We start from the raw sequence: 71,834 nt of genomic DNA on the forward strand, positions 1-71,834 counted from the left end.
GAGTCCGACCAACTCGCGACATCTTTTATCACGCCCTTCGGATCATTCTGCTACGTTTCAATGCCGTTTGGTTTGAAAAACGCTGGGGCAACATACCAGCGCTGTATGCTTAGTTGCTTCGGAGATCTCATCGGGCGAACCGTTGAGGCCTATGTCGACGACATCGTAGTCAAATCCAAGCGGGCTGACCACCTTGTCGCCGACCTTGAGCGTACCTTTGCGAAACTCCGGGCGAACGGCATCAAGCTCAATCCCGAAAAATGTGTTTTCGGGGTCCCGAGGGGCATGTTGCTTGGCTTTATCGTCTCCGAGCGTGGCATCGAAGCCAACCCAGAGAAGATATCAGCCATCACGAGGATGGGCCCGATCCAAAACATAAAGGGGGTTCAGAGGATCACCGGGTGCCTTGCCGCTCTTAGTCGATTCATTTCACGCCTCGGCGAACGAGGACTCCCCCTTTATCGACTCCTGAAGAAAACTGACCGCTTCGAGTGGACAGCCGAGGCTCAGGAAGCACTTGACATGGTTAAACGATTTTTAACCAAGCCGCCGGTCCTAATTCCTCCATGCGATGGAGAATCTCTCCTACTATATATATCGGCCACCACCCAAGTGGTTAGCTCCGCCTTGATAGTAGAGCGAGAAGAAGAGGGGCACGCCTTCAAGGTGCAGCACCCTGTATATTTCATCAGCGAGGTGTTATCCGACTCCAAAACCCGCTACTCCCAGATCCAGAAACTCCTCTACACCGTCCTCATCACCAAGAGGAAGCTACGCCACTACTTCGAATCACACCCCGTGACAGTAGTGACGTCGTTCCCCCTCGGCGAGGTCGTTCGTAGCCACGACGCTACGGGAAGAACCGCAAAGTGGGCACTCGAGCTGATGGATTAGGGCATTTCTTATGTGCCCCGAACGGCGATCAAATCTCAGGCACTGGCTGATTTCATCGCGGAGTGGACCGAGGTCCAGATGCCACCAGCAGCCGTCGATCAAGAGTACTGGATAATGTACTTCGACGGATCGCTGATGAAGAAGGGCGCCGGAGCAGGACTAGTCTTTGTATCCCCCCTCGGGGTCCACATGAGGTACATGGTTCGGCTTCATTTTCCCTCATCAAACAATACTGCAGAATACGAAGCACTCATCAACGGCCTACGAATCGCCATCGAGTTGGGCATCCGACGCCTTGACGTCAGGGGCGACTCTCAGCTGGTCGTCAACCAGGTCATGAAAGAGTCGGGCTGCCACGACACCAAGATGGAGGCATATTGTCAAGAGGTCCGACGTCTGGAGGACAAATTCGACGGCCTCGAACTCAATCATATCCCCAGGCGCCTCAACGAAGCGGCCGATACACTCGCAAAAGCAGCGTCCAGCCGAGAGCCAGTTCCAACAGGCGTCTTCGCCAGTGACCAACACAAACCCTCGGTACGCTACACGGGGTCGGAGTAAGCCGACGATGGCCCTTCTGCTCCGACCCCCAAGGCCGATCCGCCAACTGATCCTCCCGGCCCCGAGGTCATGGAACTTGAAGAAGACCCAGCAATGGAGTCCAATCCTCCCGATGACTGGAGAACGCTTTACATCGACTATCTCCTTCACGACGCACTACCAACCGACAAGACAGAAGCCCGACGGCTCGCGCGACGCGCCAAATCCTTCGTTTTTGTAGAGGGCGAACTCTACAAACGAAGTCACATCGGAATTCTGCAACTTTGCATCCCTGGCGAACAGGGAAAACTCCTTCTAAGCGACATCCACGGTGGGGCATGCGGTCACCATGCCACACCAAGAACCTTGGTGGGGAAGGCGTTCCGACAGGGTTTCTATTGGCCCACCGCAGTGGCCGATGCCGAGCAAATTGTACGCACCTGCGAAGGGTGCCAATACTATGCTCGGCAAACACACCTCCCGGCCCAAGCTCTCCAGATGATCCCCATCACATGGCCCTTCGTGGTCTGGGGGCTTGACCTGGTTGGGCCACTTAAAAAGGCGCCCGGGGGCTTTACCCACTTGCTTGTCACCATAGACAAGTTCACAAAATGGATTGAAGCTCGACCGATATCCACAATCAAATCCGAACAAGCTGTGCTGTTCTTTCTCGACATCATCCATCGCTTTGGAGTACCGAACTCCATCATCACAGACAACGGCACGCAGTTCACCGGTAGGAAATTCGTTCGTTTCTGTGATGAACAACACATCCGAATCGATTGGGCAGCCGTCGCGCACCCCCGAACGAACGGCCAGGTCGAGCGCGCGAACGGCATGCTTCTTCAAGGCCTCAAACCCAGAATTTTCAACCGGTTGAACAAGTTCGGCGCACGTTGGCTCGCTGAGCTCCCGGCTATGCTCTGGAGCCTAAGGACGACTCCCAGCCGGGCCACCGGCTACACACCCTTCTTCATGATCTACGGTTCCGAAGCCGTTCTCCCGACGGACCTTGACTATGGAGCACCAAGAATAAGAGCATATGACGAACAGGGAGCCGAGGCATCTCACCAAGACGCCATGGACCAGCTGGACGAAGCCCGCGACATCGCCCTCCTCCGTTCAGCTAACTACCAGCAAGCGTTACGGCGGTACCACAGCCGACAGGTGCGGGGTCGAGCCTTCAACGTCGGAGACCTCGTCCTCCGTCTTGTGCAGAGCAACAAGGATCGCCACAAACTCTCCCCGCCCTGGGAAGGGCCCTACATCGTCGCGGAAATACTTCGCCCAGGCGCCTACCGGTTGAAAACCATTAAAGGCGAGGTCTTCACCAACGCCTGGAACATTGAGCAGCTACGTCGTTTCTATCCTTAAAATAAGCTTATACTTTTCCTTATCAGTTTTTGTCTTAACAGAGCCCCATTCCTTAGTGACTACCGACCCCTGCAAATCGCGAGGGGTCAGGCCTCACTCGGGGGCTGGCATGTGATCGTAACATATGTCATGTGTAATACAAGTATTACGCTTGTAAAAAATCCCGTGTTATACTTGCAAACATTGTCTAAAGTTTTCCATTCGCCTCGTGAATAAGTCTTGAGGGCTAAGATCTTGGGAACCAATTCTGAATACAACTGGTAGGACTGCGAGACACCCACGCCCCAGCGGCTGCAACCTCTTTGCTCACCAGTTCAATCAGAATTAGTTTGCCCACGTTCCTAGCTTCCTATGACTTAGACCATGAAAAGAGCTGGAAAGCGCTAAAATGACTTGCCACATGCGAAGGGTGTAATCTTATTCATTTTTTGCACAAATTCACTACTTACAAAGCGATGTCAGTACCAAAAAGGAACAATAATACTCTGAAGACTGTTTACTCGGGGGCTTCCCCACAACGTTATTTCATTACAGTCTTGGCTCAGCTCTACCACAAGTGCCGCTGCGATCGCCGCGCCACGCTCTCCATCGGCGACGTCGAGGGCATGTACACGGGCCAGTTTGTCCACTGCGGCCGCCGTGCCACGCTCTCCATCGGCGACGTCGAGGGCATGTACACGGGCCAGCTCGTCTACCACGGGCGCCGCACCACGCTCTCCATCGGCGACATCTTCGCTGGATTCTCAAAGGCGCCACCATCTATGACGCCCCCGCCGGAGCGTCCGGGGTCTACGCCATCGTCGTCAGGCGCAACCCCGGCAGCAACACCTCCGCCGGAGCGTCCGGGGATTACGCCATCGTCGTCAGGCGCGACCCCGGCAGCAACGCCACCGTCATGGCGTCTGGGGACTACGCCATCGTCCCCAGCCATAACCCTGACAACGGCGCATGGGCAGGAAACGCCTCCCGCCAAGGAAGGAGCGCAGCGAACGACGGCGCAGTCAACGACGTGCGACGCCCACCGACGCCTTTTCTCCTTCAGCAGCAGCGACTCCTCACCAAGGGCCGCGCGCACCATCTCATCTACGTTGGATAACCTCCGGCTCGACATCACGCACCAGAATCACGAGCAAGTTTGTAAGTCCTCTATTTCTCTCTCTGGCGTTACTCTTCCACACTCAGGAACCACCGCGACGCACGGACGCGTTTGGCGAAAAGGAAGAAGAAGGAGAGATAGCGGCTCGGAGGCAGAAGGGGAGGTGGGATGAGAACTCCTCTCCCCCTCCCTATTTAAGGAGGAGGCGCAGTAACTCAGGAAAGGCGAAAGGTCGGACGAAAAACCCTCTCCCTTCCCCTTTTTTAATACGCAATCAATGCTGATTGATATCTGAGGGGACGCGCCGGAAGTAACGGGACGAGCCCCGGTCTACGAAGCGTCCCTCTTTGATCAGACTGAACACTGCCTGGGCATGGCCCGCCACTGACCCGCTTTGGACGCGGCGATTAAGGCGCCCACATAGGCAGACAATTTTTTTCGCCTCCCCATGCAGGACCACGGACGACTCAATGACGGGACCATTCAGATCTTCTGGGTCGACCGTTCGGCCCGGAAAACACGACGAACGAACGACCAAAGAAAGATAAGCCTCTCAGCTTTCATATTTTATGCGTTAAAATTTGTTCGCAAGATTCCGACCCCGTCAAATAGCAGGGGCGCGAACATCACTCGGGGGCTGTCGAGGATGACTACCAATCCAGACATCCTCTTCATCCGACCCCTCCGTACGCTTGAAACTAAGGGCGCGACATTCAGGCACAAAGCTTTGAGTAAAACTGGGCGAACTAGCAAACCCTACGCCCCGATAGCTACGATGTTTCTGTCCACCAGAAAAATCATGCTCAAACACCTCTCGCGTCTCTAGTTCCGACGTCCGCCTTTCTCAAAGAAGGAATCGGAGGGGTCCGCCTACAGCTGTCAGATTGCCCAAGTTAATCGAACGGCTCGGATCGTCACCGAGACACAAAAAAATGGGCAATTCTTACGCAGGTTTTTCCAACCTCGTCACAAACGTCAGGACCCGAACCCATCTGGTAGGAGCTTTTCCGCCACTCATACCACCAAGGTAACGTCACCGCCTTTATTTTCAATTAAATCTTGCATTCAAAACATTTCATATGCAAAAAATTGCATCCCAATGATTCGTGTCGCACCACGAACCGGCTGTCGCCTTATCCGATATAGGCAACAACAGGCTGAGGTTCGAAGGTCGGCCCGCGAAGGGCTCGAGACCGCCTCACGCCGAACAGAGCCAGGGAGAAATAACCGAGACGAGCCTCAGCGGCCCTGCCCGACCCCGCTCAGAAGCAAACCGGGACGTCTCGACCTTTTCTCGTTCGATTCTAACCTCGAGCCAAACCCACAGAATCTCCATCGAGGAGAGGCCATCGGGCCCCCTGAGCTTATCGAACGACTCAGGCATCTGCCGGGAGGCGGGTTAAGAAGTTGTGGAGTGCCACCAGAGGGCTCTGCCGACCCCATCAGCAAATGATGGACCCGGATTCCGCACGAACGTACCCGTTAGCGAGCTCGTTGAGCACGGTACTCAAGCCGTCGAGGCAAGTGTCGTTCACTCAGCCCCTCCGATTGCGAAAACCGAGGACGGGGTAACACGCAAATAACGGCCGACCCCTATCAGACCCTGACAAGGCTCGGGGGCTCGGGCCAAACAATGCAGGGACAAAGGCCCTACCTTGCCGAGCCCATAGAGTCCCCAGTTGGGATTTCTGTTGGAAGACAGGGCGGGGATTATTGCGATGACGTCCATTGTCACCAAAACCACGATTCCGGTCTCCAGTAACACCCGACCCCAGGCAGGTGCGGGGGTCGGACCTTACTCGGGGGCTGTTAAGGTACGGCTACCTCCTCAATCTCCTCACATTATAATCAGCGGCATAGTTCAGGGGAACATATTGGTAAGACCGTAAAAAATCAAATCACAAAAAATCAAACAAAACGAAATTAAGACGCAAAAGCGCGAAAGGCGTCCAGACTCGAAAATACCGACACTTGTCCACATATTACATATAAGCTGTTCTCAAAATTGTTCGACTAATTACTCCCGCGAAGGGAGAACCATTTCTTTCAGACTGTCTGCCAGGTTCTTCGCAAGAGGAGCGACCATCTTCTCCATTTCCTCCAGCTCTTCATCCTCGTAGGTGGACGGAAAGCCTTCGCTCATCACCCTCAGGTTTATTTCCTTCTCATAATGGGCGTGGGCGACGGTGAAGGCCTGGGTAATCCCGGCGTGAAAGGCACTCTCCTCAAGTTGGCCCACCCGAGCCGTGATACCTCCGACACGAGCCGCGAGCGGGCTGGTCTCCACCGGCTCCGTCACACTCAGGGCGTTAAGGACCACCCCGACCGCAGTTTGTAGAAGATCATGCTCATCGCTCTCCGCCTGAAGGGCCCTGCGCGTATAGGCAGCCTCTTTCTCCAGCTTGGTGGCGGCGTTCTCGGCACTCAACTTTCCTTTCACCGCGTCATCAAGCTCCGCCCGGAGAGAGCGGATCACCTCGACGTCCTCGTCCACCCTCTACTGGAGGGCTGTGGCCCTACTCTCGGCCTTCTGCCGGAGGTCCCGCTCCATCTCCAGCTCCTTCAGGATTTCGCCGGCCTTCTCATTGGCCGCGGCATTCCTCTGCAGCAGCTCGTCTCGCTCTTTTGTGAGTTTGGCAATCTCCTCTCCATCCAGTTTAGACCTCGCCGACAGGTCCTCGAACATCCCGTGCGCCTCCTCCGCATCTTGACGTGCCTGAGCCTCCCGCTCCTGGACGATGGCAAGCTGGGCGGCCATGTTTGCTCGCAGCCGGGCCTCCTCGGAGAGGCGATCCCGCTCCGCCTTCTGCTCGCGGAGGAATTGGGATTTTTTCCGGCTACGAGCAACAAGAATCTGAAGAAGAAGACTGATATCAGAAATGCGAGAACCCACAAACACACGAAGAAAGAAAAAAGAAAAGTCCAGAAAATACCTGAGAGGTAGGGATAACGATCTCACGGAGGGCTCCTCTGGCCTGGTCCAGGGCGTTCAGCATGGTCGAAATCCCAATGTCAAGACCTTCTCGCTCCATACTCTCGGAATGATCATCGAGCGAGAAAAGAGCCGACGTCGGGTCCTGAGCAGCCATCCACTGAAGCGGCGGCTCCCCCCGCGCAGGGGAGCGGCTTCCTCCCGACAAAGGGGCCGGTGGTGGCTCCCTCCTGACCCTGTGCGGCACCACCGCCGTACTCAAGGACCCTCCGGCCGGACCCTCCTCCGTCTGGACCACTTCGGGCGCCACGGGCGGATCCACATGGGCACCTGGCGGCGCGGATTGCACCACGCTCTCGGGTGCCACCCCGACCGCGCCCAGCTGATCCTGGCTCGGCGCAGTCACGATCACCGGCGGCACGCGGTCCTCGGCCGGCTCTTCCACGCCCGCCACGAAAGAAGCCGCTCGTTCAATAGCCTCCGCGGGCGTGGGAGCCGCCGTGGACGCCGTCGGTTCGGCCAACGCGGCCCCTACATCGGCACCATCCCTACCCGAAACAGGGGTGACTCCAGGCGACGCCGTCTGTCCCGCTTGAAGGGCGAGACTCTTCTTGGGCGCCAGCCCCAGGGGGTGACCCGTCCGCAGGAACCTACACAAAGGTAATAAACCGATTAAGTCAAAATAAAAATGGAAAAAAGGTGAACACAGAGGAGTCAGGAGCTTACGTTGATGTCCTCGGCCGGCGGAAGCGTTTTGGGGACGGATCCCCAGATCCCTGTCCTGACTCGTCCGGACGGGACCGTTTCTTGCCTGCCCCCTGCTCTGGGGCAGGAGGGTTCATCTCGTCGGGCGCAGCGCCGGAGTCACTCCCCTCTATCGTCTCGTCGGGCGCGGCGCCGGAGCCGTCCCCCTCCCTCGTCTCGCGGGGTGTAGCACCAGAGCTGCTCCCCTCCATCACCTCGCAGGGCGCGGCATCAGAGCCGGGCGCGGCCCCGGTACTACCCTCTTCCACGATCGCCTCAGGGTCGGCGGCAGCAGGCCCAGCGCCCCCCGTCCACCGATCTTCGGCTGGCACGCCGTGCGAAGCGGCGGACTCGCCGGCCTCCACCGATCTCATTGATTCACTTCCCTCTGCGTGAAAAGCAAAGGGCCCCTGCACGGATGGGTGGCCACTTGTCAGCGTTTCCTCATCCTCCAGGACGCCCCAATCCACGTCGACGGCTACCTCGTCGTCGCCATCATCATCATCATCATCATCGTCATCCTCACTACTCACGTCCTCTCCCCGATCCCGTGCCTCTTGCTTCAGTCGTTTCGCCTTCTTCATCTCCTCCTTTGCCTTCTTGTCCCGCTCGGCCGCAAGTCGATTCGCCGCCGCCACAGCCCTGTCCTTCGGCAGCGGAGCCGGACTATCCTTGAAGACTAGCCCCCTCGGCTAGCCCCAACATCACAAAAGCAAGTATTAAAAAGGGAGATTCAGGAGAAAGAAAAGAGCGCAGGGGAGGAGGGCTTACGAATTCGAAGAACCCAGGCTCCGGCCGCATTGGAGGATGCCCGGGCATCGGATACACGATGTCGAGGACCATGCCGGCAGAATCCTTCGTCGGCTCCGTCGCCTCCTTGACACGCTGCGCCACTTCCGAATAAGGGAGCGCCTCGTCAACGAGCACCGTTCCCTCGAACGACATCCCTGGCATCATCCGATGCAGGGGAAGCATGCGCGCCATCAGTGGCGCCACCCTCCTCGCGTGGTAAGCACCGATAATCCCCGACCCCTTTACACCCCGACCCTTCAGAGCATGGAGGGCGGAGAGAAGGTCGGAGATGTGCTTCTTGTCTTTAGTCTGGACGCCCCAGCCCCATGACGCCGGAGCATCCGCAATAAGACGTCCGGTGTACTTCGGCAGGGGGGCACTCGCATCATCCCTAACATAAAACCATTGCGAATGCCATCCCTTGTTGGATGTGGCCAGACGCATGTACGGGTAGCCCTTCGATCGGGTATGGCGCAGGTGAATGCTGGCACATCCCATCGGTGCGTCCACTTCTTTCCCCCCAATCTTCCTCTTCGACAGACTAACGCTAAAGAAATGCCGCCACAGATCAAAATGGGGATCGATCCCCAGGAAACCCTCGCACAGGGCAACAAACGCTGCCATATGCTGTATCCCATTGGGAGTTAGATGCTGCAGCTCTACCTCATAGTAATCTAATAGCCCCCGAAGGAATCTATGCGCGGGTACCCCGAAACCCCGCTCATGGAAGAGGGCAAAAGAGACGACATACCCTTCAGGCGGCACCGGCTCGCCCTCGTCGCCAGGAAGCAACCACTCCTGGACGGCGGATTGTGGGCGGAGAAGGCCACGGCGAACGAGGCCCTCCAGACGCCGGGAAGAGATGCTTGATCTGCCCCACAACTCCATTGAGGCAGTAGGGGGGAAGGGCAGGCGCGAGCTTAACGGCGGCTGGAACACGAACGCAGGCCGGTCGACGGCGGCGATGCGGGCGTGAGGAGCTGGGAAGATTGGCGGCGGATGTCTCAGAACGCAAAGGAAGGGGAGCGAAATACGGAACCCTGGGGGCGAACCCCGCGGTTTTTATAGGGGGCGACGGACACGAGAAAGGCAACCGTCCGCCTCGATCTCCGGGCCTGCCACGCGCGCCCCCGCGTCGCATCGCGGGACACGCGCCCGCAGTCCCTATCTCCTTATCCCAAAAATCTCGGCGGACGGTTCGCCTTCCCCAAACAAATCCGGACTCTCTACCACCAGGGAAACGCAGGCCACAAAGGCCTGTTCCTTTCTCTTTGGCCCACCTAGAGCCCAGAAACTCGCCGGCCGGCCCAACTAAGAAGGAATCCGTGAACAAACCGCCATCGAGGGCAGAAGCGCCAGTTGGGATAGCTCCGAATCAGTCCCTAGCGAACGGGACGCCATGACCCACTCGAAGAAAACACCCAGTTGATGCAAAACTAAGTCCTTCAGCCTTACCCACGAAGGGGCCGATACAACCCCCCGGGCGACTCTACTCAAGTCACCCGGGGGCTCGGGGGCTACACCCATCGGGTGCGCTCGCGCGCACCCTCCGGCAATTTAGCTTCGGCAAAATCAAAAAACACCCTCCAGGCGGTTCTGCCCGAATCACCTAGAGTCTCGGGGGCTACTGTCGGGGACCTAATACCGGGGTACCCCAGAAGGTGGAACCGATAACCACCGAACGTAAAAAGCTTCTGGACGATGGGTGCCATGTCATCCTTTGTTCGAATGACAGAAGTTCGATTCCGCCTCGCCCGACACCCTTGGGACGGGCTCGGTCTCGCCCGAGGACCGAGGGATAATCTCCGTCCCGCCCGACGCCTTGAGGACGGGCTCGGTCTCGCCCGAGGGCTGAGGGATGAGTTCCGTCTCGCCCGATCCCGAAGGGGTGGGGTCAGCCTCACCCGACGCCTTTATGCGATAACCCTGCCTCGCCCCAAAGGCTCAAGGCTAATCACCGTCTCGCCCGACGCCTATAGGGCGGGCTCGGTCTCGCCCGAGGGCTAAGGGATAGATTCCGCCTCGCCCGATCCCAGAGGGATAGGGTTAGTCTCGCCCAAGAAATAGGGACTAGCCTCCGTCTCATCCGACGGCCCAGAACGAACCTCGCCCTGATCGATATCTGTCCCTCATAACGATGGATACAGGACGAGACAAGACGTTTGGGTCAACCATGGCTCCAACGACCATACCCTGCACCCTGACAAGAAAAGAACTGCCAGGGAACGACAGGACTGACGCTTTAGACCCTTCCGGGCGCCGCAGAGCCCAAAAGGCATTACAGGCGCATGCGCCTCACTCTGTAGAGTTGTAGGCGCCGCCTTCAGCTCTGGGACGCGGAACCCAACGAAGATATACGACAACCGCTACACTCCAAGAACAGATTTGCTATCTCCACGAACGACGAATACTCCATCACCGCGCTGTGGACCCGAGGAAGCGGGGGAGGCCCTCTTCCCGACCCCTCAGGTCCTCCAAGTCAGAGAGCCTTGGCCACGGCGCTACACCGGACCCCGACCCCGAATTCTCCCAACAGGAATCATGGAAACCAGAAGGCGTGTGGAGCAAGGCTGGGGGAGGCCCCCTAAGTCAAAACCACGGTACTACAGCCCATACCCTGGGGGCAGCATGCTGTGACTGATCTGACATCTTACAGAGATATTGACGACATCTTAAAACACTTATCTTCCTTCACACTCATGAGGAGGAAGGACCGGACCAGGTAGACATGAGCCACAAGGTAAGTAGAGTACGCATCCTAGAGCTCTCACCCTTGTAAAGCCAGCCCCTTCATCTATAAAAGGGGAGGCATATCCTCCATCAAACGGACGGCAAAAAATAGGACCGAACAATAGAACGCACTTACACACATTCAAGCAGCTACGAAGCTCTTGACCACCTCTCAGCCCTTCGATTAAGGGACTTGGGACAAGTCCCTCTCTCGGCAGTTTGTATCCCTTACTACAGATCGAACACGGTGCTAATAACACAAGCAGCAACAAACTGGACGTAGGGACGTTCCGCCCGAACCAGTATAAATTCTGTGTCCTTTAGCACACCATCCGAGCCTAACGCGCATTACTATAAATTTACTTGCCGGTGCTTGTACGAAACACCGACATCTGTCATCTACTTTCTGATTGGAGTAGTGGTTTTTTGACACATTACGACATCCCCATGGCCACCAGCTAGATGTTGCTTCAGCCTTTTGATCCCTCCATGAACCATGGTGCCACACATGGTACATGTCACCTCATCTCAGTTTTGAAGATTCGCCCAATAGCCATACTTCCAACCAGGGTCCTTCGACTTAGCCTTCCTTGCTGGATCATTCTTTGGATCATAATTGGCATTGTTGACAGAAGGTGGACTTGCCATTGTTTGCTGCTAGCTGTTATATGCAAAGACCAAGAGTTAAGACTATAATTAAAAGATGGAAGGGGAGAGCATAGTAACAAACAAATCATAAAGCTAATGAGGTTTCAAATTTCAGTAACAGTAACAGCCATAGTGGCACCTAGAATCCCTAGAGTATTATAACTTTCTACACCAACACTGAACTCTCCACAAATATGATTTATCAGAGTTTGTTGTAACTATATGACTCGATGAAACATCCTACTGTTCTCAGAAGTGGAATAACCTCATAACATATGCTCAAGCTAAAAGAGAAAAAAAGCTCAATACCACTCCATTTAGATACAACATCCCTAGGCAGTTGACAACACAGATGAATAAATTGTTGAGTTATGATCCAAATTTAGTTATATACAAGATAAAGTCTAACTTCAGACAAAGCGAAGCAAGGCTCGTCGCCGGTAGGCTTGAGCCAAAGCGAAGCGGAGGCCAAAGTTAGCCCATCACGTTTCCCTACCGCACCCGGGGACGCCGGGGGGGGGGTGCGGGGGGACGGAGCCCCCCTGAAAGGTTCTTGTTTGGTTTTGGTAATTGAGTGACAATCTAGGTGGACTAATTGTGTTTATGTGAGATACACATGTGATTAGTCCACAGGTACATGTGTGTGAGCAATATATGCCATGAAGGTGAAAATGGCTTGGAAATGTTGCAAAGCTCACACATATGATGATGAAGGAGCTCATTGCACATGAGACATGACATTGAGTCATGTGATCAAAGGTAGAGAAGATCAAGACAAGACTTGGCTTGATGGACCGGTTACAAGCATGAAGGGCAAGTCGAAGGCTATGGAGTGATGGACTGCATGGCGGTGAAGCTTGAGCAAGACTTGGCGCCGATGGACGATAGCAACGGTGAAGAGCAAGTAAAGTCAAGATCGATGAACCAATATGATCACGTGATGATATGAAGTGGATCATATCATTGTTGATCGTGTTGGTGCATGTGTTGCATCAACGTTGGAGGAGATGGAATGGAATGTGCAAGGCAAAGGTATAACCTAGGGTATTTCATTTCACCAGTCATAGGTGTGTAGAGAAGTTTATGACCGGGTTTAGGATAGATGGTTGTACTATCAAGATGGGCAAACTTGTTTGCATATCGGTCATCTAGTGCCACTCGAGTGATCTAACTTTGCATCATCACTAGGATCGAGTGACGTGGCAAGTTGAGTGTCTAATATCCTTTGGGAAATGATTGTGAAAAGCTAACACACATACACATGGTGGTGTACACTTGGTGGTGTTGGCACATTTACAAAGGAGATGGAGTTGGAGTTGATGTGGATCAACTTGGTGAAGAAACTCCACCGGCGAAGTGTCCGCCCGTAGAGTGCGGACAGTCCGATAGTACCACCGGCACCCTAGACAGAAAAGACCAGGTCTCACAGAGTGCACCGGACGCTGGTCACGTGGTGACCGGACGCTGGGGTCCTACGTCCGGTCAGTGGTGGCCGAGAGCATGCAGCGTCGGTCTTCGACCGGACGCTGGCACTAGAAGTGACCGGATGTTGGCAGGATGCGTCCGGTCAAGCTGACGTACGGTGACACAGAAGCTGGAGTGTGACCGGACGCTGGGCTACGTCCGATCACGTGCGACCGGACGCGTCCAGTCAAGGTTGGTACCTTACTGTAAACGACCGGACGCTGAGGTCCAGCGTCCGGTCAGTTAAAGCTGCTGTGTCCGGTCAGGTCAAGTGACTATTGGAATCGGGACACGTGGCCATCTGCGGGCGACCGGACGCTGTGGTCCAGCGTCCGGTCAACACGACCGGAGCGTCCGGTCGACCCGACAGTTGCCCAGTGAAGGGGTAACGGCTAGTTTAGCCCTTGGGGCTATAAATAGAAGTGGCCTTCGGCCATGGCTGGTGCTGAGCACCTCGAGGGACTTAGTGTCCATGCTTGTGAGTGCTTGGGAGCCCTCCATCTCACACATACTTGATAGTGATCATCCGATTGTGTGAGTGGACGATTCTAGTGCGATTGCATTGTGAGGTTGCATCGAGTGACACTAGATGATCGAGTTGCAAGCCGATGGTGCTTGTTACTCTTGGAGGTTGCCACCTCCTAGACGGCTTGGTGGTGGTCTCCGTGGAAGCCCGCAAGAAGCTTGTGCGGCGCTCCGGAGAAGAGCTTGTGAGGGGCATTGTGCTCGCCCCGCGGAAGCCACGAAGAGCAACTTTAGTAAAGCGTGTCATTGAGCTACCCTCACTTCTGGGGTAGGTTCTTATGGCGCCCTATGTGCGGGCTTGGCGGGTGATGCCAATTAGCCGCCGAACCACCAAGTGAGCGGTCGACACAACGGGGACTAGCGTGTTGGCAAACACGTGAACCTCAGAAGAAAAATCATCGTGTCAACCTTGTTCTTTCCGTTGGTTTGTATTCCCGTTACACAAGCTTGCAATTACTTTTATATACATTGAGCCTGTGTTGTTGCTTTAATAATTAGTTAGCTTACGTAGCTTGCTAATTATCTTCTTGCTTGTGTAGCATAGAAGTAGCTCCCTTGCGTGGCTAATTTGGTTTGTGTAACCTTGTTAGTCATATTGCTTAGTTTGTGTAGCTAAATAATTGCGCTCTCTAATTTGGCATTGGTTGCCTTGTTATTGAGCATTGCTAGTGAGCTTAGTTGGCTTTGTGCTTTTGCTTACTAGCATATGTAGGAGCTCCCTTGTTGCTTAAAGTACTAGTGGCATAGGTTTATGTGACCTTGCTCCTAGAATTGGTTAGGTGAGCTCTAGCTAGTCCGGCACTTTTATTGCTTGATTAGTATCTTTGTAAGGTGCTAGTGAACATAGATAGAAGAGTGTAGTCTTGGCTAGACCGATAGTTTTAATTCCGCACTTGTTTTGGTTAGCCAATGTGATTAAGTTTTAAAAAGGACTATTCACCCCCCCTCTAGTCGCCATCTCGACCCTTTCACCCCCCCCCCCACGGTACGGATCGTCACCGGTGAAGTGAAGCTGGAGGGAGAGGAAGAGATTCTCACACGTACCTGTCGTCCTGTCCCCCGAGCTGCCGGAGGCTGGAACTGGCGGAGCAGCGCAAGGAGTCGTGAATCCAAGGCACAAATCTGCGGAGAAGAGGGAGGAAGACTTGAATCAAAGTAGGGGAGGCTCGAATCGAAGTAGGGAAGACTCGAATCAAAGCAGGGGAGGCACAAATCGATGGAGAAGAAGAGGCGGAGCGGCCGCGCGCGCCAAGAACAGGTGAGTTTGCTGCTTTGCGCACGGGAGAGATGAGATAGGGACTTGCGGGAGCTGTAGGCCCGCGCCGCGATTTCCCCTGCGCGCACAACTTCCGCGGTAGCGATTCCCGCGCGCGCGCAACTCCCACGGTAGCGATTCCCGCACGCGCGCAACTCTCGCGGCTAGGCGTCGTCCGCTTCGCTCGTGCGTCGTCCGCCTCAGGCCGCTTGGAGCTCCAACGTCGCCTAATCGCGCCTAGGCGACGCTTTTTTCTGCAAGGCGGACACCATACAGATGCTGCTCGTGGCGAGGCCGATGCCCAGCTTAAAATAGCGTCTGGACGCCTAGGCGTCGCCTTGGAGACGACTTAAAAACCATGGATATAATATACATATACCACAAGTTCACAGACATAATTGCCTATATATAAACCTTTTTTCTGTTGGATGATACTATGTGCCTATTTTGGAGACCCATTTGATTTCAGACCGTAGACTTCATCTAAGTTCTCCCAATGAGATGCTATGGAGTATGGACGAAAGCTTCCGTGAATGATCTCCTTCCTTTTCAATTTTCTGTTGCAACAGCCAACAAGGAGCTGTAAAGATCAGAGTAGTGTTCTTTCCTTGAAATGATGAAAACTGTTGCGATGCTAAGCAATTCTTCGGCCTTATGCAACTTTTGTTCGTCCATGGGTTAAAAGCCCAATTCAGGCCAGGAGCCCAACTGGCCACAACACTTCTTTTCTTTTCTATGTCAGGACTTGGTGGCTGTAGCCTTGTAGGCTTTGTAGCCCAGCTGGCCTCGGCTCTTCTTTTCTTTTAGTATTTTTTTGAATACACCCTTGGTGCTTTAAGTATTCCAAAACCACCCTAACCATTGTTTCTAAACAACTTAGGATTCCAACCTTTCAACAAAATAATTATAATCAGATATAATGTTTTTCGTCAAAGGGAAAACATCTATGTACAAAATAATATAATTTAGTTGATTCTTCCAGTAACTATATGGAGTTGGACAAGAGTCGTGTCTCTAAAATTGGCAAAGAGTATCTCACATCATTTATATAAAAAGAAATTATTGATATACTCGTGTGTGTGACCTACTCAAAGTGGACACTTCTTCATTAACACTGAGATATGCAAAAATTATTTATCATGTATTTATAATTAAACATAGCTCCTTTGAACCTATATCTATAGATTGCGCCAATGATCACGTCACATGCTGTTGGTAGGTTGACAATGATATTTGATATATAGTCCCCTATTAGTGAAATAGGTAGTTTACAAATATTTATTCATCCTTGGTCCAGTAATTCATGGGTTATGAGGTTAATTTCTGAGAAAAAATATAATAAATTAATAGCCATATTAGCTAGCCACACCATGTCATGGTTCGGTTTATGTCATAAGAGTAAAATGCACTGTAGGTCCTCAAACTATGGGCTCCTTCCCATCTATGTCCTCAAACTATTAAACCAACTATCTAGGTCCCTGATCTATTTCCGCGGCGCACGCACGGTCCAGATGCAGCCACGCCAGCCACATAATCTGACGTGGTCGTGCCAGAGTGGCAGATGAAGGGCGAGGTCATCACATTTTATCAAAAAGCCCCCCGCGAACGTTGTCTTCCTCACTTTCAACTGCAGCCACCCTCTCCCCCAATCTCTGTCAGCCGAGATTGGCGGGGGGCTTTTCTGCTAAATTGGCATGACCTCACCCTTCATCTGCCACTCTGGCACGGCCACGTCGGATTATGTGGCTGGCGTGGCTGCATCTGGACCGTGCGTGAGCCGCAGAAATAGATCAAGGACCTAGATAGTTGGTTTAATAGTTTGAGGACGTAGATGGGAAGGAGCCAATAGTTTGAGGACCTACAGTGCATTTTACTCATGTCATAATGAAAAAGTTGTAGTGACTATAACAAACCAAGATGAAAGACTGAACAAGGTAAATATGTTGCAATTTATAGGCATGTTATGGTGGAACACGTTTTACCTCTCCTGTGCACATTGCTCCCACACACTTCTCTTAGTTTGAAGCAGATAAAGAAAGACAAAATTCCAATTTAACAATTTTAGCATGGTGCATAACATGCGCTGAAGTTGATGCCACTCTAGCATTAATGTAAAAAAAATGGAGCACACACTCGTGGAAGTAAATGTTTAAGACATCATCTTTGGGGAAAAGCATGCAATCATTATAGTTACTCTAGAGCTTCTTAGGGCAGTCCCAATGCTAGAAACTATACGTAGTTTTTATACCTATTAATTTTCGTAGACACTACATATAGAAACCATGGTCTTAATGGATAGTCTCTACGGAACAATTTTTATCCAATCACATACATTCTCTCTCTATTCTCTATCAATCATATCCCTTCATGTGTTGGTTTTTCGTGTAGACATGGTTTCTAACTTAGACCCAATTTCTATGATTTTTGCTCTCTCTCTCTCTCTCTTCAATAACTACCTTGCCACATCAGCAAAACGCTTAGATGACAGCACAATTAATGTATATAGAAACTATGGTGGTTTCTGCATTGGGAGTGCCCTTAGCGCTCCACACTAATTGTGGGTCTCAGTGTTCGCGACGCCATCTAATGTCCAAATCACCTTTGAATAGTGACTTTGCGAAGTGGGAGTAGCTTGCAGAAGTAACACGTGTTTGTTTTGATAAAAGCAAAAACTTCCATCGAAGCACATATTGTGGCAAAAAACTAAGATGTGGTGACAGGTCATGACAATCTCTAATGGAGAGGAGAGAGAGAGAAGCATAGGAGTTAGCAAAAGGCATTTTTCTTTTGGGTGAAGAACCATAGCCCCATGATAACAATGAAACATGTGATTTCGTGTTGGATGATCAATGGCTTCACAACTTTCATAACTACATGGCTTGTCACTTTATTTTGAGATAAACATTTCAATTTAGCCTCCATGGGCCCTGCCTTCGGTATGCACGATAAAAATTGTGCTAGAACTTAGTGGCTTCATGATTTAGTTTTGTCCACTACCTCTCTATTTGACAAAGAACCATGTGATGAATGAGCCGAAATGGCATTGTATTCTTACCTCTATCCCAAGTTAGGATGAATTTGTTGTAATGCTGTTAAAATTATGAATTAGCGGTAAACGTTAAGAAACGATACAAATGCAATTCAGTACAGGCACACATACGTTTTAAAGTGCTCGCTTATAGTTCGAATTGACTTTATCTAGGGTTTTTGCTTTATTCTCATGAACTCTCATGTTTTTCTATGACCATAACCTAGCTACACCGTGTTCATAAAAATTAAAGTAATTATAACTAAGTGAACATTTTGATACATTTATACAAGACAAAATGATTAGGAAGAACTACGAGTGAAAAGAGAGCAACACATTTGCCACTCTCCTAGCATTTTTGTTTTATCGATGCTTTTCTCTAGTCTATGTCAAACTACTTGACACGATTTCTCTACGTTTGATCTTTTACAGCTAATAATTATGCACGGTTCTAGCATCACTCGACTTTTAACATAAACCAAAGATAGCATGTAACACCCTATAGGTGTTAAGCTTGTATTAGCATTTGCATTTCACAAGCATAAGCATCATTCATGCATTCATAATCATGATCATTTGATAATGTCTTGGTTGGAATTCAAAATTTGCTGTATGTGATGCATTGATGTTATATATATATATATATATATATATATATATATATATATATATATATATATATATATATATATATATATATATATAAATGTGTGACTTCACATGTTTATGTGATAGCTCAAGTGCTTGATGTCTGATCACCTAAGTCATTTAGAACAACATAGAATCACAAATGAGTTAGGGTTTGTATTTATCATTTAGTCAAAATATGTTTCTAAGTGTTAAAACTAAGTTTAAGTCCTTTTCATGATGTGGTTTTGGTCAAAATGGAATTTTAATTTCTGTACCTTTTCTGAGGTTTTACCCTAAATAAAAGCTGAAGTATTAGTTGTGTACTACAAACTTTGTTTAAGGGTCAATGACCAAATCTAATTCTAACATGTCCAAACAGTGGCTCCAAGTTTGAATCCAGTGCTGTTTTGGATCACTTAAAATTTGTCTGTGAATAGCAGTTAGAAAGTTCAATATTTGGGAATTTATATAATCAAATTTCATTAATAAAAATTGTGCAATTTTTCTTCTATGAATTGGTATGATGTTTACACTTTGACATTGAGCCCTTGGTTGTATTGTTTGATTAATGCTTAGTTAGTAAATAAATTGCCAAAGTAGCTAAACAGCTCAATTGTAACACTGTCTTAACTGAATGCTGTTTTTCGGTTTCATGGTGTGAGTTTCAAAATTTAAAATCTCCTAAACCATCAAGCTTTTGTGGTTGCTCCTTTAAGCAATGTTGGGGATGTCTTGTAACTCTACAAATGTTATTAAGGGAGTTTGAGCTGAGGATGAACGAATTTAGAGAAATCGAGCGAGGAAAATGCCCTGTCAGGCGCTACAGTAGAAGACCGGCAGCAGCCTGCCTGCTTGGCTGCTTCGCCGCCGACGTGGTCTTCTCGGCGCTTCGCCATTTTGAGCCTCGTGGTCACGGTGAGCAGTGGCCGAGCTGCGTGGCAGCTTGGAGAAACGTCGCCCGCGCTCGTTCAAAGCCCGACGCCGGCCAAATCCTTCTTTTCTTCCTCCTCGCTTTGCCGCCGCCCCCCCTCGGTTCACCGTCGCGTTCGCCGCCATCGCTCGCTCCCGTTCGAATTAGCCGCATCTGCAGCTTCGCCTCGCACTGACCTCCCTTTCCCACCTCACTGCGCCAGGTCTTACCGGAAGGTGAGCGCTCCCAGCAAGCCGCCGCCACGGGCGCCATGGCCGCCGAGTTTGCGCTCGTCGTGGCCAGCGCGCTCCCGTCTCCCTCTTCTGCCCTTTCTTTTTGCTTTAGCATCGCTTGGAGACGTAGAATCTAATTACGAAGTCGATTTAGACGCTATCGTGCTGCTCTCGCCGGAACGCGGCTTGCCGCCGTCGTGCTCTGGCAGCCGCGCCGCCATGCACGCGGCCACGCCTAGCTGCAGCCCCGCCGGGCTAAATTGCCATGGACCTAGCATAACCCTGCGTCTCTGGTGCTTACGCCGTGCCGCGCTGGTCGTCTCCTCGCCGGAGTCGGCGAGCCACCGTCGCGCGCCGTCATGTGCCGCGCCGCCGAGCCGCTGCCCACGTCGCCGCCGTAGCTAGAGCTCACCGCCGGCCACGCCACCTACCTCAATCGATGCGGGAGGTTGAGGTAATCACGTGGGTGCCCTCCCCTTCGCCGGAGACCTCGCCGCCGGCGAGTTGTCGCCGGTCAGAGCCAGAGCTCTGCTTCCGGTGGCTGACGGGTGGGGTCGGTTGACCGAGGGTCCCGCGCGTCAGTCGCTCTGGGTGCACCTAGCGGCAGTTAGGGTAGTTTTTGTTTGTTTTTCTGTTTTGAATTTGAATCAAACTTTGAAAATTCATAACTTGAGCTAGGAAAGTCCAAAAACGGTGAACCAAATTTTGTTAGCTTTGTATTTCTGTGCTCTACATGTTAGAATTATAAAATTTGCTGTTTGAGAAATTTTTATATACTGTTTTTAATTACCCAAAATAATCCATTTTGCTTCCTAGAATGATAACTAAATCTATAAGTATCAAAAAATTATGAAACCAATTTTCATGGGTTTCTAATGATATACTCTATGCATGAAAATTATGAAATCTGTTGTTTGACACTAAAAGTGGGTTGACCCTATTCAGGTTAAATTAGGTTTATGTTAATTATCCTTTTATATATATATATATATATATATATTTGTTTCATGCATTCAAGTGTGATGAAGTTGTGTGGTATACTATTCACAGCACCTATGTATGTTATACTTCCTTAAAAATCAAATTGGTGCAGCAACTAGTCTTTTTTCTTATTGATACACTGTTGGTATATATATATATATATATATATATATATATATATATATATATATATATATATATATATATATATATATATATATATATATATATATATATACACACACACACACACACACACAAAGATGAATATGCTAATAATAGAAAAGGAATGCAATTTTAAATTTTTCTATGCATGCTACTTAGGGTTTGTTAAATTCTTACCCTTTATAAGTGATTGCTCATCATACTATGATGTTTTAGGAAACCTTGTTGATGTGCCAAACATAGCCAACATTAGTAAGTCTTAAAACAAATTAAAAATCTTATCTTCTCTACCGAAGAAGAGATATGCACCTACTCAGTAAAAAGATTTGATTCTAAGCAACACCTTGTCACCTTCATATTGTTAATGCAACCCTAGTTTCCTATGTTATTAGGGCTACATGAATGCACCCTTATTTCATATCATGACATCATTACCTTGCATCTTTTGTGCATTCTCTTTATTTATGCACCACCTACATACATATAGGATCGGAGGAAGACATTCCAGTAGAGTACGTGATCGTCGAGGAGGAGAACCCTCAGAAGTTGCCACCCAAAGGCGAAGGACAAGTCTCTGAACCACTTCCGGAGTGCCCGAACCACGGACACTCCACTTTTCGCCGAGGCAAGCCCCGGACATTTCACTTTCCTTTCTATCTCTGTTTTTAAATTATACTTGAGTAATGTTAAACTTTAGTTATGCATTAAGTTGCTAGGTATTGTTTTGAAACCATTGATGCATTTCGTACCTTGACCAGAAAAATTTATCACCTTTTCTAACTAGATATAAACCGCTCTATGCTTAGTTATGCTTAGACCGTTAGAAGTTAGGTGATTCCTGTCACCTGCAAGATATAGGTGGTCACTTGTCCAATTGAGAAACCATGGAATCATATAGAGATTTATAATTGGCGACCGGGCGGGATCCTCGCTTGTTGTTGATAATGACTCAGGCTTGGCCTGTGTTTTGATCCCGTCTGTGTCAATTAAGGACCGCTTCGTTGTTGGACCTTGGTTGAGATTGAATGTACCTTCACATAACGTCCGGATAACTCGTTCCGACTGTGAAACCGAATAGCTCGTTCGAAATGAGTCATTGGACCGTTAGCATTTTTGGGAGAAGAGCCTGATGGAAGGGGACTGGTCCAAGATCATATTTGCTACGGGCTACGGGCTTCGGGCAATTCATGTGAGGATGTAGAATCATGAGTTTTGCGAAACGGTCCAAAATCACCACCGAATGGAGTGAACGGTGACTCACGCGAGTGTTGTTAACTCGTGGGAGTGTGTGATACGGGCTTTACCCAACTGGTGTAATCGATTCGAATCGTCGTCTCTCCCGGTTAGTGAGAAACTTGGTCACTGTCCAGCAGTCGTAGTAAATACTTGGCATATGATGTTGACAATTGAACTATGATTTGTTACTATTCTCTATAAGTGGCCACTATTCTTATAATTGGTTACTATTCTCTATAATTCATTTACATGATGTGAGATAGTGTTGATGTAGATCTAAATAGATCAATCTTAAACCCTGCAGCTAAAAGTTGAAAGTAAGGATTACTTTAGTAAGCTCTTTTTGTAAAATGTTGCTATCCAACTCACTCCACCGTATATAGCCTTGCATGTCCTTGGAGTCTTTTATTTTGTTCTTGTCGGGTAAGTCTTGCTGAGTACAATTGAGTACTCAGGGTTTTATTCCCTTCGTTGCAGGTGACACTTTATATGAAGGCTACTATATTACTTGCTTTAGTCCCGCGGTGGACACCGATGAGTAAAGGCCAACGGGCATGGCCATATTTCATACTACTTTACTTTGTTTTTGTTGGAGGTGTTCGATAAACTGGTAATGTATCTAGACTTATGACAATAATGTAGTTTCAAAACTATGTTGCTTTCTTGTATCATATTTGAACTCGGTATTGTAATAAGTACTGTGAACTCAGTTGTATCTTGAACTTCCGCTGTGAACTCTATGTATTATGATGCATGTTGTTTCCCTTAATTATGTACGATCTTGGTTGTGAAGTTGATTTATTAAGACCCTTCGTGGTACTCAACGGACTACTGGGTTTATATGAGTGACGATATGCGCGTGTCAATGTGTTTAACGGGGACCGTTATACTTAATCTTATATGAATTGGGCGGCTCTATCCCAACCACCTCTTATAAATCTCAACTTTAAAGATTTGAAAGCATATTTTGATCATAATAACTACCAAACTATCAAACTCAACCTTGATAATGAAGGAAGCTCCCTCCCTCCCTCCCTTGATTAGAGGAGGAAGTTTTGGGCGTGGTTAAACTTAAACCCCACATCTCACCTTGGTAGCGAAGGAACTCGATGAGAGTATAAATTGACACGAGGAAATTAGCGGAACAATGGAGGATTAACGAGCTAAAAAGAATCATGTCCACATGGACGCCCACTAAACTAAATTCCCCGGCGTCTCGTGCTCTCCTTTTTCCCTTCTCCGCACCGCTGTGCTGGTTGGTTCCGTCGCGTCCCCTCCTCAGATCAGATCTCTCCCTCTCCTTCTCCCCCAGAGTGGAGGCACCGCGCCGCGCAGACTAGCCGGGAGAGATCTAGGTACCGCCGCCCGTCGCCATGGCGGCGGCCAACGCCCCCATCGCCATGCGCGAGGCGCTCACGGTAATACTTCCGCCACCTCCCTCTCCTCTCCTGCAGATCTCCCTCCCCTGATCCACTCACTGATCATTCGTTGCTTGTCCTCCGCAGCTCACCAGCCTGGGCATCGCGCCGCAGTTCGTCACCTTCACCCACGTCACCATGGAGTCGGAGAAGTACATCTGCGTCCGCGAGACCTCCCCGCAGAACAGCGTCGTCATCATCGACATGGCCATGCCCATGCAGCCGCTCCGCCGCCCCATCACCGCCGACTCCGCCCTCATGAACCCCAACACCAGGATCCTCGCCCTCAAAGGTTCGGACTTGCTGTCTCTCCACCTACCGCCCGCACCTCCTAGATCTAGCCTCCACTGCGCGGGATCTCATTCTCATCATGCCCTACCACCTAGCTCACATGGGATTTCCCCTTGCGCCCATACTAGTCAAAGTCCTTGTTGAATAGTCACCTCTCTAGGAACTGGGCAGCGATCCAAGCTTCTGGTTCCCTACAATGGCATCTGAATTTTGCACTAGTGAGTGACATCAAGCCTTTGCTTGAGACCTGTGCAGTAACTGCTTACAGAGTTTTGTGTATACTTCCCTGTTTGTCTGATCTTGTGCAAGTCATGTAGAATGAACAAGCCTCTGGCAACATTATGCTGGGGGTGCTATAATTCTAGCCTGCCATATATGAACTTCATATAGTCATTGTCACTGCAAGGAGTCAAATTCACTTCAGTTTGACATAGTATGGAACAATTAGGATTCTAACACCCATGTCTGTTTTTGTCTCTGGGGTTGCTGCTCACATTGGATTTACGGCTTTCTACCTTCTTACTGGGCATTGCTTGTTTAACTTATGTTCAAGTACATATTTTGTCAAATAAAGTTCTTACTTGTCAGCATTGCTGTTGGTTGGGGTACTTTATTATAGTCTGGATATTGGATTTAGATTTAGTTCAGTCACTTCATCTTTTACATAACTTGCTTCATTACCACCTTCAGATTGATGCTAGCACTTGCTGTTGCAAATCATATGACTGGTTTAGACATTGAATGTCTGGATTATATATAGCTGCTTACTGTGTAAGTTGAATATAGTTGGATACAATGTTAAACATCTGCTGAATTTTTGCAGCCCAAATACCTGGAACAACACAGGATCACCTTCAAATATTTAACATTGAGGCTAAGACTAAGATCAAGTCTCACCAGATGCCCGAGCAGGTACAAAACACTTTCTGATATTGTTGCATCTTATATTTTTTCCCTAGCTGTCAATGAGATGTACTTGAAGTAACGTGTTCCATATATTTACTTTTCAACTGCAGGTTGTATTTTGGAAATGGATCACTCCCAAGTTGTTGGGTTTAGTAACACAAACATCTGTTTACCATTGGTCAATTGAAGGTGATTCTGAGCCCACCAAGATGTTTGATAGGACAGCTAACTTGGTGAACAATCAGATCATCAACTATCGATGTGACCCAGCGGAGAAGTGGCTTGTGCTTATTGGAATTGCACCGGGTGCCCCAGAGGTATGCTCTTACTGATTTTTTTGCTAGTTACATCATTACTGATATTAGATAGATCACATATCAAATGAGTGTTGATAAACAAATACTACTGTTGCCCCCCCCGGTCCTGCTGATTTTGTTCCAAATTCCAATCCTCTTATATGATTCCAAACACCGCCTCTGTAAAAATCAGTTGTTTTGAACTTGAATTAAAAGCAGTTACTTTAGGTAGTAATTAGTAATTACGCAATACTTTGTTGTACGTGCTTCTCATATTGGCATGCCCTCCTTTTCACACAACCAGAGGCCACAACTGGTGAAGGGAAATATGCAACTTTTTTCTGTTGATCAACAGCGTAGCCAGGCCCTTGAAGCCCATGCAGCGTCTTTTGCAACATTTAAGGTACCCTTTCAGTTATTTGCAATGCTTATAACTTTATATTCATGTGTTTGTAATTTGCCAACTTTTCCTTTTTCTAATCTGTCCAGGTTGTTGGTAATGAGAACCCATCAACACTTATTTGTTTCGCCTCAAAGACAACTAATGCTGGACAGATCACTTCAAAGTTGCATGTTATTGAACTGGGTGCTCAGCCAGGTTTGTATTTAAAAATCATCAAATTGATTTTGTTTTTTATTCTTCTAGTGGTACATTTCAAACATCTTGTATTGATGTTTTTGTTTTTTCATGTGGGCTTCCCTTTTCTTTTGAAAGACGTTGCACCATACTGATATCACCATTTTTCTTATTGATTGTTTGGTTGTAGCGAAACCTGGCTTTTCTAAGAAACAAGCTGACCTCTTCTTCCCACCAGATTTCCAGGATGATTTTCCTGTAGCTATGCAGGTGAGCATCTTAGGGGAAACAATGTGCACTTCGTAGGGGAATATCAGTATTTTTCAGAACGTCACATGATGTATCTAATATGTTTTTATTCCATTTTTGCGGCAGGTTTCACAAAAGTATGGGCTTATCTATGTAATTACAAAGCTTGGCCTTTTGTTTGTATATGACTTGGAAACTGCTGCAGCAGTTTACAGAAATAGAATCAGTCCAGACCCTATATTCTTGACAGCAGAATCTTCCTCTTCTGGTGGATTTTATGCCATCAACAGAAGAGGACAGGTTTTACATGCCACAGTTAATGATGCAACTGTTGTGCCTTTTGTTAGCGGTCAGGTATTATCTTTTACACTTCTGGATCTACTTTCCTGATCTGTTAAATAATTCTTTTTAAACACAATTTTGGTATGCAGCTGAACAACCTTGAGCTTGCTGTTAATCTTGCCAAGAGAGCTAATCTTCCTGGTGCAGAGAACTTGGTAAGCTCCATTAGAAGATGACTTGTATGGATGCATATGTTGGCTGTGTTGATGCTTACTCATTCGCCTAGTTTTCCTGTACCACTTTTTGTCTGCGTCTCCTGTGAACTACAGTACTGTTCCTTTTTATATCACTGAACTATGTGACCCTAATTTTCTTAGATATCAGGAGGGACATGCCCAATTGATTGGGGTATAATAGTTATGTGCGGCAAGGCAAAAATTAGTAAAACCAATATGATTAAGTAAAGGAGTCCAGCCAATCTCCAGTTCTCCTGACATTAATTTATTTGAATATCATATCTTGTCAAATTGTATGATTGATCAGTTCTCTTTCAGTCCCAGATTTGTTTATAGTTTGATTGACACCACATAGTTTGGCTGATATGGCACCATTTTCCACCTAGAGCTTGTTATATTAGGGGGTTTTCTGTCAATGACACTGCCGCAGCAGCACTTACGGCTTATGCCACTTGTACTTTAGTGATGCCAAAGAGCTACATTCATGTACACACCGAGGGATTTAAAAAATGCACAGACAACTGACTTTTTCTATCACTTGTAAAGTACCTCCAAAAAAATTGAGCTTCAAAATCACTAGAACATCAGGCGCCCTTCGGGCGCCCTACCATGATTTGAAGAATAAAAGCTAGCCTTTACGACATACACAGCTCCATAATCAGATATGGTAAAGCTAAGATGTCAGTCACATATACATTATAATCATTAATATATAGTAATTGCCACTATCACCAGCGCTAGTACTTAAGATCAAACATATATCACTGACATATAGCATGATTTGTATGTGCACTGTAGCTCTCATGGTTATGTTCAGCTATATATTGCACAACCCTTCATTACATTTATGGTACTATTGAACTATACACTACAATCAGGAATTAATGATTATCGAACACCTTAGCTGGTACCTTAGAACGGCAAACTACACAGCTCGCAGCCATGAGGTTTGCAAAAGACAGCCGATCATCATAGTGGCAAGTTCCCTTGACGCTGAACATCAGACGTCGATCACGAGTTGAGCACATAAACAGCTAGATGCAACCAGTAGAGGCAAAAGCAATGTAGCCTTCCTCTTTTGGTGATTAGGTATCATGGACTACTCTGTAAATAGAAAAGGGCATAATGTATGATGTGCATAGATTATGACGGCAATAAAATAATTGGCTAGTGGTATATATCTGGATAATAATTGAAAACAATTAATCTGTCATTTGGTTGTTGTGGCCTCTTTTGGTGATTAAGTATTTTCTCAAAAGCGTTATTTACTAAGTAAACAAATATTTCATGATCCTGCACCTACACGATCTGCTTACGCATCTTGGTAGCAAAGGAAATTAAATAAACATTTCAATGGACAGTGAACAGCACAACTAAAGAAGAAAAAAATTAAAATCAGAAAATGGTTAATATACTAAGTTTGGTGATTAAGTATTTTCTCAAAAGCATTATTTACCAAGTCAACAAATATTTCATCATCTTGCACCTACACGATCTGCTTACACATTTTGGTAGCTAAGGAAAATACGTAAATATTTCAATTGGTAGTGATCAGCGCAACTAAAGAAGACAAAAATAAAATCAGAAAATGGTTAATATACTAAGCTTTGTCTTGCAAATTTGGATTCGATCTTAACATTAGCACACTGGTAAATAGTCATATTGCAATCTGCAGGTATAGAAAGAAGTCCATTACACTTCAAAATAGTGTAGAATAAATTCAGTCTATAAAATGTGATTCCTCAGCAGCAGAGTTTCAAGATTCTAAAAAGCAAGCACTACTTACTGACCACGGCAATGGGGTAACTGGGCTATAGGCATGATCTTCATTTCAGCAGGAGCATCCCAATACAGCTACGGATATGATAAATGCAATAATTAGTTATGTCACTAAACAAAATAACAGCAAGTTATCTAGGCATCATGGGCATACAGATATTAAACAAAGCTGCTTACCTATTTTTATCCCTTGAGAAGCAACCATTGGTGCCGTACAAGAGGAAATGGTTTCTACAGAGCAGACACATCTCTCCACCCATCACAGAAACTGGGTACACCTGTTTAAATTAGATCACATAAGCCAGCTAATGCTAGGTGCCGTAGAAACACAAACTACATTTGACTACTTATTAGGGGATTAGAACTACAGAATAAATTGTATTTTTTTGTCAACATAATCTGAACAAAAGAACATCTGTAGTCCCGTTATGTTAATCTATTGCTCAAGTAAACATGCCTGTGATTAGTATTTGTGTAGTTATGAAACCTATGCCTATGAGAAGTAATTGTGTAGTTATGAAATCTTGTGAAATATATCAAAGAACACAAATATGGTCGCATAACTCAGAAGTGTTTTAACTGAATTTGATGGAAATTCACACATCATGGTATCCAGCAACCTGGCCATGGATGCCTCCACCTGGGGTCCTCATTCCCCAAGCAACACAAAATTAGTGCCTTAAACACAACAAGCTAGCTCCCAGCGAAAGCAAAGGAGGGTAGCAGTTCGATGCGGCATGTTCCACGGCCGACATGGCTCAATCTGTTATCAGCAGAGCGGCTGTATGCGCTTGGATCTCTGGAGCCACGAGCTGTGGAAGAGAACATTACTTTCTTTAAGATAATGAAGTATGTCCTGAAAGAAACATCCCTTCCTAGAGTGTTGCAGAAGCGCAATGCACTGCCATGCAAAACCAACCATTTCACAAGTTACATGACATGGGCAGACCAGCAAAGGACTCGATAATTTTGTAAACAAAAATCCAAGTTGGTTGCATACACTTGTTTGCAAGTAATAAATCAGATCAGAATATAAATCCTCTAGGACCTTTAGATGCAGGTGTTTGCTGCAAGCCTTAGACTCGGGCGTTTGCTGCAACTTGCAGCAGTTACTTGTAATCTGCAACGTCTATTTCGCAATATATTTGAGTAATGGATTGACCCAGCTATAGCAGTTGACGTGGAAGGAGGCAGCGTGCGAGCATCTCACCTCTGGCGGATCCGATGGTGCCAGTCGACAAAGATCAAGGAGGACACGCCGGCGAGCCCGCGTAACAAGGCCGCCTGCCCGCCAGTGAATTTGGGCCGCCCACGCGCCAGTGGATCCGGCCGCCCGCGCACCCCGAGGTCGGAGGTCCCGGCCGCTCGCGCGCCTCAGTGAGGGATGACGAAGGTGTTGAAGTCGGGGTCGGCGAGGTTGATGACGGGGATTTGCGCGTTGGGGTTTACCTCCTCATCCAGGCGACAAGGCACGGTCTGCCATGCTCGCTAGCCTCGGTGTGCTCGGCCTCGATGCAAATCACGCAGGGCACGGATGAGGCCGCGTTGGGGATGACCTCCTGCGCCACCGGATCTCGCAGAGTGGAGGGAGGTGATGGCTGCAGTAGAGAGGAGAGAGGCAGCATGGTGTGTGCGGCCCGTGGAGTAATGCGGGAGCCGGGCCTCCGTGGCGGCGCAGTTGCCGCGAGCGTGGAGAGGCTTAGATCCGGTGCCAGTCGGAGTAGATCGGGCCCTGGTGGAGTTCGATCTACATCGGAGATGATGGGCACGCTAGAGCTCGGCGACGGCGCCCGAGCCGCCTCCCAAGCCTCCATACGGAATAGATAGATGAATGGAAAGAGAGAGAAGGGGGAAAGGACGGGAGAGAGAGAGAGAGCCGCGGAGGAGAGGAGCTCTGGCGGGCGGGGCGGCGGCGGCGGCGGCGATAAACGAATTGCGGGACCTCGCGCTCCAGCGACGGCGGCCAGCAGGGAGGCGCGCGCGGCGAGCACTGTGGTGCGGCGGCGGCGGCGGCGGGGGGGAGAGAGGAGAGGGAGAGTTCAGATACGAGATGGGCATTGAGCTAGGGTTGGGGACTTGGGGTACGCCTCTGTGGGAGGGTTTCTTCGCAAAATGTCAAGGGGATTTCTGCAAAATGGTTAGACTATCGAATTGGCGTTTACTGTTTAAGGGGACAGGGTGGATGGCGGGTTGATTATCTAAAAGCCAAAGGGTCTTTTTGCAAAATCTACGAAGACGCGTGTCGCCGCGCTGAGGAGCCACAGATGCTCTGAATTCTCTCGTGCCTGCGGAGAGGAGTGGGTTTTAATCAACCCCGATATGTGCTGGGCGTTGATGAGCTCTTAACAGAAACTATTTTTCATACTAACCATTTCTCATTCCCAAATCACTTGCACCATTATCCTTACAGTCATGCAACTAATGATGCTTTATTTATATTTTCTGTGGAAGTTAGACTATGTGTAGTTAAACTTATATGCGTTAATATTGAATAGGATTTCATGAAATTCTGAATTGCACTGCAGGTTGTGCAAAGGTTCCAGGAACTGTTTGCGCAAACAAAATACAAGGAAGCAGCTGAGCTGGCTGCAGAGTCTCCGCAGGGCCTCTTGAGGACACCTGAGACCGTTGCGAAATTTCAGGTGAGCTTTTGGTATTTCAATTTGACATATGAAGCTGTTGAGGTTCATGGACCTCCTATTGTCCCACCTCTGCATGTCGTCGTAAACCATAGTGAATTCAGTGAAAATTTAATTACGGTGCTAGAATCTTGGTAAAATCACGGGGTTTTGTTGATTAAAGCTGTTTAGTTTTGTATATTTTCCAAGGGAAACCTTTGATGATCTGGTTATTCCTCGGTTTTTTATTAATTTTACGCAGATGATAAGTACTACAGTTAATTTTCTCACATGCACTCCTGCTATCAGGATTCATGTACATTTAATCAATGTTCAGTCTATAGGTTCCTTTGTTTGACTGAGTAATTCTTATGTTTATTACTTTATTAAAATTGCAGAGTGTTCCTGTGCAAGCTGGGCAGACACCCCCACTCTTGCAGTACTTTGGCACATTGCTAACTCGAGGGAAGCTCAATGCCTTTGAGTCTCTTGAGCTATCTCGACTTGTTGTCAATCAGAACAAAAAGAATCTTCTGGAAAACTGGTTGGCCGAAGACAAGCTGGAGTGCAGTGAAGAACTAGGAGATCTTGTCAAGGTAAGATGGGTCCTATGCTGTTTTTATTGATTTTATGGATTTTACTGTACTTCGCCAAATTATGTTCATTTGTCTTGGTTGTCGCTAATCATTTCTTGTACCCTTTGATGTATAGACTGTGGACAATGATCTTGCACTGAAAATATACATCAAGGCCAGGGCAACCCCTAAAGTTGTTGCTGCTTTTGCTGAAAGGAGGGAGTTTGATAAGATACTTATATATTCAAAGCAGGTACGTTTGTTTTGTTTTTGTTGAAGTCCTTTTTTAGTTATACCTGAGTTGAGCTTTGAAATGTACTATTGACCTTGAACTTTTATTTTCCAGGTTGGATATACCCCAGATTATCTCTTCCTCCTGCAGACCATTTTGCGGACAGATCCACAGGTAATTGGTTATTTAAGCAAACTTAGGCTTAATATGAGGCATTTCATATGTTTGGTACATGTTTCTTTTATCTCAGAAATCCTTGCTTCATTGTCAATTTGTATCTTCTTGACCAGGGAGCTGTCAACTTTGCACTGATGATGTCACAAATGGAGGGAGGTTGTCCAGTAGACTATAACACTATCACTGATCTCTTCCTTCAGGTATATTTTGTAGTATTAGCATATAAATTCTTTGCTGTAGTAGTATATAAATTCTTTGTTGTCTAGGAACTCTCTATGCAGTCTTTGTAGTCTTTACTATGTAATTTGGTTTCTTGCTTTGGCTTACATCCTTCTATTAACAGAGAAATATGATACGGGAGGCAACAGCTTTCCTGCTGGATGTTCTGAAGCCAAACTTGCCAGAGCATGCTTTTCTTCAAACCAAGGTTAGTATTTGTTTGTTCATTTCAATATGAACATTCGCCTTAGACCTGCATGCTGCTTAACTACTCAATGGTCTCTGCTGGATTGTGATGTAGGTGTTGGAGATCAACTTAGTGACTTACCCAAATGTTGCGGATGCCATTCTTGCGAATGGCATGTTCAGTCATTATGACCGCCCTCGTATTGCTCAGCTGTGTGAAAAGGCTGGATTGTACTTGCGTGCCCTCCAGGTTGGTAACCTTTGCATTGTTTTGGCTGATCTCTTCTGCTTACCACTCTGTTAAACTAATATCGTGTTTTCTGATTCAGCATTATTCAGAGTTGCCTGATATCAAGCGTGTCATTGTAAATACCCATGCCATCGAGCCCCAGGTTTGTGGTGTTCAGTTACGTTCTTGAAATGTATCTGTTATTTTCTTGTCTATTAACAACTTCCTTGCACAGGCACTTGTTGAGTTCTTTGGCACCCTTTCAAGGGAGTGGGCACTAGAGTGCATGAAGGACCTTCTACTGGTCAATCTGAGGGGAAATCTGCAGATTGTTGTGCAGGTAATATTGCTCTGTTCCTGTAAACATTTTTATGCCACACATCTGCTTCCACCCTCTTTTTCCAGGTTTATAACTTTCGTCAAACCTGTGGCACATCTGTAGGCTGCGAAAGAATACTCTGAACAACTAGGAGTTGATGCTTGCATAAAATTATTTGAACAATTCAAATCTTATGAGGGCCTCTACTTTTTCTTGGGATCCTATTTGAGCTCCAGGTAGTTACTCCTGATGTTGGTATTTTCTTAAGGTGGCATACCTTAATATTAAATTTCTTTGGCATGCATTGATATTAAATTTCTTTACATCCAATAGTGAGGATCCAGATATCCATTTCAAATACATAGAAGCAGCTGCAAGAACTGGACAGATCAAAGAAGTTGAACGTGTAACCAGAGAGTCTAATTTCTATGATGCCGAGAAGACAAAGAACTTTTTGATGGAAGCAAAGCTACCTGATGCCCGCCCACTGATTAATGTTTGTGACCGCTTTGGATTTGTTCCAGATCTGACTCATTATCTATATACAAACAATATGCTTCGGTATATTGAGGGCTATGTACAAAAAGTATGTACATCTTTTAACTCACTGTTATTTTGGGCGTCATTCTTCATCTGGTATGTCAAGCATGTGTTTGATTGTTTCCTTTTATCTTGTATGCAGGTGAATCCTGGTAATGCTCCCTTGGTAGTTGGGCAACTTCTGGATGATGAATGCCCGGAAGATTTCATTAAGGGTTTGATTCTCTCTGTTCGTTCTCTCCTTCCTGTTGAGCCACTAGTTGATGAATGCGAGAAGAGGTTTGAATTCTTTGTTCCTTTAGTCTGTAAAGTGACAAGTTTCACATTCCCTTTTTTAAGTGGATCACATTTGTTTGAATATGTGAATCAGGAACCGCCTACGGTTGCTTACTCAATTCTTGGAGCATCTAGTGAGTGAGGGTAGCCAAGATGTGCATGTCCACAATGCTCTTGGGAAAATCATCATTGACAGCAACAATAACCCTGAGCATTTCCTTACTACCAACCCGTTTTATGACTCTCGTGTTGTGGGTAAATACTGTGAAAAGCGAGATCCTACACTTGCTGTTGTTGCTTATAGACGTGGGCAATGTGACGATGAGCTTATTAATGTCACTAACAAAAACTCGTTGTTCAAGCTACAAGCTAGGTATATAATTATTTTTGTTCTTGTTACTGATGCCTTGTGTTTGCTCCATTCCTCTATATATTGAGCAATGGCTTACATGTTCATGTCAAATAAATTTGAAATTTCAGATATGTGGTTGAGAGAATGGATGGTGATCTGTGGGATAAAGTTCTTCAGCCTGAGAATGAATATAGAAGGCAACTCATTGACCAAGTGGTTTCGACCGCATTGCCTGAAAGCAAGAGCCCTGAGCAAGTCTCTGCTGCTGTTAAGGCATTCATGACAGCTGACCTTCCTCACGAATTGATTGAGCTCCTTGAAAAGATTGTTCTTCAGAATTCTGCATTCAGTGGAAACTTCAACCTGCAGAACCTACTTATCTTGACCGCCATCAAGGCAGATCCATCCAGAGTCATGGACTATGTTAACAGACTAGACAATTTTGATGGGCCTGCTGTTGGAGAAGTTGCTGTTGAGGCACAGCTGTATGAGGAGGCTTTTGCTATATTCAAGAAGTTCAACTTAAATGTGCAGGCTGTCAATGTTCTCTTGGACAACATCCGGAGCATAGAAAGAGCTGAGGAATTTGCTTTCCGTGTTGAAGAAGATGCTGTTTGGAGCCAGGTTGCCAAAGCCCAGTTACGTGAAGGTCTGGTTAGTGAAGCAATTGAGTCCTTCATTCGCGCAGATGATGCTGCACACTTCCTTGATGTCATCCGTGCTGCCGAGGAAGCTAATGTGTACGATGATTTAGTGAAGTACCTTCTGATGGTAAGGCAAAAGGCACGGGAACCCAAAGTCGATGGAGAACTCATCTTTGCATATGCTAAGATTGACAGGCTGAGTGACATTGAGGAATTCATTCTTATGCCAAATGTTGCCAACCTTCAAAATGTCGGTGACCGTCTGTATGATGAAGAACTATATGAAGCTGCAAAGATCATCTATGCTTTCATCTCGAACTGGGCTAAGCTGGCTGTTACCCTGGTTAAGCTGAAGCAGTTCCAAGGTGCTGTGGATGCTGCTCGCAAGGCTAACAGTGCCAAAACATGGAAGGAGGTCTGCTTTGCTTGTGTTGACGCTGAGGAGTTCCGTCTTGCACAAATATGTGGTCTCAATATTATTGTTCAGGTATACAAGTAGGAGCGCATACTGATATTTTTTTCTAGTCTCTGCTTTATAACAAAGCTTCTATGATATATTTCTTTCTGACATACCTGCTTTTGTATTTTTGTTTAGGTTGATGACTTGGAAGAAGTCAGTGAATACTACCAGAATAGAGGATGCTTCAGTGAACTTATTGCTCTCATGGAGAGTGGTCTTGGACTTGAACGTGCACACATGGGCATCTTCACAGAATTGGGAGTTCTATATGCTAGATACCGCTCTGAGAAACTTATGGAGCACATCAAGCTTTTCTCCACCCGTCTCAATATTCCTAAGCTTATCCGGGCTTGTGATGAACAGCAGCACTGGAAAGAACTCACCTACCTGTACATACAGTATGATGAATTTGACAATGCTGCCACCACTATTATGAACCACTCTCCAGATGCATGGGATCATATGCAGTTCAAGGATGTCTGCGTTAAAGTTGCAAATGTTGAGCTATATTACAAGGCAGTTCACTTCTATTTGCAAGAGCATCCGGATCTCATCAATGATATGCTAAATGTGCTTGCACTTCGGTTAGATCATACCAGAGTTGTAGACATAATGCGCAAGGTTAGCATCTGAATGAAAATTAATTTTCTTGGTGCCCTTTGAGTAGAAGCCATGTTTCAATTCCATCCCAAATTTCTGATTGTCTTGTTGCTCTTTGGACAGGCTGGCCAGTTGCATCTTGTGAAACCATATATGGTTGCAGTTCAGAGTAACAATGTCTCTGCTGTGAATGAAGCCTTGAATGAGCTTTACGTTGAAGAGGAAGACTATGAGAGACTCCGGGAATCAGTTGACATGCACGACAACTTTGACCAGATAGGTCTTGCCCAGAAGGTAAAAAATAGCCAGATAATCGTGCAATGCGTATTGTTACTGCTTTGAATTTAATAACCTGTGTTCATTTCTTGAGCAGCTTGAGAAGCATGAATTGCTTGAGATGAGGAGGATTGCTGCCTACATTTACAAGAAGGCTGGCAGGTGGAAGCAATCCATTGCTCTATCAAAGAAAGATAACATGTACAAGGATTGCATGGAGACATGCTCACAATCTGGTGACCGTGAACTGTCAGAGGACTTGCTTGTCTATTTCATTGAGCAGGTTTGGTTCAAGCTCATTCTATTCTGCTGGAATTCTCATTGGGCTTGGGCTAACCCTAGAAGGGTAGCAATGTATATTAGTCATACATGGGCCTCATGGGCCTAATACACTCATACTCTCATACTCCAACACCCCCCCGCAGTCTGAACTACCGTCGCAGCGGAGTTACAGACTGGACATGAAAGGAAGCACACACACGAGCCCCCCCACAGACGCAACTAGCCACCAATGATGTTGAGGCTGGAGCGAAACTCGGTGAAGGTCGATGACGGGAGGCCCTTGGTGAAGATGTCGGCAAACTGGGAGGTGGTCGGGACGTGTAGGACCCGAACATCGCCGATGGCAACCCGATCACGGACAAAGTGTAGGTCGATCTCCACATGCTTGGTCCGTTGGTGCTGCACGGGGTTGGTGGAGAGGTACACCGCACTGACGTTGTCGCAGTAGACCAGCGTGCTCCGGGAGAGAGGGCTGTGGAGCTCGGCAAGGAGCTGTCGGAGCCAGGAGGCCTCAGCCACGCCGTTAGCGACAGCTCGGTACTCCGCCTCGGCACTGGATCGGGAGACCACCGGCTGGCGCTTGGACGACCAGGACACCAGGTTGCCGCCCAGAAAGACAGCGTAGCCGGAGGTAGAGCGCCGAGTGTCCGGACACCCGGCCCAGTCGGCGTCAGTGTAGACGACGAGCTCGGTGGAGGAAGACCGCTGAAGGAGTAAGCCGTAGTCGACAGTGCCGCGGAGGTAACGGAGGAGGCGCTTGAGCGCAGTGAGGTGAGGCTCTCGGGGATCATGCATGTGAAGGCATATCTGCTGCACTGCATAGGTGATGTCTGGCCTGGTGAAGGTGAGGTACTGAAGGGCACCTGCAAGACTCCGGTAAGCAGTGGGGTCTGCCACGGTGGTGCCCACGGCCTCTGACAGCTTGCCCTGTGTGTCAACTGGAGTAGAGCAGGGCTTGCAGTTAGTCATCCCAGCACGCTCCAGGATATCAAGAGTGTACTGCCGCTGGTGAAGGAGAAGGCCGGTGGGGCGAGGCTCAACAGTGACCCCGAGGAAGTGGTGGAGCACACCAAGATCCTTCATAGCAAACTCCTGCTAAAGAGAGGCGATGACACGGCTGAGTAAGGACGGGCTGGAGGCTGTGAGGACAATATCATCAACGTAGAGCAGCAGATAGGCAGTCTCAGCGCCATGGTGATAGATAAACAGGGACGTATCCGACTTGGCCTCCACAAACCCCAGTGTCAGCAGGAAAGCAGCAAACCAAGAGTACCACGCCCGGGGGGCCTGCTTGAGGCCGTAGAGAGACTTGTTGAGCCGGCAGACCATGTCCGGACGAGAAGAGTCAACAAACCCCGCTGGCTGGCTGCAGTAGACTGTCTCGGTGAGAGTCCCGTGGAGAAAAGCATTCTTGACGTCCAGCTGATGCACAGGCCAAGAGCGACTGAGAGCCAGGGAGAGCACTGTGCGTACGGTGGCCGGCTTCACCACGGGGCTGAAAGTCTCATCATAATCGACTCCAGGGCGCTGAGTGAAACCCCGAAGAACCCAGCGAGCCTTGTACCTCTCAAGGGTACCATCAGCCCGCCGCTTGTGTGTCCAGATCCACTTGCCGGTGACGACGTTGGATCCGGGTGGACGGGGCACCAGATCCCATGTCTGGTTGACGAGGAGAGCCGCGTACTCCTCTTCCATCGCGCGGCGCCAATGAGGGTCCGACAAGGCGTCGCGAACGGAAGAGGGTACAGGAGAGATCTGCGGGTCGTCGGGCATCGTCGCGAGAGCCCGGGGCCGCAGGGTACCAGCCGCGTGACGCGTCACCATAGGGTGAACATGCCGCGGGTGTCGGTGAAGGAGTTGCGGGTGGTACACCGGCGACGCGACACGGGCAGCCTGAGGCGGCGGCGGCGGTGTAGGGGTCGCCGGCGGAGAAGGAGCCACCGGTGGTGTAGGCGTCACCAGTGGAGAGGTGGACCCCGGTGGTGCCGGAGGCAGCGTTGCCGTCGGCACACGGCGCTGATAGACGTGCACCGGTTGGGCGAAACGCGCAGGAGGTGCGACAGGCGGCGTCCCCGGACCCGCTGCGGACGGAGGGGCAGGGGCAGCTCCGGAGGGCGACGCCTCCGGACCCGGGCAGGGCGCAGGGCCAGGGGCGTCACTGGTGGGCGGCGAGCGGGGGCACGGGCCCGGCGAGGGGCACGGGGAAGCAGTACCTGCAGGAGACAGCGGTAAAAGCGGCTGGACCACCGTGTCGGTGGGAAACAGAGAGAAGGGGTCAGGATCGGGGGTGGGAGATGGTGTGGTGGTGGTGGAGAAGGGGAAGACAGACTCATCAAACACCACGTGGCGAGAGATGAGGCCCCGACGGGAGGTGAGGTCAAAGCACCGGTACCCCTTGTGATCCGGGGAGTACCCAAGGAAGACACACAGAGCGGAACGGGGAGCCAGCTTGTGGGGAGCGGTGGCAGTGGTGTTAGGGTAACACGCACACCCGAAGACACGAAGGTGGTCATACCGAGGAGGGGTACCGAAGAGAGCGTGGTGTGGTGTGGGAGCCGGGCAGGCAGCGGAAGGAAGGCGGTTAAGGAGATAGGTGGAGGTGTGCAGACTCTCGGCCCAGAAGCGAGCAGGAAGCGACGCCTGGAGCAGAAGGGTGCGCATGGTGTCGTTCGTGGTGCGAATCATGCGCTCGGCCTTGCTGTTCTGGGAGGAGGTATACGGGCAAGACATGCGCAACTGGACACCGTGAGAGAGGAAGAAGGCACGGGAGGTGCCGTTATCGAACTCACGGCCATTGTCACACTGGACGGCCTTGATGGTAAGGCCGAACTGAGTAGACACCCAGGCGAAAAAGTGGAGAAGAGTGGTGAAGGTATCCGACTTTGCACGCAAGGGGAAAGTCCACGAGTAATGCGAGAAATCGTCAACCACCACAAGATAGTATTTATACCCAGAGATGCTGATGACAGGAGATGTCCATAGGTCGCAGTGTACAAGATCAAACACATGCGTAGCATGTGAAGAAGAAGAACAAAAAGGGAGACGAACATGACGGCCCAGCTGGCACGCATGACACAAGTGCTCATCGTGAGCCCGAGTACAACCAATGTCGGAACTGCGACTAAGCTGCGTCAGAGCATCACGTCCAGGATGGCCGAGGCGAAGGTGCCAAGTGGTGGAAGAAGGAGTGGCGGCGAAGGCAGCTGACAAAGTAGACGGTGACGAAGAGGAAGCAGACGTCGGAAGCCGAAGGGTGTAAAGGGGTCCCGTGCTGTCACATCGGAGAAGAGGACGCCGGGAAGCCAAATCCTTTACAGTAAGACCAGAAGAGTCAAATTCAACAGAACAGGAATTGTCAGCTGTAAAACGACGAATAGAAAGAAGGTTTGAACCATAGAGGGTGCAACAAGAATGTCAGGAAGAAGAAAGGAACCATGAGTGCCGGCGGCACCCACGGACGTGACTGGAATACACGAACCATTCGCGACCATGATGGACGAAGGATGAGAGGGAGAAGGAGGGTGAATAGAGGAGAGTATACCAGGGTCTGGAGTAGTGTGGTAAGTGGCACCCGAGTCGGCAATCCAGTCGGTACCGGCAGGCGGTGTCAGGGCCATGGTGCTGAAGGATCTGGCCAAGGCCGCCGGGTTCCAACCGACAGGCTCGGGCAAGGTGTCGGGAGGTGGCACCCACGAAGATGCGCCGGGAGGTGTAGCCCACGCAGACGGGGAGTAAAACCCCGGAGGAGCTCCAGTGAGCAAGGCCACTGGTGGGCGAGGCTCTCCACCTGGAGCCGGGAAGGGCCACATGGAGATGCGCCCCAACCACGGGTTGTGGAAAGAGGGCCAGGCTGCACCCCGTGGAGTCGCGGGCGACTGGTGGCTCCCTGGAGGAGCCGGTGTGTGGTGGCCCCCGCGGCCCCCACGCCCCCCTCCGCGGCGACGGCGGCCGCCACGGCCCCCCCCCCCCACCCCCGCCCGGCCCGGGGGGAGGAGAACCAAGAAGCGACGACGGCGGTGGAGCGAACGAACGCGCCGGAGGAGTAGCGGCCAGGGCAGTCGAGGAAGACGAGGACCCTGGCGCGGAGGTGGACCCTGGCTGGACGCCCTGAGTGAGCTCCTCCATGACAAGGTCGTCACGGACCTGCAGGAAGGAGGGAAAGGGCCTCTGCCGGGTGATCCACGTCCGGAGGTGGGCGTAGCGGTCACTGAGCCCGCGGAGGACATTGAGGACCAGAATGCGGTCCTCCACGGGCCAGCCAAGGTCGCCGAGGGAGTCCGCCATGCTCTTCATGCGCCGGCAGAAATCGCCAACGGAGAGGTCACCCTGAACGAAGGTGCGGAAGCTCGCATCGAGACGCAGGGCCCGGGCTTCGGCATTGCCCAGAAACTGGCCCTCGAGCGCAAGCCAGGCCCGGCGAGCGTCAGCAGAGTTGCGGACGAGGTCGTGGAGGTCCAGGGAGATCGTCCCGATGATCCAGGAGAGGACGACGCTGTCAAGGCGCAGCCACGATGGGGTCTGGACCGCGACCGAGGCGTCAACTAGGACGTGGTCGTCGAGGGCGTAGCGGCGGAGGGTGAGGAGAACCAGGTCCCTCCAGCGAGCGTAAGAGGGCGACTCAGGCTCGAGGACGACCGGGACGAGGAGTCGGATGTTCTGGACACCCCCGGCCTGGTAGTGGAGCTGAGCCACGTGCGGGTCGGCCGGGTCGTGCCAGATGACCGTGGTGCGAGACGCGCGGTGACCCGTCGAGCCTGAGGAGGTGGCCGCGGTGTCGTAGGATGTAGGGAGGACGAGGAGCTGCTCCGCCTCAGCGATCTGGCGGGCCAGGGCATCAGCCGCGTCGCGCTCGCGCTCCAAAGCGAGGGCGGCCGCCCGCACCCGGGCCTGGCTGTCCACAGCAGCAGCCCGTGCAGCCACGAGAGCGGCGGCGAGAGCGGAGTTGGCCCCTGCCGTCTGGAGAGGGGCAGGGGGCGGCAGAGGAGGGGGAGCGGGGAAGAAGAAAGGCTCCAGGGTCTCCCCCGCGCCCCCAGCGGCAGCGGCGTGGCTGCCTGCGCCCGCGCCCGCCCCTGAAGCGGCGGCGGCGGCAGTGGGCAGGCTGCCCGTGTCCGCGTTCGCGGCGGCGGGGCCGCCTGCGCCCGCGCCCGCAGCGGCGGCTGGGCCACCCACGCCCGCGCCCGCGCCCGCGCCGGCACCCGCGCCCACGCCCGCAGCGACAGCGGCGGCGGCCGGCCATCCGCGTCCGCGGCAAGGGGGCCGGCGCCCGCGCGCTGGGCCCATGACGGGTAGGGAAGGGAGGGGAAAACGTGGAAGTAGGTTGGGGAGGGAGGGGGAGGGGGAGGGCGGCCAGCCATGGCGGCGGCAAGAGGCCGGCCGGCGGCGCCTGGCGGCTGGTTGGGGAAGGGGAGGGAGGAAAGCTAGCCTGATACCATGCTGGAATTCTCATTGGGCTTGGGCTAACCCTAGAAGGGTAGCAATGTATATTAGTCATACATGGGCCTCATGGGCCTAATACACTCATACTCTCATACTCCAACATATTCTATTGACTGATGATACAAGACTAGTGATAAGCTAATTCAGTACTATGCACCATAAGGCCTAGTCTGTCTACTTGGCATTGCATTCTGATTAGTAAACACATCCAATCATGTAACGCAGGGTAAGAAAGAATGCTTTGCTTCCTGCCTCTTCATTTGCTACGACTTGATCCGGCCAGATGTCGCTCTTGAGCTTGCATGGATGAACAACGTGTTGGACTTTGCCTTCCCATACCTGTTGCAGGTAACTTTTTTAGGTCCATTTCTTTGCTGATGTTTATTTACATACAGTTTTCTATAGTAACTAACATCCGTGCTGCGTGTGCAGTTCATCCGTGAATACACTAGCAAGGTGGATGATTTAGTGAAGGACAAAATTGAGTCGCAGAAGGAAGAAAGAGCCAAAGAGAAGGAGGAGAAAGATCTTGTGGCTCAGCAGGTAACCTAAAACTGCTCTCACATGTTTTGTTTGTGTAATCATCATCTCATGCTGAGGCATTGACATGATAAGTTGCATTCCCTTGTGCTGTGCAGAACATGTATGCGCAGCTGCTTCCTCTTGCTTTGCCCGCTCCGCCAATGCCTGGCATGGGTGGTCCTCCGCCTCCGATGGGTGGGATGGGCATGCCTCCAATGGGAGGAATGGGTATGCCGCCGATGGGCCCTGGTCCGATGCCAGCATTTGGGATGCCACCGATGGGAAGCTACTGAGTTGTTTTTGCAGAGAGCTTAGATGATCTGAATTGTTCCAAGTGTAAGCAAAAGTGGAATTTCTTTGGAGTTGTAGATGATTACAGTTTGGAATTAATATTCTTTATGGTACCAGGAAATTTTTGGCGAGTGAAATCTTAGCCAGAGTTAAAGGATTGCAACCTGTGATACTGTACGATGGGATAGGATGAGGTCAGGATGATTAGGTTGGTTGAGCATGAGCTGTTGAAAGCTGGTACCATTTGTATAGTGCGATAAAATCTTTGTAGACACATTTTGGTTGTATTAATACTTGTCGGAACAGTGAAGGACAAACAAATGTATGTTACGACCTGTTGATTTCAATTGTTAGTATGTGTATTTTTGAAGTTGTGGGGTGGGTACCAAAAGCTGTTGATGTCGATGGATTTGTATTCGAAACTACTTCCCTGTCAACATGATTTTGTGATCGTACGTGTTTAAATGGAGAGGAAGTAATAGATTGAGAGAAACTACCGATGAATGAACATAAACAAATGCAAAATATCTTACTGTTCCATGCCTTGCCATTTCATCTATTGTACTTTCATAATAACGTATATGTTGTGTTGGCCTTTAACAGCACTAACTTTTATATTGCTATATATATGTGTAACTTTTATTGCTATATATGTATGCGTAACAGGACCCAAGAGCACATGATAAGGGGCCTGGTGGACATTAGCTTTGGATAATTTAGATGAGGCTTAGAATAATTATTACTAAGCCTACAAAAAAAAAAAGTTGAGGAGAGGCTTCCATTGTGCACTTTTGCCTTTTTGTTTTCGTATAAAGATTAAACAATGTCATCTTCTGGGTTAGGGAGAAGGGCGGGCCTGGTGCAAGCGGTAGTCTTACCGCCTGTGACTGAAAGGTCCCGGGTTCGAGTCGCGATCTCCTCGCATTGCACAGGCGAGGGTAATTGTAGTATGTAGCGCTATAATGATCTGGTTTCAGGGTTTTGGAAGGTTATATTATGATGTTAATTTTTTGTATAATGATGATGCCTATCTCTCCTAGTCCCGTCTGTGATTGCTGATTATGTTTCATGGTTTACATAGCTAGTTTTTAGGTATCTGATGGAGTGAACTTTGACACGGTTTACATAGCTAGTTTTTAGGTATCTGATGGAGTGAACTCTGACAAGTTTGTTGTAGTTGATTATGGAAATTTCTTTGGACGAACTTAACTAGTCACTATTCCTGAGATTCAGTCCGACATGAGGACACAATTTGTGCTAATGATCCATCACTCACTGGCCTAGCAGTAGCAGGTATACTTACAGTGTTCAATGGCCAGGTTAATTGATAGGTACATGTCATACTGACGTTAAATTCAAGTAAATGAGAGAATCATCATCTTGGGCAGCCTGCAACAATGGGATCCAATTATTAGTCTTACAAAGGAGAAAAAATAGTGCTAGGAGCTAGGAAGAAGGTGTTGCCTCATCTTGCAGTTGTGACACCATTGGGTTCTCCAAAGTTGACATAAGTGGTTGTGTAAAAAATTCTTGCAGGTTCATCTCATAAAGAAAGTTACAAATGAGTTTCATATAATGTCATCCAATTAAGCATTTGGTTGGTTTTGCACAAACCTGGACAGTGGCAGGTTGTTGGCTGGAATGTTGATCTGGCACAGATGGACTAGCTTTTTTCCTTGATTTTTTCACTGCTGGTTCTCCTGCTTTCTTTCTCTCACATGTTGCTGAGTTGTGCCCAGGTTCTCCATAGTGACTACAATGCATGGTTACTCCATGTTTGGTTAGTCTTGGCCCATTTGGTCCACCAACTTCATGTGTTGCTTTCCTTCTAGCTTTAGGTGGCCTTCCAACCCTTTTTTCATACATAGGTGGTTGAACTTGTGGGCCATCAACCTTTTCCCAAGTGGACTTGTCATTGCATGGGTGAATGTAGCATCCATATGCCTTCTTAAAAGCTTCAGTAGAGTAACACCAGGGCAACACTGACTCCTCAGGTATCCTCTCATGCCTCAGGCAAGAAATTGCATGACTGCAGGGTATACCTGTCAAGCTCCACCTCTTGCAATCGCAATGCCTTCCTCCAATGTCTACATTAAATTGCCACTCCCTGTCATGAACCTCAAATACACCACTCCCACTTGGTATTACATAGCATGTGTTGGCCATCTCTGCATGTCTTGCCAATTTCTTCCTAATCTTTGGACAGATCAGCATCCCTCCCCATTTCTCTTACACTTCTTTTTGTTTGTTGTAGTGCCTGGCCATGAGCTGTCCCTTGATCATTTGCAACATGCTTAAGATAGAAAGTTCTCTAGCTTCTAAAATGTACCTGTTAAACACTTCACAGGTATTATTTTGGGTACTCACTAAAAAATGCCCTAACCCAAGTGTTTGGGGCCATTTTCTCTAACCAAGCATGGGCATCTTTGTTGAGTAGTTTCATTTTGTCCATCTCTTGATTCCATCTTGGCACTGTACTTGCCCTTGCACAAGCCCAAAGCTGATTCTTTAGGTTTTCCCCTTTGAACTGCCCCTGGAAGTTAGAGTAGAGGTGCCTAACACAAAACCTATGTTCAGAGTCAGGAAAGGTTTGCTGAACAACAGGGATTAAACCTTTCTATTTATCTATCATGATGGTCCAAGGTGTAGTATTTTCTATTCCTAGATCTTCTTTCAAGTGCTCTAGGAACCACTTCCAAGAAGCAAGACACTCCACGTCAACCACTGCCATTGCAACAGGAAATATACAATCATTAGGATCTATTCCTACAGCAGTTAGCAACTGACCCCCAAATTTAGTCTTGATGTGGCAACCATCAAGACATATAACAGGTCTGCATCCACTTAAAAATCCCCTCTTGCATGCATCCAATGAGAAATACAATGAACTGAAACAACCATCAAGCAATTTCAAATACAAAGTGCTTCCTGGATTTGTCTTCCTAAGTTCCTGCCCATAGTCCCACAACTCAGTGTACTGCTGCACTTCATCTCCATATATCAAGTTCCAAGCCAGTCTTCTAGCTCTAGATAATTTGTTCCTGGATGGGGTCAAATTTAACTCCAGCTGCACTGTCTTTGCAAAATTTGACAAACTCATCTTCTCATCAGCTCTGAACCTCTCTACATATTTGTTGGCAAGCCATTTTGCAGTACACCTTTTCAATACCCATTTTTTCTGACATGTGTGAGTCCCAACATAAGTCTTGATGACAAAACAGTCTACCCTTTTGTCTTCTGAAGCATACAAGTACCATGGACATTCTTCATCACAATGAGCTTTGATTCTAGTCCTATCATTCTTGGGCATCTTTATCTCCACTCTATTCTTGATACTATATTCAGTAATTGCCTTTCTAAGCATCTCTACTGAATCAAACTTCATGCCAACTTTGAAAATTGGGTTCTGCAAATCTTCAGGTCTGAAACTTCTCATGTTCTGCCCAGCCCTACCCTCTTCACCAGATTCTGGTAGCTCTAATTCTTCTTCATTAGAGTCCAACTCATCCCATTCTTTGCCTACTGGTTCATTGTCTACTGGGCCAAATCTTTTCCTCCCTGCTCTGACCATTATCCCCTTTGCAGCACCCTCATCAACCACACCTTCATCAACATCATCACAAAAAAGGTCATCATCATCATCTTGAACTGCATAGTCACTGTCAACAAAATCAACATTTGAACTGCATTCACTGTCATCACCATCAGCACATTCTGTCCTAGCAGAGGCAGGCACCTTTGAAGGACTAATCACTTTGGGTAAGGTTGCAATTGGGTTGTACACAATGTCCTCCCAGTTGTTGCCATCAACAGTATTGTAATGGTCCATATAAAGCACATAATTCTTGACCTTAAATGCAACTTGCTTCATTATCTGTGCTTCTTTATCTGATGCAATCAAACGCAAACCGGTTGACAAGTCCTGCTCAGGCAACAACCACCACACTGGAACACCCAGATCATAACTTAGCACCACTGATATCTCATCTACTGCATTAAAAGACCAGTACTGCACTTTGATATTGTCGAACCAATCGACCTTGCCATCGAGGTACACTCGATCAACACCAGACCCACAGAAAAATCCATTATGATGCACTTCCACAGAAAACTCTTCATCGACCTTGCTTTGAGTTATGATGATGTGAGTATAATATTCCTGTTTGTTTGTTTTATGCACAGTTTAATTTCAATTTACAAGCATGGTCGCATAGTGGTTAGTTTTCTAGATCAAAGCTATCTGTAATGTAACCTGTAGAATCAGTTGTTTATGTCGTACTAGATTATATACCATTTGCAATGTTGACTTACACAGATTTGTCTTGATATTCTTCCTTGTACATAGAAAATAATATCAATATTTACCTCCTAGTCAATGCTCCAGGACCTATTGTTGAGGTCTAATGTGCTTGATGGTGTACTTGTGCTGGTTGGTACATCTTGTGTTATGACTTCCTCCATTGCAAGTTTCTTAGCTTGGCATTTTACCTTCTTGTCAGTGTTCTAGTACTGTAGTTAAGGTCAAATGGGCTTGATGGCAAAGCTGGCTGGTAGAATTTCCTTGTTCTTCTTGATTTTTTTTCTCTTAGGTTTTGGTGAACTTGAGATGACTGGTTCTTCTGATAGTGTTATGACTTTGTTCTGCTTCTTGGTTCTCTTTTTCTTAGATTGGTGGTGCTGGTGGAGGAGCATCTGAGTCATGCACAGTCTCATTGCATGTTTGCTGCATGTGTCCAAATTGGCCACATTTTTGCATTTCTTCCTTTTCCTAGTTCATCAACTCCTCTGATTCTCCTTGACCTCAGTCTACCTGCTGCCCTTTTGAGTACTGGAGGCCATAGCTTGAATCCTAAGTCCACTTGAGGCCATTGTGTCTTGTCTGTTATAGGTTCAATCCAACCTTCATATGCAGCTTTGAACTTAGGGACCAAGTAGCAACTATCAACATAATCTTAACTCTAGACCTCTATAAGAGCATATCAAACTGATTGCATGGTAAACCAGTAAGCTGCTATTTTTTGCAAGTATAAGTTCTTTGTTGCAGGTTTAACAGTATGTCTCCAAGGTGTTAAGTTCTTAAAAACACCAATAATCTCTGCCATGTGTCCAACACCTTTGTGGATTGCATAACCTACCATCCCTCTACTTTTTGCATTGAGATGCTTCACTGTGATGCATGTAGTCTCCACTTGCACTTCTTAGCTTTACAAAATCCTCTATAGTCTATAGCTCTTAGCTTCGTTGTAAGGTGCTGCAATTTCAATCTCATTCAAAATGGCATACTGTCTAAATAGCTGTCTTTTTTTTCTCGAATACGCAAGAGCATTGCGTATCATTTGTATTAAGAAGGAAGAGAGTTTAAATTACAAATGGCCTACGCCGGCCCGACAACAGAAATTTAAAGGGGGGTTACATAGGCGTTAAGAACTATCTGCGGACACGGTTTGTCGCCGCGTTCTAACTTGCTCCTGGCATCGCCAAGCTGTGAAATCCTGAAGCTCCGGCTTTTGCCCAGCGACCCGCTTCTGCTCTGATGGCCGAAAAGAGGTCGATAGGTGCGACAGCTGCCGCTCTGAAGCAGCGCGCATTCCGTTCTTTCCATACTTCCCATGATACTAGCGCAAAGAGGGAGTCAATACCGGAACGTTGCACACCATTCCAGTCTGTGCGCAGCCGTCGCCACCAGGACATGATGGATTGAGTTGCCGGCGGGAGCAGTCGACCGAAGGCATGGAGGATGATTGTCCAGACCTCCCTGGTATATGGACATGATGCGACGATATGGTCAATCGTTTCCCGAGCTTGGTCACAGAGATAGCATTGCTCCCTTGCGTCCAGTCCATGGCGCAAACGACGATCCCCAGTCCAGTGTCTGCGTCGGAAGGCCAGCCATAGGAAGATCTTTACTCTGAGCGGCGCCCAGGTCTTCCAAATGAGTCTGTGCCCACGGAATTTTATGGCGCCTGTGTGCAACATGTTGTATGCAGACTTGGTCGTGTAAGAGCCACTCGGTGTCCAGCGCCAGATTGTTCTGTCGGGTTGGTCAGAGAGCTGGATGCCCTCCGTGAGTTCCCAGAGCGATAGGTAATCGGCGATCGCTGGAACTGAAACGCCTCCAGCGATGGCGCGTACCCATTGCCGGTCAGTCAATCCCTGTCTAACCGTCTGCTGCCGGCGCGTTCTGGCAGGCACGAACTGAGACAGGGCAGGAGCGATATCTTGTGCTGACTGACCATCGATCCAGTTATCATCCCAAAAGAGGGTGGACCTTCCATCGCCGACCACCGTTAGCGTGGATGCTCTGAAGAACCTGTGCACTTTTGTGTCAACCTTGATGGGTAGTTGGCTCCAGGCTCGATCTTGGTCCGTCTTCTGTAGCCACAGCCATCTTGTTTGTAGAGCGTAGCCGGCGAGTCTAAGTTCAGAGACTCCCAACCCCCCCAGTTGCGACGGTCTGCACACAGCCTCCCAAGCGACCATGCACTTGCCACGGATGGATTCATCTCTTCCTGCCCAAAAGAAATTACGGCAGATTGCGTCAATCTCCTTGCGCGCCCAAGGCGGTAGGCTGTCTGCCGTCATGGCGTAAATTGGTACCGCTCTAAGCACCGATTTAACCCAGACAAGGCGTCCACTTCGCGCCATCAGGGATCCCTGACAGGGCGGCAGTTTACTTGCGACTGATTCAACCATGGATTGCAGGTGAGTCTTGGGAATCTTCTTGGTGCTTAGGGGTAAGCCCAGATACCGGATCGGGAACGGCTGGACCTGGCATCCAAGGATGTCGGTCAGTTCCTGTATGGTCTCCTCCCCACCGTAAATTGGCGTAATTGAGCATTTTGCCAAATTGGTTTTCAATCCGGATGCTTCACCGAAGATGCGGAGTATTTCCTTGACCGCCCTTGCCTCTTGCACTGTTGGCCGAATGAAGAGCATCACATCATCTGCATAGAAACTGCATTGGTATTTGACTGATGCTGGATCCATTTTCCTCAGCACGCCGTCCCTTGCTGCCTTGAGGAACAATCTATGGAGCACATCCAAGGCAATGATGAACAACATAGGTGACAGAGAGTCACCTTGCCGCACTCCCCTCCTGTGTCGGATTGCCGGTCCTTGGTGGCCATTGAGCATGATTTTGGACGACGCTGTGCTGAGTAGGACTGAGATCCACCGACGCCAATTTTGCCCAAAGCCTCTAGCTTGCAATACCTTCAGCAGAAACGGCCACGAGAGCGTGTCAAATGCCTTGGATATGTCTAGCTTGAGCAGCAGCATTGGAACTTTCTTCTTTCTAATCATTGCGGCAGCCGACTGAATGTACTTGAAGTTGTCTTGTATTGTTCTGCTTTGAATGAACGCATTCTGGTTTTTGGCTACCAGGTCATTGAGCCTTGGTGCTAACCGCAGTGCCAGTACCTTAGAGATTAGCTTGGCAAAGCTGTGTATCATAGTGATCGGTCTAAAGTCTGCCGGACAGCTTGCACCAACTTTCTTTGGCAGTAGGACGATTATGGCGTTGTTCAATCTTTCCATGGCCCGGCTGTCAGCATGCGCGAATGTGTGTACAGCGTCCATCACATCTTGCTGGATCAGCGGCCACGCTGTCCTGTAGAAAGTCCCGGTGAATCCGTCCGGGCCGGGCGCTCTGTCAGTAGGGAGTTCTTTGATTGCGTTCCAGACTTCGTCGCTGGTGAATTCTGCTTCTTGCTCGGCGAGGTCAAGTTGTTGGATCCCAAGAGCCTGAAGATTTAGAGTAATGGCCCTTCCCGGCGCCGTCCCGAAGACTCCGGAGAAGTGTGTGTGCAGGGTGCTCTCTATGCGTTCATGCTCAGTGATGACATGATCGTAGACCGTGAGCGCTGGAATGTAATTTCTCCGCTTCCTGCCCCTTGCAATCAGGTGGAAGTAGGCTGAGTTTGCATCCCCCTCGCTTAGCTGCCTGACACGGGACCTTTGCCTTGCCATGGTCCGTTCCAATGAGGAAAGGCCGAGGCATCGCATTTTCATTCTCTTGCGTAGTTCGGCGACGTGCTCAGGCAGCTGTCTAGTTTCTTGTGCTCTGTCTAGCTGGAGTACAAGCTCTCTAGCCATGAGCAGCTGTTCCCTGATCCCTCCAATTTTGGTGGCCGACCATCTTTGCAACTCGCGCACCAACTTTCGTAACATAATGTCGAGCCGCGTAATGGGGCACGGATGTGCTGGCCGCGTCCATGCTGCGGATACCGTGTCCAGGTAGTCATCGAATTTTGGCCAGAAGATTTCGAAGTGGAAACGTGCCTTTGACATAGCTCCCAGGCTGGTGTGCAGCAGGAGCGGACAGTGGTCCGAGGCATCGGAGCCGAGGCCGCGCAGGTGCGAACCTGGGAACAACTCATCCCAGTCTACGGATACCAGGACTCGGTCGAGGCGGATGAGCGTCGGTGAGTCGCGCTCGTTGCTCCACGTGAAGCATCTCCCATGAAGGTGGAGGTCCTGCAATTGGAGCTCTGCCACTGTCCTTCTGAACCTCCTTAAGTTGGCCCTGTCAATACGTTGGTTGTTCTTGTCCGCCTCATTCAGAATCAGATTGAAGTCACCGGTCACCGCCCAAGGCCCATGACAGGCGTCCCGGATTGCTTCCAACTCCTCCAGGAAAATGCCCTTTTCTGAATCCGCTTGAGGCCCATATACTGCTGTGAGCCACCAACCTGACTCGTCGTTCCCCTGCAGTTGCTGCCTTACCCGCACAGTGACGGAGTAGCAACCTACAAGCACATCGCTGAGGGACACATCTGGTTGTCTCCCCGCTATCAGTATACCGCCACGAGTGGAAGAGGCAGGTAGATACGCAAAATCCCTGAAGCTTGCACCGAGCATGGAGAATATCAAGCGCTGAGGAATTACATCAAGTTTGGTTTCTTGTAGAGCTACGATCGCCGGCCTAATGTCAGCCACGAGCGTCCGCACGTTGTCTTGGCGCGCTCTGGAGTTCAGACCCCGTACGTTCCACGATAAAATGGAGATGTTATCCATTGATGTATACGACATCCGGCAGACGGTAAGGCCTAGTTGGCCGGGACCGTGGCCCGGCGGACTACTCGACCAGCTCGTGTTTTTGTTGCTGGGAATAGTTCGTCCAGGGCAGCTACTTGTGAAGCTGTGAGGTTCCCTGATAGAATGGCATCATAGGCTTGCTTGGCCCCTGATGGTGATGGCGCCGTGTTCTGCAGAATCCCCATTTTCCTCATGAGAAGCACTTCCCCACGCTTGGATGTTGGGACGTGCGCCAGCTGCTGCGAGGCGATCCGGCTGCTGCGTAACGGCATGGCCCTCTTTTTCACCGGGGCTTGCTGGGCTGGTGGAGTGTTGAGCAGTGGTGATCTGGTGTTTTGTATCACCTCTTCAGCGAAGCATGCCAGCCGTCGAGCGGCTTCATTCGGCGACGGGGTGGCTTCGCTCGGTTGTGTTGCCGATGGCAAAACTGCCGACGTTGTGGCGGTCGGCGGGGTGACAGGCGCCCCCGTCCCGGCAGCTGCTGTGTGGCCCAGTGGCTCACAGGTTGCATCCACATTGGCCGCCACCAGGTCACCACCTGCGTTGTCCGTAGAGACGGCATGAGTGTTGGTCACTTCAGCGGTGCCTGCCTCTTCGTTGCTCGCTGGGTTGTCGACTTGCATGACTGTTGGCGTTGTGGGGTCACTGAGGAGTCCTGCCTCGAGGATCATTGGATCCGAGGCCGACTCGACTCCAGTGCACTTGCCGTCGTTTAGCATGTGGGCTAATTCAAATGGGAGCGGGGGCCCAAGTTCAGCCGTCGAGGAATGCTCCGGCAGGTCCTTCTCCCGCCTGGGAACGGTCTGGTCGCAAAAGCAGGATTCGCCTGCATCCTGCTGCGGCTTCGGCTTTTGCTTTTGCTTTGCGCAGGCGTACCCAGAATGTTGGCAGGCGTGGAGTTGCCGGGTGACGTCGTCCCCTGGGCACCTTCTTGCAACATTGAAGGTGTGTCCATCCGCAAATGTCACACCAACTTCAGTCTTAGGGTTTTCTAAGTCAGTGACATGGTCACCAACCTCACATCCTTCCTAGGAATTGACAGCACAATAGAATCATCGGTGTCAGGAATGTAATCAGAACCATCATTATCAGAAATTAAGTCAGCATGGAAGACGATTTCATTATCTACACCAACATACTCTATTTCGTCATTTTCACCCCAAGGATCATTTTGCATGACTTTCTTTAGTGTTATAAGCAGGCACAACAGAACCTGCCTTAGAAGATGACCCAGTTTCAACAGCAGCCTTAGTGTTAGAAGCAGGCACAACGGAACCTGCTCCAGTTTCAGCAGCAGGCTTTGTAGAACCTGCCTTAGAAGATGGCCCAGATTTAACTGCAGGATCGGTAGTACATGTGCTTTGTTGTGTGGGCTGTGCCAGTGTATCTACTAGTACAGAAGAGATTGTTGTGCTACTACTTGGCTGGTTAATAACATTGTGGGCTTTGTACTTTTTTGGGGTACTGCTTTGAACTAACTTGTGCTTTTCTATGAATCAATGTTTAGGAATCTGACGAAGAGGTGAGAGTTCTCTTTGAGCTGATTGACAAGGATAATGACGGCTACATTTCTTTACCTGAGGTGAACCCCGTGTTATGTCTTTTATCTTACTGATCACTCTATTTTGGCATCAGTTAACATTTAGTTTGTACCCTGGTATTTTGGCTTTTCAGCTTGATGATTTGTTTGCCAGACTGAATGAGGCGGGATTCGATGTGAAAGGCCAGATCAGCTTGCAGGAGCTTCTAAATTTGATCGGGAAGTGAACACCTGACTTTTCTGAGATGAGATAACTACTGCAGTGACCATCTGTACAGCCACGCGACGCCCATAAAGTTTTGAGGAACAACGTTTTAATCCGATGGTAGGACCGTCAGTATCGATGAAGTTTTGAAAACCTTAGTTCTTTCGGAGTAGTGCGTTTGTAGGCCGGTTACGTTGTTTTTTCCCTGTGCACACGCTGTGCTGGTCGATCCAACACCAGACACCACCTATGGGATATATGCTACTGACACAGTTTCTTGGTGCTGCGAGACCTTGCCCAATCGCTGTTTTTTCTTCCTTTCATCTGTTCATTTTTAATCTTCGTTCCTATTTTGTTTGTGGCAATGTGTCTCTGTTTCTTTCTTTCTTTCTTTTTTAAATCTTCGTTCCTACTATTTTGTTTGTGGCCATTTGTAGTTGAGTTGATGCATTGGATATAATATGTAGATATACACACGATGATGAAGGGCGCTCGGAAGCTGAGGTCGATTGTGTTGGACGGCACATGGCCGTGTTGGTTTCCCGAGCATGCACGCAGCCGCAGGAGATGATACTGATAGCTTCGGAGCTAGCGCTTGGAGTTGGATACGATGGGAGACGGCGATAGGTAAGATAGAATCATAGAAGAAGCAGAAGCCGAAGCCGTTGTCAGACCGCAGTGGGAGAAATCCCACATATTATCACGCCATGCCACGCGTCTTGTTGGCCTTCTTCCCCTGCCGATTTCCAGCCACCGCACCTGCCTCTTTCCTACTGGTAACTGGTGTGGTGCATGCTTCGCGTCTTCTTCGTTCTTCTCGCCGGCCGGTTGATTGTCGTCCTTCTCAGCCCAGAGAGAGGCTAGCTCGACGGGCAGCGATGGCAACACGCTCGGTCGTTAGGAGAGGGCAGCGCCGACCTCCACAACCTTACTCGCTCCGTACTAAAAAAAAAAAAGTCGTTTTGGACAGCGACATGGTTTTCAAAGTATAACTTTGACTTCTTATTTTTATATAAAAATATTTATTGTATATTTTTATAAAAGTATTTTTCAAGACAAAACTATTCATATAGTTTTCACATTTCCAAACTTAATAGCTTAAAAGTTATTCATAATTTATATTTCTAATGTTTGACACAAGTATTTTTAGCATGGAGGGAGTACTTATTTTCCACTGCGAGCGAGACGCATCGGCTCTTGTCAGCCCGGCCATTGAACATGACACTGTTTAGAATTCAGATATCCACGACTCTCGGTGGGTAGTTACAAGATATCAACTCGTGCAATTAATTGCATGGTGATGGTGACTCCTGACTCCAAAGTCATAGCCAGAGTTGATTGGATCCAACAGTGATCCATCATATATAACAAAATAAAATAATCTTCTTATCTTGCCATATTGTTTAACCAGGCTATCGGTACCTCCTCATAATAAATAATAAAATCTATTTTGGCAACATTGTTTATGCTTCACAGATGATTAACTCCATCCATCAATTCACACAAGAGAGAGTTTGTATGTGGCCGAATTATATAAATAAAAATTGTCAATGAAGTTTACGCACTAATTAAGCTCATACTTGGCATTCACTCCTAGCAAATCAAATCATGGACATATTTGCAACATAATATTGAAAAAAGAGTGAAAGTTTTTTTTTTGTTTGCTTTTTATAGCTCGCAACCACCCCATAAGGATATGACAGACTCAATCTTCAGCGCCTATACAAGTTAGAGCATCGTGTCTAAGCACGCGCGGTGTAGAGTTAATAAATTTTAAAATAGATTAGAATACAAAATGTTTTCATTGTCTACCACTCTCTCTCATGCACGTACGGGGGAGTCTGATCCTAAAATGAATTGCAATACAAAGTGTTTTATGATTCACCACTCTCTCTCTCTCTCTCTCTCTCTCATGCTCATACAATTTAAATGTTCAGGCATGGTGCGGACTTCGATCTTAAAACAAATTGAAACACTTGTCACGAACATTGATAAATCTTTAAAGCTTATGTACCAATATGAATTAGAGCATCATACGTCCAGGTCCAGATACGATTCCCAAGCAAATTAAAATGTATGAAGTGATCGTTAAATAAATCACCAAGCTAGAGTCTGCCTACCAACAAGAAACAATCCTCCCCTGTTTTTTCCTATGATTCCGTTACTGGCCTCCCCTTGTACTAGCAAAACCGTGTTTCTTTTCCAGTTTTTTTTTAGATAAAGGATAGTTTATATCCGGCTTCATCTACCAAAGTAGAATCAGGCCCATTATTACAAAAATCACAGCACACCACTTACAAGATTAAAGAAGCGTACATCCAGCCCTTGGGAAAGATAACATGAAGAGAAATGTTGACTAAGAAAGACCGAAAAACCTAGTAGATAACCAATCACTGGAACTAAAGAAATGCAGGGCTGAAGACTCCAAATGCTGCCCAGCAATGGTGAGCTGATCTCGTAGATCCTCACGCCGCTGCAGTCTTGCCCACTGCCGTAACCAATGAGTTCCCCTGAAGAGCACCTGCAAAAAGGTTTTTGGTCTGCATTTGTCAAAAACCACTTCATTTCTTGTTAACCAAATTGTCCAACATAAAGCCGCTGCTGCCGTTAATAACAAAGAGTTAGAAGTAACACCACCCATCTTAGACCAAGTAACAAATAAATTGTCTATGTTGAGAGGAGGTGCTATTCCAAAAAATAAGTGTACAGCGCGCCACAGAAATTTGGCATAAGCACATTCGAAAAAAAGGTGGTGAATAGTCTCTGTAGAATGACAAAAGCAACAACTTTTGTCACCATTCCAGTTACGTCTTGCAAGGTTATCTTTGGTTAGGATTACACCTCTTTTTAGGTACCACAAGAATATCTTTATTCTTGTAGGAATCTTGATCTGCCATAAATCTTGTGACACTCTGACCCCATTGTTAATTAACTTGGCATACATAGATTTAACCGAGAAAGTACCTGATGAATGTAAAGCCCAAACAAATGTGTCTCTTTCCCCCAGTAAGTTCACATCTTGTATAGAAGCAACAATTTTAAGCCAGTCCCTTAAATTCCTACTCACTAAATTACGTCGAAAGGAAATGTTAAGTGGAACTGATGCTAAGTACTGATGCCACAGAATCTTGTTTTCTTCTCACAATATTGAACAACGTAGGAAATCTATCTTTCAGTGGCTGATCACCCAACCAAGCATCAATCCAAAAACGAGTTTGTGATCCGTCTTTCACTCTGAATGAACCCAAACCCATGAAGGTATCTTTTACATTCATCAAACCTTTCCAGAAATGAGAGTCAGTTGGCTTTTTAGTACAACTCCCTAGAGTCTTATCTTTTATGTATTTATTCCTCAATAATTCTTGCCACATGCCATCCTCATTAAGCAATTTGAAAAGCCATTTACTTAACAGACATCTGTTGTGTAATTCTAAATTTTGAATACCTAAGCCACCTTGGATTTTTGGTTGGCACAAAATTTTCCATCTAGCAAGCCTATATTTGCGCTTGTGTTGGTCATTTTGCCAGTAAAATCTTGATCTTAAACAGTCAATCTTTTCCAAAACTCCTTTTGGGAGTTCGAAAAATGACATCATAAACATCGGTAAGCTAGAGAGCACCGAGTTTATTAACACCAAGCGACCTCCTACCGAAAGCAACTTGCCTTTCCAACCACTAAGCTTCTTGTCAATTCTGTTTTCGATTATTTGCCAATCTTTATTACTCAACCTCCTAGTGTGTATAGGTAAACCAAGGTACCGGAAAGGAAACTTACCCTCCCCACATCCAAACAGCTGCGAGTAAAACCCCTTATAGTCCTTTGCCTTACCAAAGCAAAAGATCTCACTCTTGTGAAAGTTAATTTTAAGCCCTGAGAGTTGCTCAAAAGTGCTTAAAATTAGCTTCATGTTTCTAGCTTTTTGAACATCATGGCTCATAAATATTACTGTGTCGTCCGCATATTGAAGGATGGACAAGCCATCTTGGACAAAGTGAGGTACGACCCCTTCTACCTGACCAGCTTCCTTCGCTCTAGCAATCAGTATAGCCAGCATATCTACCACTATATTAAATAGTATTGGAGACATTGGGTCCCCTTGCCTTAACCCTTTTTTCGTTTGGAAGTATGAACCAAGTTGATCGTTCACCTTAATATTTACATTTCCTCCTTGTGTGAACTGCTTCACCCAAGAGCACCATTTTTGTGAGAAACCTTTCATCCTTAAAGTTTGTTGTAGAAAGCTCCATTTTACTTTATCATATGCCTTTTCAAAGTCTATCTTGAAAATTATCCCATCTTGTTTTTTCGAGTAAAGTTCATGTACCGTCTCGTGAATTATTACTGCGCCTTCCATAATGTTTCTACCTGGAAGGAATGCTGTTTGTGTTGGTCTAATAATCTTCTGGGCAACAGTAGATAATCTATTAGTTGCAACTTTGGTAAAGATTTTAAAAGAAACATTCAACAAACATATTGGTCTGTATTGTTGAATCACTTTCGCATCTTTCTTTTTTGGTAGCAAAATTATCGTTCCAAAGTTGAGACTATTCAAAGGCAAGGTTCCCTCATGGAATTCCATAAACATAGCCATCAGATCATCTTTTAATAAGTCCCAGAAGACCTGATAAAACTCTGGTGGAAAACCATCTGGGCCTGGTGCCTTGTTATGTTCCATTTGGAACACTGCTGTCCTTACTTCTGATTCCGAGAAGGCATCTGTCAAGTACTCATTTTCTAGTTCGGAGACTTGTGGAATGTCATGAACATAGTGTTCATCTAACTGAATAAAAGAATTTTCCGAAGGACCAAAAAGACTCTTGTAATAATTGGTAATATGCTGCTTCAACTGAGCATCACCATCTATTACATTGTGACCGTCCTCCAACTGGAAAATACGAGTTTTCCGATGTCTTCCGTTAGCCAACAAATGGTAATATTTTGTGTTGGCATCACCCTCCAGTAGGTGCTTAACCTTTGCCCTTTGGTACCATTTGAGTTCCTCTTCTCGAAGTATTTCAGCGAGCCTTTGATTTAACACATGTTTTAAGTTTAGTTCGGACTCATCAAGCAAAGAGTTCTCTGCCTTTTTATCTAGCTCATCGAGTTTGTTTAACAAGGTCTTCTTTTCTTTCTTGTTAGCACCACTCACATTTTTTGCCCATCCTCTGAGGTATTGGCGGAGCTTTCTGATTTTCGCTTGCCACCTCTCTAGGGGGCTGCCCTCAACGAGCACATTATGCCACACATCTCTCACCATTTCACAAAATCCATCCCTGAGCAACCAACCCAATTCGAACTTAAACTGTGGCTGGTAAGCCGAAGATGGCCTATTTGTACTATAAAACAGTGGAGTGTGATCAGAAATGTCTCTGCTCAATGCTCGGACACTAGAAATAGGATATTTGGACTCGAAATCCGTACAGACAAGAATTCTATCTAATTTTTCGAAGGTCTGATTTTGTAAATTATTCGCCCAAGTAAACTTCCTGCCTGCCATTTCTAATTCTCTAAGGTTTAAAGTGTCTATAACAGCATTGAACAGAAAAGGCCATCTATCATTGTAGTTGTCATTATTTTTCTCATCCGGTCTACGAATAATGTTAAAATCACCACCTATAATAATAGGTAATGTTTCTTTTGAACATACTCGGACTAATTCGGATAAGAAATGTGATTTAAGATCCGCTTGAGCTGGGCCATACACTGAGATTAAATTGAACTTAAAATCATCCTCCTTGTGTCTCAATTTAAACCTAATTAAAAAGTCCCCCTCTTCTATTTGTCCAATGTCAAAGGTTAAGAGATTTACCCCTAGAATCATGCCACCGGACCGACCCCTTGGAGCCATGCAATGCCAAAGAAAATCTCTGCCAGCGCAGATATTATTCAAAGTGGACTGCTGAAAATTGGCTCTGCCGGTTTCCGATATAGCAATGAAGTCTAGGTTCTTCTCTTTAGTTAAATCGGAAAGAAATTTATATTTCTTTGTGTCAGCAAAACCGTTGCTATTCCAGAAAATTCCTTTCATTTCGGTTTTAGTTTGTTCTTATTATTATTTTTTTTTGTTTCTTTTGGACCTAGACTTCTTGAGATGTGATATGGGGGTCTGTAGACACAGCGGGTCACAGCCGCCATCACCTAGGTCTTCAGAGATTTCGGCACAAATGTGATTTAAAGCATCTAAGTCTAGGTCCTCATCTACTGAACAAACAGTTGAAGCATCCCCTACTAAAGAGCTGGCATCTACTTTTAACAAGTTACTCTCAGACATACTGGTTGATTCTATGTCTCTAAGATGTTGCAAAGACAATGTAACTTCCTTTTCATTAGCCCCAAGTGATATACCAAGTGAGCTAGTAGAAGCTAGTAAAGAAGAATCATCAAAAACATCAAAATAAAGTGGTTCTGTACCTTTGATAGAAGAAGAATCCATGTTCCTACGCGCCTTTAACTTTGTTGCCTTCTCCAAGGAGTCTCGCTCAGAAGTAGACGCATTTCTTTTACTAACTCTCACTGGCGACTGTACCCCACCACTCAGTGCTTTAGTCTTGTTCAAAGTGCCAGAGTCAATCTTGGATTGTAACATGCTGGCTTTCCACATTGCTGATCCATCCGGAGCCATCCCAGTCTGGGTAAGTAGCACCACAGGCTTAACTATATCACTTTTCGTAACTGAGTTGGAACCTTCGCCTTCCTTATCAACATGATGGGGTACCTCTGCAGTACACATAAAATCTTCCTGTGTCCCAGCGGCTGCAAGGTTTTCCTGCTCAGTAAAAACAACAGTGGTAGCCTTACTCTTGTGCTGTCCACTCGGTGCAACTGAGGCATCAGGATGTTTTTCAGATGTTTGACCAGCTGGTGGGTCTTCCATCTTTTTACCATCATGATCCATGTTCTCTGGCCCTTTTTCCTCTGGTGCTTTGTCCTCATCCATGGTAGAATCCATGTCAATGACTTGTGGCTCACCATCAGACATATCCTTCTCCACTCTGAATTGTAGCTCATAAACAAAGTCCCCAATGACTACATCCACAAGATCTGGGATGAGATGGGGATCCAGCACGGCTACTTTCATTCTAGCTCTGCCATACTTCTTTGTAAATTTAGTATCAACTGCTCGAGAGATCCTTTTTGAAGTGAAACAAGTTTGTTCTTCGCCTCAAAAAAGTTTTGACTTTCATAAAAATTTTTATATTATTTTTTTATAAAAAATATTTTTAAATTAGAATGTAGCCTACCAGTCAAATAGTATCATGAAATGATTCTATTCATCATTCCGTTTCTTGAGAGAAACGTGATCCAAAATGTTTCTAGGACAATTTAGTTTTTTTTTATATCAAGCACTCCCTTAGGACAAATAACACGATCATTGCATAACACTCAACCTAAAAGTTGTCTGTATAGCCGCGTCTTTTTTTTGTGAGGTAAAGAAAGCTTATATTAACCAAACGGACAATTACAGTCATTGTTGATGAGGTCACGCAGGCGCTTGTTCCCACCACGTCTATTTAGATTTCATTAAGAATTTAATGGCTGAATCAAAACAGGCTGCTACCAAAACTAAAGAGATGAGAGCTGCCAAGGTTACAGTGACCTTTTCCATTTGGCTTAATGGACTTGATGTGTTTGATAGAAATGTGAACGTAACAGAGGCCATATCTAAGATTCTGTTTTAGAGATCAATGCCATGCTTTGATGACCATGACAGAGTGAGGTATAAGCTCTTAAGGTAGATCTTTCTATAGTTCAACTATGCAAAGCAAAACACACTATGCATGTTGGTTCACCAATTCATGGTTATTGTGAGCTGTGAAATGTCTTGAACTTGACCCGTCCTATGCACATCGTTGCAAATTATCTGTCGGTTAATCAGTCATAGCAAAAAAAAAAAAAAAAGGAAGATGGATTTCAGGTCTTGCAATTTAGCCTTTGTTTCCTTATCATTACAGCAAAATATCCAGATTTAGTCTTCCAAGGTGGTGCTTAAGAAAGCGTTAAGACTTATTTGGTAAATGACTGTAGCTGTAGGTACATCAAGGAGGCACCTGGGCTGCGCTTGAAGATGCTCGAGGGAACCGAGAGGCCTACACCGCATGGAACTATCAAAAGCTTGTGGTTCAGCACAGTGTCAAGGAGTTTTCTGACCAGCAGGCCATAGAGTCTGTTGTTGATGATGAGCTAGGAGTGGTTGGTTCTCCGATCCATCAACGCTCTTCTATGAATTCGAAGTTGAGCTCTTGTATGTTTGTGCTTTAGTCATTCCTGGTGCCCATTTTAGTTGCCTACTTAAATGATGCTCAAATTTCAAATTTCAGAGGCTGAGGTTGCCCAGATTCTAGACTTGTTTGCTGGTGCTTCGGGGCTAATCACCAATGTGGATAAGTGCGTGGCGACACCCATCCGTTGTACTGACGACATGGTAGCAGCTGTCCAGGATGCGTTCCCGTGTGTCATCTCTCCGTTTCCGTGCAAATATCTGGGAATCCCGCTCTCGCTGGGGAGGCTCAAGCACGCGGAAGAACAGCCGATTGTCGACGCAGTCGCGGGCAGAATACCGACCTGGAAGTCTGGGCTCTTGACAAACGCGGGCCGCCTTCTTCTCACTAAGGTTACTTTGTCAGCAATTCCAGTACACCTTGCCTCTCTGAGTGGGCTATCAAGCAAATCGACAAGAGGCGTAGAGCCTTCCTCTGGGCGGGTGCTGAGACTTGTTCAGGTGGGAAGTGCAAGGTCGCTTGGCCGGTTGTGTGCCGGCCTAAAGAACTTGGAGGCCTGGGCGTTCTGGACCTCAGGTTTTTTGGCTACGCACTCAGGCTTCGCTGGGAATGGCTATCACGGGTTGATCAGCACAGTTGCTGGGCAAGGCTGCCGGCAAGGAAGGAGAGGGTAATTGAAGCTATGAGTAGGGCCAGCATCTCAGTTCAAATTGGAAATGGCAGCAGCACGATTTTTTGGACTGACAACTGGGCGTCAGTTGGCCCCCTAAACCTCTTTGCACCGGCTCTTTACAAGGCGACATCCAGAGCAGGAAGAAAACGCCTACTTTGTGATGCAATTCAGGGTCACCGCTGGGCCCGTGATATCAATGGGGCAACTACGGCACAGGTTCTACGTGACTATCTGCGTCTCTGGCTGCTACTCCGCTCGGTCGTACTTCAACCATCGCAGCCTGATCACTTCGTCTGGAAATGGTCGTCCAACGGGAGCTACTCGGCATCTGCTACGTACAAGGCCTTCTTCAATGGAGCATCTCAATTAGCAGGCGCCAAGGAACTTTGGGCGGTCAGGGCGCCTCCCAGGGTTAAACTCTTCTTCTGGTATGTGCTGCATCGCCGTCTCTGGACCTCTGAACGACGAGCCAGGCACGGCTTGCAGAACAGCGATGTGTGCGCTCTGTGTGATCAGGCGCCTGAGACATGTAGGCATCTCATCCTCGGATGTGTCTTCTCCAGAGCAGTATGGGTCGCTTTGCTTCATCCTATACATCTGTTGGTTCTAGCACCAGACTCCGAGGCCGACATTGCTGAATGGTGGCTGCACCAACGACGTAGGCTGGACGGTGCATCCAGGACATTGTTTGACTCTCTGTTGCTTCTGATCGCTTGGTCACTATGGAAGGAAAGGAACAACAGAACTTTTGGGCGACCGACGTCGTCAGTTCATTCAGTTGTGCAAGCAGTAATCAGGGAAGGACAGGATTGGGTCCTTGGAGGCTTCGCTCCTGTTGGAGAAATTGCTCAAGTCTGGTCGCAAGATTCTGCGAATATGTAATGCCTATGTCTGAGTTCCAGTAGTTAGGTCTGTGTTGTGCTGGTTGTCTGATGTTGGCGACTCGCCGCCATTAGCTACTGGTTTGTACCGTTTTAAACTTTTATCCCTCTTAATGAAAAACGGGTGAAGTCCCGGTCGCGAAAAAAAAAGGGTTTCTCTAAGGCTGAACCCAAGGTCGTATGGGGGTTAGTATTCTATTGAAGCGAGCATGCCCTGCTCGAATGACATCTGCAGATGATGTCCTCACCACACCTTCCCGCTATGATGAGTACGATGTTCTTGTGCTCCATTCGAACCCCTTCTAATTGTTCTTGTGAGTGCTGATCAGCCACACGACCTTCCTAGGGAGATGCCTGTCCTGAGAGGGACTGCAAACTTATAGCAGATGTGCAGCACGCAGCTTGCAGGCAGGCTTACAACTGGAAGCTTAAGCAGAGCCATCCTGGTTGATGGCACACAGCAGGTAATACTATCTTGATTTTTTGGCACTGCCTCACATATAAGATCAGTCCTGGGACACTGACATGTTGTACGAAGGTTTATTTTTCCTAACCTGTGCGGCTGCAGTGTAGCATATTCAGCAACATAGTCTACATTGTTGATGTTGATATTTCCATTGCAGGTGCATAGTTCATTGATTCAAATGTGTGTTCATACCTTTTGCAGCCTATTTTACCTTCCAAGTGAGGAGGGCTAGCTATCTTTCTTTGTGCCTTTGACTGACAATGCCCATATATCATTATATGCCATATACTATTTCTATATCTTTTTCCTCCTGCTTTGTCCTTAGGGTATATTGTGTTTTGATGTGTATTTAGGTACTATGTGATACTTAAGATACCAAAATGGATATATGGATTCGATTTTACGGACGTAAACTCATATATAAGTTTGGTTTTATATATCCAAGTCAGTCTGAAATCAAAAATTAAAATCGGTATCTTTTCCCTGTTGATTTTCATAAATTGTTTGGTGTTTCATTGGCCATTTTCACAGCTCCTATTTTCCTGCTACTATAAAATTTTGAACCAATTAGTTATTTAGAAAGGGATAAACGGCACTGTTTTCCACATAAGCTCCATCATTTTTTAGGGTGGGGGTGAAATCTGTTTTTTCGTCTACCTAATTCTACACAAAAAAACGTGACCACTCAGCTCCATCATATTAATTGTCTGCATATTCAATTGATAACATTTTATGGCTTACCTGATGTTGATGAAGCTAATCCTGGATAAAAGGTTGATCAGGTAGCAGCTTCTTTTTGTTTATTGTCTATATTCAGTTCGTTCCATGGACTAAGATATAGAGCGCTCATAAATATTTAATATGGGTGCCTCTGGTAGAATCAGGGAGTCTCTTATTATTGTCATGCTGCACCCTTTTTAAGCCATACTATACAAAGCTATCAATTTTCAGTTTGCCATTTTTTAAGTTTTCGTGGTCCGAATGAATTAGTATTGTGTATAGTTTCACATTCCGAGACATTTTCCCTGAACTTTTCTTGATTGCACATAAAAATGTTATAGGATAGATGCTACTTATTTTGTTTCTTGGTTTTTTTGGGGGGGCTAAGTGCTCTCTTCATTGACCACAGTCATTACTCTTCGACTTTTAAGGTGTTACATATATTTTTCTACCAATTCATCTATATAACTTTCTCATCCATCATTACTATGCATTAACCAAAATCCACTGCAACATCAAACAAGATACAGCTAGCCATGTGTACAGACAGCTTGCCACGTGTGTGCAGGACTTTGTGATTGTACATCTACAATGTGAAAATGAGATCGCACAGTGAAATTTGATTTTACTACCATGGTTAAGGTTGAGAATTCTACACTTTATGTTCTTTTTTCTATTGATGTCTCTCAGTACACTTTTTGTTCTTTTTTTTTTTATTGATGCTTCTCAGATGTTTACAATAGAGGCATGGAGCAATCAGCAAACCATCATGGCCCTACATAAGTGCTGAGTGCTGACCTTTAGCTTTGTGAAGGCATCTCATATCTCAGGTACGATCTTTCCGTACCTAGAATTGTCGGAGGTGTTTCACATTAGAGCGCATGAATATAGTTTGCCTTTTATTTTGCTTCACCACCGCTCCATGTGATGTTATCCTGCATTTCCAGGCTATCTTGCAGGAACACTAATTTGATTTTCCTCTATACCTAATGACATTGGTTGCCATTTATTCAGTACCTTAGATATGAGGTTGCCACTCCATGTGAACCTCTGCTGATTTCATATTCTGGGTGCCTGCAATGGTTGCACTGTTTCAGCTTCCTGCAGATCTACCTTCCAATTTGACTTCTTTAATCGTCTGTCATAGTTTTTTTTGCAACAGATTATGGTTGAATCCCAGAACAAAAGATCCTGCTAAGCCATTCATCTGCTTTGATTGTTAGATTCTTCATGATTCGAGGATATAGATACTTGCTTTCTTAGATCTAACCTTTGCTGCTTGGTGAAATAGAAAAGGCATCCCTTATTGTAATAATAATAATTGAACATGCTGCTTATCAGGAAATTAGTGAGCCTATACCACAGAATTTCACATACCCATCTAGCATGCCTAGAGATAGCTTAGCTGGAGGGCGTTCAAGGTGGACAAAATAAGGTCCCCATTACACACCAAGTCATAGGTCCGGTACCCTGTACAATTCTTATTTCCACATAGCTAGTTACAATTGTGGGATTAGTGTAAGTATGGTCTATTCATGGTTTGATGATAGTTTGAGCATGTTCCATTTGTTATTTTGTTGCAGGATTGAAGACAATCATTGTTCTCATTGTTGGGAGTCTGATGGACAATTAGCAAGGTAACTATAATGCCAGGTCACTAATAAAAATGCTAAAATCAGATATCCAACTAATAATACTAATATGGTATGATACCAGGCCAGGGATATCTTAGTGAATTGAAATTATGTAATTTTCTGTTTCCAGATGCTCACTTTGTATGATTTAGCGAATTATCCATACAATTGCAAAATTACATTGTTTTGCTCCGCAGCTACCTCACCAATGAATATTGTAGGATGGTCATGTCAGATAGATGCGTCCTCATGACACCTTTTTTATGTTCCAGTTTTGCATTGTCGGTTATCCAATTTCCAATGGCCTGATGTCCTATCCGTTCTACATTGCAGTTTTGCATCCACGGTTCTCCAACTTATATAGGTTCAGCAGGATGAAGCCATGATACAAACTACATGTGCCGCCGCGAGGCTCTAGGTAAATGGTTTTATGTTTGTCAGTTTGGGGGTGTACTTATCACCTCTTGTGTTTTTCCTGCCTAGACATATAAATCTTGCACTATCATGGTTAGAACTCTACATCCATTGATCCTGTGAAGGTCAGCTAACTATTTTGTGTGTTGTTGCAAATATTTTTTGTTTTCATAGACTGATTCCTACTTTTCGTTGACTCCAGACATTTTATATAACTGTGTGTATATTGCTAGGATTTTGGAAAAGCTTGAGCTACCTAACTAATTCTTGAATGGAAAACTATTTCAAATATATACTAATTTATTTATCTCTTTCTGTGTAATTCTAAGACAGTGAAACATAATGATAGTAATCTAGATATGTTTGGATCATAGTACGAATGGATGGCCATGGCCTGCTCCTAATCCTAAATTAGTCTTGGAAGTTTTTGTCTATTTTTTCCAAATGGCAAAATATTCTGTTTATGCAGCTGTCAGCTCATCACCATTTCGGTTCAACAATCCATCAGAACACAAATGGACGGATTTTGGTTCAACAATTCATCAGAACACAAATGGATGGCCATGACTTGCTCTCAATCATGAATTGATATTCTGCTTTAGTGCAGCTAGTTAACACCAAGAGTGGGAAAAAACGTTGTGATCTTGATAGTTTTTTTGCCCTGTTTCTGCTTTTTTTTTCTAATGGGCAAAACTCTGTTTTCTGCAGCTGTCAACATGGTCGCCATTTAGGTTCAGCAATCCATTCCTTATACTGCACTGTTACACAGTCTTGTTCATATGTCTACTCTACTGTACAGAGCTCCATCTACACAGCTTTTCCCGAGTGTAAACGAAATGTCGAGCTGTATATTCTACAGTGTAAAAGAAATGTAAAGAAGTTGGCTATCATAGCATCTTTGTCCCACTTAGCCAATATTTCTTACACTAAAAAGGTTTGAAGTGCAGATGTTTGACTATGTTTCCCTCTCCGCTATAATCCAATCGTGTTGTGTTTGTGGTTTCTGTTATTGTCACACATGAAAAGGGCTATATATCTTAGAAGGGACTTTTGGCTGCTCTAAAGGGAGCTTACCCTTCACTTATCTTGGCTTGCCTCTTGGCATAACAAGACCAAGAACCCAGGATTTCCTACCTCTAGTAAACAAGTGTGAAAGGAGATTGGCAGGGATCTCCTCCTTTCTGAATCAAGCAGGAAGACTGCAGTTGACTAATGTTGTGTTCACCTCCCTGCCAACCTTCTTCATGTGCTCTCTGGCTCTGCCCAACGATGTGATCAAACAAATAGACAAGTATAGAAACATTGCTTATAGAGGGGGTCAGACATAAATGCAAGAAAACCCCCAAAGGTAGCTTGGAAGATGGTCTGTGTGATAAAAGAGGAAGGAGGACTGGGAGTAATTGACATTGAAAAACAAAACAAGGCTCTCTTCATCAAGAATCTTCATAAATTCTTCAACAGACTTGATTTGCCTTGGGTACACCTGATCTGGGAAAAACATTACAGAAATGGACGACTTCCAACCACATAAGAAAAGGATCTTTTTGGTGGAGAGACATTCTGAAACTCCTACCTAATTTCAAAGCCATAGCTTGGCCACATGTAGAAAATGGAGAAACCTCACTGTTTTGGCATGACAGTTGGAACAACCACCCTCTGGCTCTTTCAGCTCCTGAACTTTTTTTCTTTGCAAAGAACAAGCTGATTTCAGGGCCTTCAACCAAACTGAGTTTGTAGATCTCTTTCATTTGCCTTTATCCCAACCTGCATTTGTCCAAATGCAAAACATCCAGCAGCTTCTAGAATCCTTGCCCCTTACTGAGGAAGAAGACAAATGGGTGTATTCTTGGGGCTCCAACATCTTTGCCTCGACCAAAGTTTACAAAATCTTGATTGGGCATTAAGAGATCCACCCTATCTTCAAATGGCTTTGGAAAAGTCAGTTCCAATCTAAGCACAAGGCTTTTTTTTGGCTGTTGATCAAGGACAGGCTCAGTACCAGAAATATTTTGAGAAGGAGGAACATGCATTTGGATTCTCATAATTGTGTCCTATGCAACCTTCTGATTGAGGAAACAGTGCATCACCTCTTCATTGATTGTCCATTTGCAAGAATGTGCTAGGATATGCTAAACATTGACATCCCACCTAATTGTAGCTTCCCATAACTGACCTCCCAGATGAAGACACAGCTAAGCACCCTTTTTTCATGGAAGCCATTATTCTAAGGCCCTGTTTGGTTGGGCTTTTGGCTATGGCTTTTGCCCCCAAAAGCCAAAAGGTCAACCAAAGGGCTCAAAAGCACCAGCTGTTTTGGGCCAAAAGCTGCTTTTGCTCCAGTACAAAAATGAAAGCAGCCCCCCTACTTTTCAGCTGTTTTTGGGTCCAAAAATTACCCACCTGCCACTGATTATGAAACATACCCCTTCGTTCTTTTGTTTCTTCGAGTGACAGTTTTTCTCCCGAGCGCCGTCTTTCTCGCATTCGACCCGACGGACCACGCGGGCGCGGCTCCAGCGACTGCCCCGCAGCGTTGCCCCGGTGACCTGCACCCACCGCGGAGCTTGTTGACACCGACGTTGGTGGGGCCGCGAGTTCGCCACAACCCCCGCCTGCCCTTGTGATCTCTCCCTGCCCGCGAGTTCGCCGCCGCCCCGGCCCGCCCTTGCCTTCTCTTGGCTGACAGAGATTTGGGGAGAGGGTGGCTGCAGTTGAAAGTAAGGAAGACAACGTTCGGGGGGGGGGGGGGGGGGGGGGGGGTTGGGGTTGATAAAATGCGATGACCTCGCCCTTCATCTACCATTCTGGCACAGCCACGTCGGATTATGTGGCTAACGTGGCTGCATCTGGACCGTGCGTGTGCCACGGAAATAGATCAGAGACTTAGATAGTTGGTTTAATAGTTTGAGGACGTAGATGGGAAGGAGCCAATAGTTTGAGGACCTACAGTGCATTTTACTCTTTTTTGAAAAAAGAGCTAAAAATAAAAAATTTGAGGACACAGTTAACCTGAAAACCAAACCAGACCGATCCAAAGTGTCGGTTTTTTCTATCCGCAACTGCAAGGTTCGGTGTTCGGTTTTACCCCCCAAAGTCGAACCGAAAACCGTTCAAACCGAAGCAACAACGAGCTGGACGCAAAAAAAAAAGAAAAAACAGCACATGCAGTCAAACAGCCCACTAAGGGCCTATAAAAAACAGCCCACTAAGGGCCCAACCGAACCCATCCTTCCCTCGTCTCCCAGGCCATCCCTGATCGACTCTGCATTTCTGGAAACCGAACCGAACTTCTGGATTGCCCAGTGCTTTGGGCGTCCAGCCGTCCGTCTTCCTCCAAGCTTCTCGTCTCCCCGTCTCCCAATCCACCGCCCGCCCCACCGGTAACCTGTGCTGCCACTCCATCCCTCCCTCCCTCTGCTCCCGCACGGCTAGATTCCTCCTGCTGCTAGAGATTGACTAGCACTAGGAGCTGGTGGAGCTCTTCTACCAAACAGGCCCTAAGTCGGATCCTTTTTGGGTTCTCCTCTCGATTCCGATTCCGATTCCAACCATCGGCTGTGCGCCTGTGCCTGGGCGGGCCAGAGAGGGGAACGGGAGCCGCCACCCGCGTTCTGCCATATCTCCCTCCCGATCCCGAACCGTCCCTTCCGTGCCGGAGCCGAAGCGGAATCTACGGTAGATAGGTAGAATATATATATATAGCAGCCGAATAGAGAGGAGAAGATCAGGAGAGCCCAAATCACACACAACCCTAGCATAGCCAGCCTTTATTCGGCGATTCGATTCGTTTCAGGTCAGGAAGGAAGACGAACAAGATCCAATCCATCGGTGTTGTTGGTGGGCATGGCAATGGCAGGAGCAGCGTTCCTTCGATCTGTCGCTGCCAAGACGGCCCGCGCAACGCCTCGCCTTCCATCTGCACTGGAGGAGCGCCTTCAACACCATGGCCTCCTTCCAACGAGCTCCAATCGCATTTGGCTTTCTAGATTCTCTACATCTACTGGTTCCACGCCGCCAACCAACCTCAGGGTATGCCGCTCCTCTTTGATTCGGTAGCCTTTTAATTTGGTCCACATGTAGGATAGTAGAAGATCACGCATCTTTCTTTCTTTCATTCATTCATACATTTTTTTTATTAGATTAGATACAAAAGTAATGTAAAAAACATTTCTTTTTTCTATACAATCTTCTGAAATAAATAAAGATGGTAAGTCTCAGGCACAACTTTTTGCGTAGTACTAACTTCTATTCAACTTACGTGACCCTTTTTGGATACCATGGTCTAAAGTTTAGTTGGCTACTAAACTTACTTAGACCCTTTAGCACATTTGTATGGTCTAATGAACCCCCTTTTTTTTTTTGTGAGGCTGTCTAAACTTTAGACAGCACTTTAGAAAACCTCTTTGGAGCTTCAAGAGCTAATGTTTAGTGTGCCATGGGATCCAAACAGGGCCTTAATTTTATCTACACATTATTAATTGATGTTTTTTATTATATCAGTTTAAGCATTGATTATATTGTCATTTGACATGCAACCATCTTCCCGTCAGCATATACAAGGATACCAAATTAGATTGTTATAAGGTTATATAAAGCCCGGTCATTTAGGGCTTAGCTGCTGATCAGGGCTGTTTCCTCTACCATGAAGCTTATCCCCATTGTCTCACTCTCACCCATCTGGCCTCCTGTTGTCATATCTGTCTAGTGTGTATAGAACCAAAATTACTATTGAATTTTCATTGTTGACATATTTGTTATCACATTCATGATCCTAGGTGTGACACTACAGGATCACACTTGATACTTTATCTGTGATTATCATTATTCTTATGACCCTACGTGAAATTAATATGCATGGCTGTGTGTCATGCCAGCTCTGCGCGACCATGTGAACCTAGATACATATCACGATCTTGATAACCTTCATGTTACCGGTATTGATGATGCTGTTGGTTCTATTATGTTTCTTTAGGGTCCTCAAACTCATAACAAGGAAGTTCCCAGTGGCAGTGAGTGGGACTGGTATGACTCCCCCGTCCAATTTTGATATATATATCTATAAAGAATAACTGATAAGTGTTCCTTGTAGAACGGATTGTCACTTTCATTTGTCACTTTCAGGGCAAAAGCTGCATTCAAAGAAGCTGCACCCAACGCAGCTTTCCTCCTGGTGTTCAGTGGCTTCTCTTTTATGTATTTATGGCTCAATCCGGAACAGGGCCGTATACAGGCCAATCTGGACGCCATCTCGATAAAAAGGTCGGCCAGGATAGTAGAGATGCAGCAAAAAAATGAAAGGCTACGTGCGGCCTTGCTTGATTGTAAGCGAAGTCAGATTGAACCTAGAGATTAGTGGGCGGGTCTTCTCAAGGCCAAAGGCCTGATACAAACATCAGCTATTAGTTTGATATATACTCTCCATCCAATTTTCTATGATGCCCATACGTATTGAGTTCCAAACTTTATCTATGTTTTGATTAGTGATTAATCAAACAGTGCACATTTTTTGACACAAAAGTTTCGTATCTGAAATGACTTCCCTAGGACCATCATTCTGTAAGGAATAAATATAAAATAAGGTAAATCAGCCTTTGAAATTT

General features: G+C 47.2%; 2 protein-coding genes and 1 pseudogene across 4 annotated transcripts in view; 2 read left to right on the forward strand and 1 right to left on the reverse strand.

Moving 5' to 3' along the window:
- Positions 1 to 23,354: 23,354 nt before the first annotated feature.
- Positions 23,355 to 42,910, forward strand: LOC136509475 (clathrin heavy chain 1). Its single transcript, XM_066504263.1, has 29 exons — positions 23,355 to 23,595; positions 23,683 to 23,887; positions 24,710 to 24,798; positions 24,903 to 25,109; positions 25,393 to 25,491; positions 25,578 to 25,686; positions 25,856 to 25,935; positions 26,041 to 26,268; positions 26,346 to 26,411; positions 30,737 to 30,853; positions 31,228 to 31,425; positions 31,541 to 31,657; positions 31,751 to 31,810; positions 31,927 to 32,013; positions 32,157 to 32,240; positions 32,334 to 32,468; positions 32,548 to 32,610; positions 32,683 to 32,787; positions 32,890 to 33,002; positions 33,100 to 33,352; positions 33,449 to 33,585; positions 33,677 to 33,955; positions 34,063 to 35,065; positions 35,174 to 35,659; positions 35,762 to 35,932; positions 36,012 to 36,197; positions 41,858 to 41,980; positions 42,065 to 42,175; positions 42,271 to 42,910. Exons 1-29 carry the CDS (start codon positions 23,551 to 23,553, stop codon positions 42,445 to 42,447), a joined length of 5,133 nt encoding a protein of 1,710 aa, XP_066360360.1. The 5' UTR covers positions 23,355 to 23,550; the 3' UTR covers positions 42,448 to 42,910.
- Positions 39,802 to 41,476, reverse strand: LOC136509365 (uncharacterized; annotated as a pseudogene).
- Positions 42,911 to 69,522: 26,612 nt separating the features above from the next.
- LOC136508602 (uncharacterized) overlaps positions 69,523 to 71,834 on the forward strand; it is a 2,959-nt gene continuing 647 nt past the window's right edge. The window contains exons 1-4 of one of the 3 annotated variants that reach the window (XM_066503321.1): positions 69,523 to 69,917; positions 70,028 to 70,263; positions 71,207 to 71,256; positions 71,356 to 71,834. The exon at positions 71,356 to 71,834 is cut by the window's right edge and continues 647 nt beyond it. In XM_066503321.1, coding sequence (XP_066359418.1) covers positions 70,078 to 70,263; positions 71,207 to 71,256; positions 71,356 to 71,587 — 468 coding nt within the window. In that variant the 5' untranslated portion in view covers positions 69,523 to 69,917; positions 70,028 to 70,077 and the 3' untranslated portion in view covers positions 71,588 to 71,834. Of the gene's footprint in view, positions 70,264 to 71,206; positions 71,257 to 71,355 lie in introns of all 3 variants that reach the window. The other 2 variants (XM_066503322.1, XM_066503323.1) reach the window with 2 other exon arrangements.

This window comes from Miscanthus floridulus, chromosome 15, assembly GCF_019320115.1.
Source record: "Miscanthus floridulus cultivar M001 chromosome 15, ASM1932011v1, whole genome shotgun sequence".
Taxonomy (NCBI): Eukaryota; Viridiplantae; Streptophyta; class Magnoliopsida; order Poales; family Poaceae; genus Miscanthus; species Miscanthus floridulus.

What these genes read in the sequence shown, in the direction of transcription:
- LOC136509475 (XM_066504263.1), top strand. Translation starts at nt 23,551, where the DNA reads ATGGCGGCGGCCAACGCCCCCATCGCCATGCGCGAGGCGCTCACG. An exon ending in TTGCACCGGGTGCCCCAGAG is followed by an intron (nt 25,110 to 25,392) that starts GTATGCTCTTAC and finishes TCACACAACCAG; the next exon opens with AGGCCACAACTGGTGAAGGG. An exon ending in AGATAGGTCTTGCCCAGAAG is followed by an intron (nt 35,933 to 36,011) that starts GTAAAAAATAGC and finishes TTTCTTGAGCAG; the next exon opens with CTTGAGAAGCATGAATTGCT.